General features: G+C 51.5%; 1 protein-coding gene across 2 annotated transcripts; it reads right to left on the bottom strand.

Moving 5' to 3' along the window:
- Positions 1-11,057: 11,057 nt before the first annotated feature.
- Acsf3 (acyl-CoA synthetase family member 3) lies at positions 11,058-57,488 on the bottom strand. Of its 2 annotated transcripts, none has more exons than XM_038313093.1 (10): positions 57,367-57,488; positions 51,358-52,047; positions 50,072-50,227; positions 48,771-48,925; positions 46,571-46,716; positions 42,782-42,891; positions 29,778-29,904; positions 19,885-20,019; positions 19,453-19,564; positions 11,058-13,825 (listed from the first exon to the last, which is right to left on the bottom strand). In XM_038313093.1, exons 2-10 carry the CDS (start codon positions 52,021-52,023, stop codon positions 13,693-13,695), a joined length of 1,740 nt encoding a protein of 579 aa, XP_038169021.1. In that variant the 5' UTR covers positions 52,024-52,047; positions 57,367-57,488; the 3' UTR covers positions 11,058-13,692. The 2 variants fall into 2 exon arrangements, with proteins under 2 accessions (XP_038169021.1, XP_038169022.1); XM_038313094.1 differs by lacking the exon at positions 11,058-13,825 and adding an exon at positions 14,958-15,461.
- Between the last annotated feature and the right edge of the window lie 8,406 nt (positions 57,489-65,894).

Here is a 65,894-nt window from a genome sequence, read left to right as displayed (position 1 = left end):
TCTTTCTCCTTCCAACCCAGCTCTACGGTTCTCCCTCTCTGAGAGGCTCCCGGGGGAGATGGACTGGTTAAGGTACATGTCCCTTTCTCATTAAGTGAACTCTCTCAGATAAAAAACAAAACAAAACAAATCTGGGTTCCTATGCTTCTAATTCAACCTCTTCCATTAAAGAATTCCAATATATGGCCCAATCATATAGCCTCATGGTCCATCACACCCACACACACACACACACACACACACACACACACACACACACATGTATATGTATGATCCTAGCTAACACCTTACTTCCTGAGGACTGCAGGCAAGTTTGGGAACAGGCCAGAGTACAAGCTGATGAAATTCATGGCAGCACATCTGACTTGGTGGGGGGGGGGGGAGGGTGTAGGGGCAATGAGACTATAATACCCTAGGGGTGCTCTAGCTAGAGATCAGTTTACGACCTGCCTCTGTAAGGCTGCCCTTAAACCAATTAACTGTGAAAACCTCCAATAAATCATCCAGGACAGACAGGAAAATCATCTCAGTTCCTAGAACGCCTTACAAAGGCCCAATTACAGTATACAAATCTAGATCCTGAGAACCTGGAGGGCAGACAACTCCTTAAGACCTATTTCTTCCCCCAGAGCTTCCCTGACATTAGGGCCAAGCTGAAGCATCTGCAGAGAGGGCTCCTAGTACCACAGGCAGAAGAAGTCTTAGTGCTGGCCTTTAAGGTGGACCATAGGAGAGATGAAAAAGACCATAATCAAAAATACCAAATGCTGGCCAAGGCTATCCAACCAGCCTTGGCAACTGCCCAGGCTCCCTTGCCACATGGGGCTCAAGGACCCCCAGGTCCTTGCTTCAAATGTGGTCAGGAGGGTCACTGGGCCCGAGCTTACCCTAGGCCACCTGGCCCATGTCCAAGTACTACCAAGAGGGGCACTGGCCACTTGACTGCTCCTGAGCACCTTGTGGCATGGGGACATCAAACACAGACTGCCCTCCAGCTGACCTAGACCTGGCCATGGATGACTGAGGAGACCCAGGCTTTCTTGACTTGACCACCGTCATTTCTAACACAGCCCCGGGTAGACATCACAGTACCAGTGTGATTCAGCTCCTTCCTCTTGGACGCCAGGACCACAAAGTCGGTCCTGAGAGAATTTTGGGGACCCACTTCTCCTTCTCGTTTCCCTGTTGTTGAGGAAGGGAAACAGCCTGACCTACCTCGCCACCCAACAGCGTTTTCAGGGGCATCCCTTACTCATTCAGTTTCAGTTGTATGACCCTGGCCTGTGCCCTCACTGGGGAGGGATCTTTAGTCAACGTGGGAGCTTCTATTTCTTTGGTTCCCCGTTTGCCTGACCCCAGACTCGCCAGCAGCCCCTCTCCTCCTCCTAGCCCCCCACACTACTGTTTCCAACATGTCATTTCCTCTGCCAGCCTCCCAGGTAGCCCCCAAGTCTGGGACACCCAAAGCCCCTCTGTTGCTAGACACCATTGCCCATTGTTCAATTACAGGACCCTACCTGGTACATTACCCAAGCCCAGTAACCGCTCTCACTCCGGAGCCTTAGGGGACTTAAACCTACCATCTCTGACCTTCTAAGAAAAAAAACCACTTCATCCTACATTGTCTCCTTTTAACACCTCTATACTTGCGTTTAACAAACCTAACGGGACCTACCGCCTGGTTCAAGACCTCTGGCTCACTAATTCTGCAGTGGTCTACCTCTGTCCTGTAGTATCTAATCCCTTCATCCTTCAGGGACTCTCAATTCTCAGACCTGGACCTCAGGGATGCTTTCTTCTCTATCCTGCTGAGCACTCAGTCTCAAACAGCTTTGCTTTCACCTGGACTGACCCCAATACTCACCTCTCTCCACACAGCTCACCCGGACTGTCCTACCCCAAGGGTTCTGGGCCAGCCTCCACCTATTTGGCCAGGCCCTAGCTTCTGACCTACTCTCTTTGTCCCTCCCCAAATCTAAACTCATACAGTATGCAGATGGCATTCTCCTTGGCAGTCTGTCCTTACAAATTAGCCAAACTAACACCCCTGCTCTTCAAAATTTCTTATCTAGCTGGGGCTATAGATCCTCACCTTCCAAGGTCCAACTGTCAACTTCTCAGGTCTCCTACTTGGGACTAACCACTACCCCAACTCACAACGCCATTACTTTAGATAGAAAACACCTAATCCTAATAACAGTCTCCTCTACTAAAGAGGAGATTTTATCATTCCTAGTAATAGCTGGCTTCTTATGTCCCTCCTCGCTTGCCCCTGACATGAGGCAGCCCTCGGTTCCCCACATGAACCCCTCCTCGGTCCCATTACTAAGCCCTTTCAGCAGCTCCAACAGACTCTCCTCCAGGCTCCAGTCCTTCACCCCCAGACCTAACTCGTCCTTCTCTCTGTGTAACGGAAAAGGAGGGACACGCCCTTGGGGTCCTAGGCAACCAGCTGGGACCTTCCTTTGCACCTGTTGCATACCTGTCAAAACCACCTAGACCTTACCACCAGGGATGGGCACCCTGCAAACGGGCTTGAGCAGCTGCTGAATTCCTCATTTGTGAATCAAAAGACCTAACCATTGGGCCATCAATCACTACCTGTCCCATCTCTTAACTTATAAAGGCTCATGAACTCTACCTTTGTCCCAGGTCTTTCTCTCCAGGAGGCACTAGTAGAAGATGCCACGCTTACTTTCCAATCTCGCCCACCCCTCAACATCTCAAATCCCCTTCCTCGACCAAACACTAACCACTCCCCATCTCACTCCTGCACTGGAATCCTAGAGGGACTCTGCCCTTTCCCTCCGCGTTTAGGGGGGCACACTGCCTCAGGCCATTGCCTGGTACACAGATGGCAGCTCCTTTTTACATGAGGGGACCCAAAAAGCAGGCTATGTCATTATAGTGTCAGATACCGGGGTGGTGGAGGCACAGGCATTCCCCACCCATACTACTAACCAACAGGCTGAATTAATAGCTCTCACAGGTGCCTCCCTAAACATTTACAGAGACTCTACATACGCTCTTCATATCCTCTTGTCTCACGCTGCTATATGGAAAGAGCGCAAGCTACTTACATCAAAAGGAAGATTCATAACTAACTCATGTCAAATTATGGCCATGCTAAAAGCCTCCCATCTCCCCGAGGCGATGGGGATTATTCACTGCCGGTTTCATCAAGCCAACAACTCCATCATCTCTAGGGGAGACAACGGCGCTGATGGGGCAGCTAGAGCAGCAGCCCTCCAAGGCCCAGACTCACCTGGCTCACCTCAGGAAGTCTGTACATTACCACCCACATCCCCAGTCACCTGACACCTGGCAGATTCTATCTACACCAGCTCTTTCGTCTTGATAGCCAGGCTCTGTCTCATTTTGTCATCCCTGAGGACTGGCATTTCTTAGGAACTATTACTGCCTCTTGTAAAATCTGTCAAATGTCAGACCCTAACTCCAAACATCACAGCCCCCCTTTCCTACCCACTGGGCTAGGGGCTCCCTCCTGGGGATGGACTGGCAGCTTGACTTTACCCACATGCCCACAGTCAGATGTGTTAAGTGTTTCCTGGCCCTAGAGTGCACATTCTCAGGACGGATAGGAGCATTCCCACCACTGACAAAGGGCTCGGACAGTCTCTGCCCTCCTTCTCTGGGAGGTTAGTCCCCGATTTGGAGTCCCCACCTCTCTTCAGTCAGACAGTGGTCCTGAACTCACCTCTCTGACCTCCCAAACCCTATCTAAAGCTCTCTCAGCATCCCTTGGCATTTTCATATCCCATATCACCCTCAGTCCTCAGAAAAGATAGGACGAACTAACCACTCCTTAAAAAACATTCTTGTTAAAATGTCACAAAACTTCACCTTAACTGGGTAAAGCTGTTGCCTCTGGCTCATTTCAGGCTATGGGCTCTCCCCAAGCAATCCCGTTCAATTGCGCCATTTGAACCCATGAATGAGAGGCCAGTTCCAATCCCTGGTCTCCCATCTCAACCCTCACCTCTCCCTAATCCCCTTACTCCATCGTCTCTGTTCTCGCCTGTGGATCTTTACTGACCACTTCCTACCCCAACCAGGCTCTAACCCCTGTCCATCCCTAATCAACACTGGAGATCAGGTCCTTCCCTCTTCTCAGGACCAGCTCTCCTTCCCCCTTTCCCCTAAATGGCAGGGCCCCTTCAAGGTAGTTTTTGTAACCCCGCAGCTGCTAAGCCTGAAGCTTTCCCTTATTGGATTCTCTTATCCCACCTCAAACCCTTTACCCCTCCACCTCAAGCTAGTCCTCCTTCATACACAGCGACCCCAACAGGACCCTGCTCCCTTAAGTTTCAGGGGACACCGGGATCCACTGCCTTGTCTCCAATCCCAGAAGAACGAGGCTCCACCCTACCACTGTAGCCAACTTTACCGGACTGGGAGCCCCGTATGCTTTCCTTCCTGACCCCTCTTCACGCTCTTCTGTTGCTACCAACCACACCCTGCTTCATCAATTTCCTCCCTACACATCCCCAACATTCAGAAATCTCTGATCAAACAACTAATCAGCCATTGTTACAGGACTACCAACTGCGAGCCACAGAGCTGGAGGTGCAAGACCACCAAACACGTCCAGGCGGTGAGGACCAGCAGCACCCCAGCGGCATCCACGTGCCCCTGATTCAGAAAAGAGACTCACGAGCAGATTTTAACGTAACTCCTTAGGATTCCTTTATTCTAAAGGTACTAACTCTGCAGTGAGCGCCCTCAGCAATCAGCCACCTGTGTCTCCTGAGTGCCACGGTGGCGTCACGATGATGGGGAAGGAACAGGTGCTGTAGGGCTCGTTTATGTGAAGACGGGGAAGCTTAACTGGCGATAAGGAGAGAACACATTCCAGATCCCTTTCTCACTATGTTACTGTCCATAACCTGTACACTGACAGATAGAATTCTGATAGATTGTTAATCTAGCTCCGGCAGACTATACCCACTAGAATGTAACACTATATTATCACAGCCACAATCTCAGGATTTTAAATTCCCTTTAGTTGTTTTTTTTTTTTTTTTAATGTGTCTAAAACTTATCTTTCCACAAACTCAAAGAATTCTTGTGAGCTCCAGGGAGTCGACTTGAGTCCACCTCAAACACCATTTTGCCAGGTCAAAATGGCACTGAACAGTCACACAGTATCTGGACAGCGGTGAGGCAACCAGCTACTCCAGGACGTGACCAGCACCCCAGTTTTCTCAGGTCCCCCAAGATTCCAACACCTCCCCCAGTCAGCAGGAAGCAGTCTCAAGAACTCGGTGCCCTCATCCCACCTCACCTGGAACCTCTTTCTAACTCTTCAGTCTTTTATAATAAACAAAAACGGAGGAATGTTAGCATTCAGGAATTATGCTGGCCGGCCCTGTCAACTGGTGGGATGAACTTGTCAGGACTCAGACAAATACCTAGCCAGCCCCAGGGTCTTACAGCCACATAGGGGTTGTCAGTATCCAGGTACTTACCAGCCCCGGGGCCTACTGCTGCACTTCACTACGTAATCTATGTGCGTGTGCTGCGCTGGGGTTGCATAAGCCTCTGTACTGTGCGCTAAAGCCCCATTAACAGTAAGCTCCGCCCATTCCCACTCTCTCCCCCCCCCACTTCCCTTTCCGAAACCAGGCTCCATGACTCCCTTTGCACACCCTATCAATAAACTTCCAAGTGGGTTTGTTACACATTGTGGCTTATTCTCAGCACCGCTAAACTACAACACCAAGTTCCTGTGCCATGGCCCTGTCCCTTCCCTGATCTCTACCTCAGTCCCTTGTGACCTCACATCAGACTGAACTTTGTGGCAGCCTGTCTGATGAGGGTCAGTATCTAGTGGACTTGTGTTCCGGGGGAGTGGGTGGATGAGCTCCGGAATTGGGGGGGGGGTGTCCCAAGAGGGGAATCTCACACAGAAAGGGGGTCTGTGAGGGGTGTTTTGGGGGAGGTTTCAGGGAGTGGTTTTGTATAGGAGCCCCTCACGGGGGTGTTAAACATAGGGCCGCCCCAGGAGCACATCCATTAGGGCTTCAGTTAGGCTTCCGCCATCTTCCACAATCTTCCAGGCCTCCAGGGCAGGCGGGCCTTTTGTCGGAATGGTCCTGCTGACATTTGCAGCTTGGTGGCAGGGACTGGTGGGTGTCTGTGTTCCCATAGTATGTCGACTAAAGGGACAGAGGGTGGCCGGGGCTCTGCAGGTCAAGGTGCTCTCTAAAGCTCCTCACCTGTCCTAATGATGCAATCTGAATGTGCCAAAGGTCTTCATGAAAACGGTGTGTGTGTGTGTGTGTGTGTGTGTGTGTGTGTGTGTGTGTGTCAGGGGAGGCTTGTTATACACACTCCGCAAAGTCACCACAGACGGAAAGATGGCCTCCCAGACTTTGGTCACAGAAGGCCTGAGCTTCAGCCGCCAGCTCCACTAGAGTACACTCATGAGGGGCGACAGGGACAGTCACAGGATGGTTCAGCCATGTGGGGAGGGCAAACACTGGGGCATGATCTCCACCTGTGTCTGGGTCACTGCTGTAGCAAGGACAAGGGGTGCCTTAAATGCTCCACTGGAAAAAGGCCAACTGACTTGGATATTGAAAGGGCCAAAGGCAGGGACAGTCACACAGTCACGGGTGACAGGAGCTGGCATCTCGCTCCTCACGCTGCCACGCAGAGGGGAACAAAGGTGTAGATGCGGGTGTGTGTCACGTACCACATGCTGTCTAATGGGAGAACTGGTGTCTGCAGATATGTGACCCTTGAACCAGGAGGTGGTCAAACACTGCTCCTAACTGTGGACGTGAAAACAATACCTTTACTTCTTGTGTCAAAGGGACACCGGGGAGGTGGTAGCGCACGCCTTTAATCCCAGAACTCGGGAGGCAGAGGCAGGCGGATCTCTGTGAGTTCGAGGCCAGCCTGGTCTACAAGAGCTAGTTCCAGGACAGGCTCCAAAGCTACAGAGAAACCCTGTCTCAAAAAACCAAAAAACAAAAACAAAAACAAAAACAAAGGGACACTTGGGAAGTGGAGGCAAGAGGACTAAGTTCCTGTCCAGACTGGGCCACATAGTGAGACCCTGTCTCAAAAATAAAATAAAATAAAATAAACCACAAATAAAAAATAAAAAATCAAATACAAAACTGACACTTTAAGACGTGCACCGAGATGGCAGAGGGGCAGAGGGGCAAGGGGCAGCCCACAGAAAGTCAAGCCTGCCTGGCCTCATCAGGGCTATGAGGATCCATTCGGTGAACAACCGCAAACTCCAATAAGAGAAAACATGGCTGGCGTCATGCTGAATATGTATTTAGAAAATTTAAAGTCTCTTGCTAAAAGAACACAAGCTTAATTAGTAGAGGTTAAAATGCAGAGGTTAATATGACAGAAGGATCAAGAAAGCCATAATGTGGGGCTGGAGAGATGGCTCAGAGGTTAAGAGCATTTCCTGTTCTTCCAAAGGTCCTGTGTTCAATTCCCAGCAACCACATGGTGGCTCACAACCATCTGTAATGGGGTCTGGTGCCCTCTTCTGGCCTTCAGGTGTACACACAGACAGAATATTGTATACATAATAAATAAATATTTTTTTTAAAAAAAGAAAGCCATAATATGACTACTGCCAGGGCAGGAAGACAGGTGGTCTCAATTCATTAGTAATCACAGCAAATGGGCTAATCTTACTAAAACAGGGTTTATCAGATCGGATTAAAACCACAAATACTGTTACCCACTGAACATCACCTTTCAGGAGGTGGGGGAGAGAACTACAAAGACGGACTATCTAAGTGCCAACCCGGATGGTGGCCCAGCAGTTTGGTGGATGGAGGAGGAATCAGTAACATCCACTCAGACGCACAGCCGGTGACAAGAGGGCCAGGAACTCGGGGCTGCCGAACGGCTGAGAAAAAGTCTTGCAGACTCTCTGGTGGCCACTCAGTGGATCAGGTCAGTAAAGGAGACATTGGCACTGGTGGTTCTGCAAGCCCACTGCCAACCTAACAAAACATGTCCTCTTAGGTCAGAGGAGCTTCTCTCAAAGGCCTGTAACCCAGAGGTAAGTTTGTAATGCTGAGAGGGGAAGGTGTGTTCTCAAATAACTCACAACTGTGTGTCTGGTGACCGGGTGTGTGACACTCAGTGACAACGGGACGGTGCCCCAGGTGGGGCATACCCTTGAGAACTGAGACTTGCCCAAGTTCAGTGTGGGCTCCCATGGGGAGTGCTGAGCATTCAGGAGGATGGCCCACAGATCGGAAACCAGGACACTTCCTGCAAGACTAAGGAAGATACACAGGACACAGACAGACCCAGAGGCGCTCAGGCCTCATGCCCACAAATCTGAAACCTGCAGGAGAGCCACACATGCTCAAGTGGAATTCTAAGTGAGTCATTAGCCTTTAGGAAATGGATCTGGGGCCAGACATCCCACCCTTCCTCCTTCCTAGCTCAGACGGAGGCCAGGAAGTTTCAGAGGCCAGTTTACTACCCTGCAAAACCTCAGATTAAAAGTGGTCCTGCATCCTGCATCCAAACCCCACGGCAAGAAGTATGTGTCAGATTCTGAACTTTCAGCTGTCTCAGAGGCACAGTCGCCACCTGGTATGTGACACCCAGCAGGGTCTGGGTGGCTTCCAGAGCCAGCGTACTGTAGCTCACAGCATGACTTGCAAAGATTCTCACCAAGTGGGGTCCAGGACCAGATGGAGCCTCAGGCGTTCAGCTCAGCTTTCTTTGGAAATGAGTTTGCAGGAAACAAAAACACTAAAACAAAACCCAAACAATGTTGCTTTTCAGGGCCTTCTGGGCTTTAGAATGGGGAAATAGGATCTTGCAGAACCACGGTCGGATCCAACAGGGTGGCTGTGCCCTCACAGGCCCTCAAACCTGCAACCCCGGATGGTGGTTCCAGGAGAAGGGTCTGCAACAGGAAGTCCCCAAGAGAGACTGGACCTCTAGGTCCAGTCACCTTCATGGTCACAACCTGGAGAGAATTTAGTGCTTGTCAGTGAGCATGGCAGTCCTCAGAGCAGCCATGGATTAGCGGCCGGTGCCAGGGTCCTGTGTGGGCCCCGGGGAGGAAGGTGAGCAGCAGGAAGGAGCCTCAGCTTTTATTTCAGCAAAGCAGTAAGAGGAGGGAATGAAGTGATAAGGGAGGGGACAGAATCCTGGACAGTTCAGAGAAGAAACCAGGAAGGACCCGGGCTTGGAGGCCCAAGGATCAGCACAAGCCATTCCAGAGCATCCCAGTAACCAATTTAAAAAGGAAAGACAAAACCATCTCACTCTGGGTTCCCCCAAAGAACCCCACCCCCCCAAGACAGGAACTATCCAGAGGGCAGTGCAAAAGGCGGGCTTCAGAGTGTGGTCTTGCAGGATCAGATTTAGTCAAATTAATCTATAAAATCTGCAACTCCAATCAAAATCTTGGAGAAGTTTTTTTTTTGTTTAGAGAAGCTTTGTTAGAAATAAGTTTAGGGTCACAAAGAAAAGAGACCCCTATTCCAATGAAATTGTCTGGACAAAGCAAACTCCGCTCTTGATCAAGAGGACGTTAGGAAGAGTGGACTGGAAGGCAGGGACTGACCACGTCTTTCCCACGTGGCTGAGGTCCGACCTCACAGGCTTATTTAATTGGCTAGTCTTAAAAGAATCATTTTATGATTTTATGTGTGCAGGTGTTTTGCCTGCATGTACACATGTGTACCACACACATGTCTGGTGACCACTGAGGTCAGAAGAGGGCACCCAATACCCTGGAATTGGAGTTCCGGATGGCTGCGACCATCATGTGGGTGCTGGGAACTAAAGCTGGGTCTTCTGCAAGAACAAGTGCTTCACTGTGGAGTCGTCTCTCCAGCTCCAAATTATAGTTAAATGAGCTTACAAAGGAGTGGGTTTCTGATGTGGGATTCCCCTCCATATGCTGTAAATACCATTGGTTAATAAAGAAGCTGCTTTGTCCTATTGCAGCACAGAATAGGGCAAGGTGGGAATTCCAAGCAGATAGAGAGAGTAGGCAGAGCTGAGAAGCCATGGAGCTGGCGCAGGAGACAGACACTGGATGCCAGATGGAACCTTACCAGAAGGCCACAACCATGTGGCAATACACAGATTAATAGAAATGGGTTAATTTAAGATATAAGAGCTATCCAATAAGAAGTGTGAGCTAATAGACCAAGCAGTGTTGTAATAATATAGTTTCTGTGTAATTATTTCAGGTCTGGGCAGCTGGGAATGAATGAGCAGCCTCCACCAACAGGTTCCCATAAGGAATTTAATTTTTTTTAATTACTGTATTCAGGGTTATAAAAGGCCATTTTTCACTGGCATATTTATTTAAACAATAAATCAGTTTCTAAATGGAACAAACGCAACCATATCCATACTATAAAAATCCACAATTATAAATAGAAATAAGCAGAATAAATATCTAGGTTACAATGATAATTTAAAGGATATATATGTATGTATGTATGTATAAATATATATATGAATACACACATATGTATTTTGAGACAGGGTCTCTTTATGTCGTTCTACCTGTCCTGGAACACACTCTGTAGAACAGGCTGGCCTCAAACACCCAGAGATCCTCTGCCTCTGCCTTCTAAGTGCTGGATTTAAAGGCATGGATCACTATGCCCAGCCTGTCATCATATATTTTTTTAAAAACTAAAAATATGTATTTATTGTGTAGGTGTGCATGTATGTGCATGTCCACAGGGCACGTGTGACAAGAGGATGACCATACAGAGCCATTTCTCTCTTTCCAGCATGAAGACTCTGGGGTTGAACTCAGGTCCTCTCTGGCTTGATGGAAGCGCCTTTACCCGTTGAGCCATTTCCATGGTCTCTCCAATGTACTCTTCGTGTATTAAATAGGTATTTTTTAAGTATATTTTTTCTTTTTTTTTCTTTCTGGGTGGGGGACAGGGTTTGTGTAGTCCTGGCTTCCCTAGAGAGAATTATAAAATGGGAGGAAACAGCTCTCAGACACAGTCTCATTCCAAAATTACTGGAGGCAGGATCGCCATTTCAGATTGAGGTCGAGGTAAGAGCTAGTGGCTGGCTGCTTTGCTTTTTCGGACCTTCAGGTTGAACGCCAATTTCTCTAAGTTTTTATTAATCATGTATCAATCATGTATAAATGAACTCCTTCCCTGGTGTACTGGGCTCATCGAGAACAGTCAAGCGCTGGTGGGATCCAGTTCTGTGAGCACTCAAAGCAGGAGTCATCATTTCCCAGGCAGAGGGACAGCTGACTTCAAGACTGCTCTACCCACAGACCCACCTGGGCCTCCAAGTCACCAGTGCTCTGGGTTTCACGTTTATTTGATGTTTTTAATGAGCCTTTGTCCTGCACATATGCCTGCGCACAACATGTGTGCATGCCTGGTGCCCAAAGGAGCCAGAAGAGGGCACTGTATCCCCTAGACTGTCAGGAATTACAAACAGCTGTGAGCTGTGATATTGGTGCTGGGAATTAAACCTGAGTCCTCTGGAAAACAGTCAGTGCTCTCAACCACGGAGTCATCTTTCCAGTCTTATGGGTTTCACTTCTTGGAGACGACCATAGCATGAACCCCTCACTCAATAAACTGGTGTGTGTGTGTGTGTGTGTGTGTGTAGGCATGCAGGGCCAGCCACTCTTTCCTGTCCTTCTATAGTGTTTAAAATGCCCTTTAAACAGTGACTTTCGTCTGCTTTGGTTGGGCTTGCCCTTCTGGGACGGGAGCAGGTAACTACATGCAGGGTCAGTGCAGAACTGGTGACGTCCTGTGGACACCACGGCCTGTCAGGAATGCAGAGCCCCACACCCCTTCCTCCAGACCTGCTCTCGCTGACTGACACTGGCTGCTGGAGCTTCTGAAGCAGCTGACATTCAGGGAGACATTTCTGAAACCATGGACATGTGCTTTATGTATGTTCAATGTACATGTGTGTCTGTTGGCATGTGTACACAAACCAGCCAGCCTGGTGGAGCTCTGTCCATTTCTAACAAGTAGCTCTTTCCTATCAAAGCAGGTGCTGTGGAAACACGGTTGAGGCATGGGCATGGGGCTGCTGGCTGTTGCTGCTTTTTACTGGTGGTGGGGGTGGGGACGAGTCCTGACAGATGGGGATGAGGGACACTGATGGCTTAATAGTTTATCATCCTTACACCGTGATCAGCCTGTCACTAGGGGGCTACACCCTCCAAGTCAGTGACTTCCTTGTGCTTCGGAAAGGATCCAGCGAGTGGGGGAAGGGCCACCAAAGACAGGACATGCAGATGTGCCTGACCCAGCTGAGCCTGTTCTGACACCCACAGTCCTCTGGAAGACTCCTGTTAGAAGCCTGAACACACACATGGTCACGTGACAGGGTACATGCTCACTTTTACAAGGACAAGCGCCCATATGTAACAAAAACGCACACGCCAGACCCACAGGGGTTCACTTGTGACCTCTGCTCACACACAAACATAGACAGGCAGGGAAGGTGGGGGGGGGGGCGCTCCAGGGAGGTGGCAGGATACACGAAGGCGAAGACCAAGGGCTGTGCAGTCGGCACCTTAGTCTTCTCTCTGGCTGTGACAGTCACTACAGCTTTCAGATGTTTCGTTCGCAGCGGAGGTTGGGGTGCTCCTCCCAGTGTGTAGAAGCACCCACAGATGGCATCCAGCGTGTCTGCCTGGGCGGCACTCACTGCCCATCTGAGAAGGGCTCTGGTCACAAACGGTGCGTCTTGTACCCTGCCAGTATGAGGCCGGTCCCGGGCTGACCTGTGGCTATCCTTCACTGGAGCTGACAGTGCTTTCCTGGGCTTTATTAACGACCGTGTCAGCAGCTGGCGCGGAATGCTGCTGCTGTCTTCGGGTGATAGATCACAAAGGGCCTCCATGGCTATTTATTTCTAGTGACCCCGTCTCCCCTCCACTCTGGCTCGCTTAAGAGTTATGAAGGTGAAGTGGGATAATTTGATATCGATCTATTTGCTGAGCTAAATTGACCACATGGTGGACGTCAGCAAGGGCACTCAGCTCTACTAGGGCAGGTGGAGGTGGCTTGGAATCCCCACTCATGGCCACAGCAGGGAAACGACAGGGGCCAGCATCAAGGGCCTGGGTCCTAGATACTGGGGAAGTGAGTCTTCTCTGGTGCGGGAAGGTTCTCCCAGGGCCATGAGCCACCAGAACTGTACCCGTAGGATTGTGCCGAGCATGACAACAGGTGCTTCCAGCTCTGGCCAGAGATGGAATGTCTAGAAAACAGCCAATCTGAAGGCACCGTACAGAGAATGGCAAGAGACTGGTGTATGTGTGCACATGCGCGCATACATACATGTGTGAGATACATGCACGAAGGCACAGATCTTCTATGGCTCTGCTGTTCCTCTTCATTCTGCAGATCTAAGATGGTGCAGCCTCCAGCTTTAGGTCTAAATGATGGTTCCATGGCATCTTTCCCTATGCTGTGAGTAAGAGGCTGAAACTAATAGGTCAGGCAGTGTATCAAAGAATACAGTTTCCGTGTAATTATTTCGGGGCATAAGCTAGCCGGTGGCCGGGAGCCGGGCGGCGGGAAGCCTGCCCACAGCTCATCACTACAAGCTCATCATCCGGGCTCCAGACATCTGCACTACCAGCAAGGAAGTGGGGAAGGGATGACAGGGTCCAGTGCCCTTGGGCTTCCTGCTGTCTGCTCAGGCTCCGCTCAGCAGGGGGTGCTTCCTCCTGTGACCTTGTGAAAGTGCTTTCTGGAAACTCAGGGACTGAGGTCTGCGCTGGCCTGTAACACTCCTGCTCTGGAAAGTAGGTTCCAGGTGAAGTTGGCTTCTGCAGGGTGATAGCAAAGGCAGTTAGGGAAGCCAGGGACTGGGAGGCAAACTTAAGGGCAGCTGGGAGGATGACAACCTAAGCTCCAGCAGCTACCTGTGGCAGTGCCTAAGCATGGCGACATGAGGAGCCTTTCACAGCGGCCCTCTTCACTTCCTCCCTGGTGCCTAACACACAGGTCAGCCTTGCTTAGGCCATGATCAGCCTCACCTCCCACCATTCCTGAGGCTTTTGCCTTGGCCTTTGACCCCAAAGTCTTGGGCCCAGTAGGAGCTGTGGTGTTTCCTGAGCAAGATGGCCTAATACAGAGTGAGCTGCAGACGAGGCAGCCCAGGGTGGCTCCCGCAGGCTGCACCGGGATTCTCTGGGAATCCTGCTACCAACCCCAGGAGCACAGCCACCAACATGGACTGCCCTCTGGGAGGCCCAGACTTCCAACAGGTCCTTATGCATCCTGGTTTCTGGGGACAGAGCACCTTCCATTCAGTGAAGTATACTCCAGTCTAAAGAGGAGTGCTACTGGGCTTGAGTGTTGCCGGTGGCAATGTCAGAGGCTCTGTTACCCCTGCTTGCCACTGGCCCTCATTTGATGTCTGCAGATTGCGGAGAACTATGTATGGGCACATGGCTATCACTGACACAGCCATCAGAAGTGGCCCCAGAAGGAGAGAGATAGGAGGATAGGGGAGAGGAGAATAGGAGAGGGGAGGGAAGAAGAGAGAGCGAGAGAACACTGTTTCTCCACATGCACATGGCCAAGCTGGCAGGACACCCGCGGTGCCTGGGGGCCTGGGGGATGGAGGTCAGGGAAGCTTTCAGATGTGGACACAGCAGAGCAGGAAGGTCTGAGAAGCAGGCAACAAAGGGGACAGAGCATAGAGAACCAGAAAGACCCTAAATTGGGCTGAGGCAGGGTCAAGGCAGGGAAGCTTCAGGGCCATCTGGGGACAGCCTTGGGGGGGCTGTTCGACCACACAGACCACAGTTCCAGGGTGAGAGTCCCAGCAGCAGATTCCAGGTCTGGGGGCTGCAGGCTCTGCCCAGTGCCAATGTCTGGCATCCTATGGCGACTGGAAGCTGACGGCTGGAGGTGGTGCGTGCAGACATGTAACTTGTTCGTCACAGCCAGGAAGCACAGGACAATGTTGTCTGTCTTTATTTCATCTCTTTTCCCAGCGTCACCTCTGCCTCTCTGGGACCTGCCCTTAGGAGTCAGCAGTCTTGGGCACTGCGAAGACGGCCACACACTGGACAGTCATGACCTTACTGTGCTTGCGAGGCTGACATACATGAGTGATCTCGGGGACATCTGAGGACACAACCAGTGATCAGGGCCACATGAGCTTAGACAATCAGCCTGGGTGATTTCACCCCAGTGTTTTTGATTCTGGTCAACTTGATTGCAGGGGAGGGGGGGCTGTTTCCGTCTAAGGGTCTCTGGGCCCACTGCGAGGCCCACAGCACATGATTGTCGGGGGATGTCTGCTGTCCTCTGGCCTTGGCCCCTGGCTCTTCTGGTCATGAGGGGTAGAACTGCCTGAGTAGCTCCTTCTTATTCACCTTGCCCATCTGGTTCCGTGGGAGCTCCTCCACCAGCAGGAGCTCGGAGGGCACAGCATAAGGTGCCAGGACACCTCTGTAGAGACAAGTACAGCCTGAGATGACTGCCCAACCCCGGGGGAATTGTGGGCACTGGATACACCCAGCAGCCATTGTGGGCTCACCCAGACTCTGTTGGGTGGTACAGTATGACCACCTTGCCCTTTGGAGGGAAGACCCTACTCTGCCTTCTGGCTCCAAGGCCTGTGAAGTCAGGTCAAAGGCAGCAGACTGATTGTAGACACAGTGAGAGGAGAGAGCCAGGGAAGGAGGCGGCAGCGGGCTCCCTGCTCTGCTCATTCAGCCTGGAGGGAACTGACCACAGGCTTGCCTGACGCTGTTCCCTCCCAAAGTGACTCTGGCACAGCAGAGTGGCCCCTGTAGGTGACAAGCACAGTCAAGTACAGAGAAGTAGCCTTCTGGCCACCACCAGAATTTAATCAGATGGGGGACAATCCTTTTGGTAGGAGAAAGCTGCAGTCCTGACCAGAGTCTCAGCTGGCACGGAGTTAGGGATGTACTCCAACCACAGGTGACCCCGGCAGGTGTTCTCCTGTTCTGGTACAGGGACAACCCACGCAGAGATCGTGTGTAAGGCCTGGAGTAGGACCCTAGCCTGCCCCAAGTTCCAGACCAGAGGCAGCTGGTCTAGACTTTACCCAGGGCCGGGACACATTCAGGATTTCTAACTTCAAATGCAATCTTCGCACTTTGGACACGCGTGGGCTTCTAGGTCACTGCGCTCCTACCTGAAACCCCACTAGCACTTATGCTACAAACCTGCAGATGCTGATGACGCTTTCCTGGTCATCTGAAGTAACCGCTCAGACACGCCAGCAGAGCTAGGCGCCCTGTGGCACTTGGGTCTTGCTTCTCCTCCCACCGTAGGACTGTGTACCCCAATTCTAGTTGGGCTGGTTTTAGTCTCTGATTTTTACCCCAGAGGCTCCTTGTAGAGACCCCACAAGGGATTCCAGGCCTCCCAGGGCCATCTCCCTCTGTGCAGCTCTGGTCCTGTTCTGCTTCCTGGTGTCCCCATCTTTCTTCTTTAGTCTCGTTAAGTTTGCCTAGCCTGTGTATTTCTGTGTATTAAGTTTGCCTAGCCTGTGTATCTCTGTGTATTAAGTTTGCCTAGCCTGTGTATTTCTGTGTAGAAACTGGGCAGCTTTTACATGGAGGTTCACTGTGCAGTGTGATATGGGGACCGTGTACAAACCTCCATAGTGTGCTGATGTGGCCAGCGGGCACCCAGTACCAGACAGCGAGGCACGGCACTACTGTCTGGCCCCATCACAATTAACAGACACGTTAGCATCAGATGAACTCTGTGTCTGGTGGGAGTGGAAAGAGGCAGCAGGGGGTACTTGCTCTCCTGAGCACAGGAGAGATGCCCACTCTCAGAGCACACATCTTTCCCCGACTGAGGAAGGTCTCTTCTCTGGTCCTTCTAAGAATTCCCGCAAGTGGCACTGGGATCTAGACATGTGCTCTCTGTGTCTACGGGAACAACTGCACGGCTTTTACTCTGTAAACAGGGCACGCCACTCGGATGGATTTCTGAATGTTTAACCTCATTTCTGGTATAAATGCCACACGATCATGATGCGTTGGCTCTTTTGTGAATGGGACCTAATTTCCAGCATTTGGTTAAGCATTATGTGTCTGTCTGACAGGAAACTGGTCTGGGTTTCTTGTCTGGTTTTGGTACAGGGTCGTGGGTCCCATGAAGTCAGCTGGGAGTGTCCCTCCCCATTGGAAAGGACTGTGTGCACTTCTTGGAGTATCCCTCGAGGTGCGTGGTATCTTCTGCTGCCACAGCCTTCTGGGCCTGGCATTTGCCTTATGGTGAAGTTTTTGGCTGGGAATTGAGCTTCACAGACACAGAGCTCCTCAGCCTCTGGCTTCTGGGTCAGCTCTGGTACCCACATCAGCGGCACTAACAGTTACAAGGACACTCTCAAGGCTGTGTGGCACCTCCTGGAGGGCAATGGGCTGCTGTGAGGTTGCACCTCTGTGGATAACAAGTGACACCTGGGTTCTCTCTGCTTCCTCCTGAATCTCTCTCTCATCTCTTAGCTCAGGCCGGCTTTGAACTTGCTATGTAGCCAAGACTGGGTTGAACTCTTCTCCTGATACTTCCGTGTCTGCCACCTGAGTATTTAAATCACAGGTGTGTGCCACTGTGCCCAGCTTTCCCTTTCAATCGATGTGGAGAAAATGTGGTGCTTTCTTTGTTAGTTTTCTCTCCAGACACTGTCTCTTTCTGGAGCCTCAGGGTGAGCACTCTCGTCTCTCCTCCTACCTGCCTCTCTTTAGTGGCAACTGGACAGCCCAGCATTGTGGCCTGAGACAGCATGGCGAACAAGGCTCCAGGTCACCAGCAGCAAGCAGCACTCCTCCACCAGGCATGGATATGACATCATGTGAGGCTGGGCCTCGAGGCCTCTGTCAGTGGCAGGCCAGCCTTCCCTTGCAGGAGGCACCTGGAAGCGTGGACACTGTTCTTTGGGGAGTGGGTAGGTCTGGGGGTTACAAGTGGGGATCTCTCTTCAGGATCCCCCAAGAAACAACTTGTGGTGTGGCTACCCACTATGGGGACAAAATCTGAGGGGCAAGCATTTTCCTGGCTCTGCTCACGTCTGGCAGTCTTCCTTGCAGTGTCCTGTTCTATGCCAACTCCTAGAATGCTCCAAACCCCAGCCCCCTTTAGAGTCTTCTCATGCTCACCATGCGCCTGAGTACCCAAGCCAGGAGCCTGACTTGAGCCTTACTGAAGGTCTTGAGGAGAAGCACTCAGAGCACAGGAGCCACAGACTGGTGCCATGGGCCAATGTAGGACCCCGCAACTACTGTGGCTCCCAGTAGAGGATGCTGGGTGTTTTTCTTCTCAAGAAAGTAATTGTTTAATCAAAGCAGCAACCGGCCAAGCAGACTGTTGCCTCCGCTAAGCTACAGAGCTCCAACTGTGATTTTGCAAATCCAGGGGAATCGGTAATTGCCCAGCTGTGCGGCCCCTGATGAAACAAGGACTCCTGCTGTTTGTGAAGTCTTGTTGGACAGCCAAAAATAGTCTTACGCTGAGAAGAAGGCAGGGGGGTGGGGCAGGAGACACAGCAGAGAGGAGAGAACTTCTCAGATTTAAGAGAAGGAACCCAGAGGTTTCCTCATGGGCCATAGTGGAAGCTTAAAGAGGCCCGCTCTGCTGTGAAGGCCCAGTGAGTCCCCTCCTGTCCTATGGATCCTGGGATGACATCAGAAACCACCAGGGGCTGAGATGAGGAAAACTGGAGTATAACACAAAGAATGGGAGGTGGCGGGGAAAAGCCAGTATGTTGGCAGCGGCACAAGCCTTTAATCCCAGCTCTCCTGCGAGGCAGAGACAAGTGGAGCTCTGAGTTCGAGGCCAGCCTGGTCTACAGAGCAAGTTCTAGGACAGCCAGGGCTGTTACATCTGAAACGCTGCTTCAAAATAAAAAACAAGACAAGCAAGTACAGGTGACAGGGATGGACAGAGCCCCTGCCCTGGGTCTGCGGAGGGAGCTGCAGGCACCGTCCACAGGCACTGAGAGTTAGAGGCACACCAGGCTTTGAAGGCCCCACAGAAAGGATGAGGCACCAAGCCACCCTCAGGGCAGGATCAGAAAAGGCTGCTGGGCCCAGGCCATTCTGCGACAGGCTGGGCAAGTTTGGCTGCTGCTCAGTTCAGCACCGGATTAGCCAGGCACTTTTCTGGGGTCCTCAGCCTCACTATGCTTTGGGGTTCACAAGCTGAGAAACACATCTGTCTCAGACTACTACTGACTCCCAACCCTGTTTGCATGCGGAAGCCTTTCCTGGTCCCAGGTCTGCAGGAAAGACACAGAGCTATTCAATGGCCACTTTGCTGACCTTTTGAGCTTCTTCTTCCCCATTTTGAAATTCCAGAATGGTCCACCCCTGCTTTCCAGTTCCTAGACAGGCCCCTCCCATCCTCATGATTCCAAGATTCTTAGATACCCTAGAACCCAGGACAGTCCCTTTAGCCCTACCTGGCCCACTCCTTGAGATCCTTGTGGGACAGCGAGTGTCCTTCTTGAAGGGCCACCACAGCTGTGACCCGCTGGCCCCACGTCATATCCGGAACTCCAATCACAGCCACATCTGAAGACAGTAGAACAGGTTGAGGACACCTGGGAAGGCCCTGATGACCACTCAACAGCACTCAGGAATGTGTGTGGGATGCGCCTGGAGCAAGACCCTCACGGGAGTGGGGCAGCATCTCTAGGGGCTCAGTCTGCAGAGCACTCTGCTGCAGCAGGCAGCAGTCTGGGATTGCCATTAGGAATCCATGTGCTGAAGGCCAGGGAGGGAGCGCGATCACATTTCACAGAGTCCCCACTAGCAGCTGGGGGAGAGGAGAAAAGGGGGCACTGGGTCTTGAGGGCAGTACTCTACGAAACCCGAGGCCACCATTCCCTCACCGGTGATGCTGGGGTGGGCCAGCAGGTGCCGCTCAATCTCCAGGGCGCTGACTTTGTAGCCTCCAGTCTTGATGATGTCCACTGATGTACGCCCTCGGATCCAGTACCTATCGTTTTTGAACACGGCGGTGTCCCCTAGGAAAGAGGGTTCTGTTAGTTCTGGACAGTCTGGGAGTACCTGGTCCAGGAGACCTTGGTGCTCCTGACCATCACCCACAAGAGTCCTAGGGGACCACACGCACATGTGTGAGTCCCACTATTTCCAGTGTCCAGCCCCACTTCCTGTGGGGACTGGTTCTAATGGCATGTGTCCCTCTCCATTCTCAATCCCTATGACACTGGCACCCCGCCTCACAAGCCAGCAGTGAGGAGCGGATCCCACCAGAATCCATGGGGTCTGTAAATACCCCGAACTCATAAGCCAGTGTGCAGCGTTTTCAAAAGAAAGCAGCAAGCGGTTTGCTGCCTCTGACTCTGGATAATCTACAGCAGGGAAGCGGAAGCCTTGACCCTGACACAATCCAAGCACAGCTTCACACAGACGTGTGCAGGGCACCCTCCTGTCCACTCTCTGTCATCCTAGCATGGGTGGGTCCTGGGTGAAAGGATGGCCATTTTCAGTTTCTCCTCCAACATGGAGGATAAAGACCCTCCTGCTCTTCTGCCCTTGATCCCCGCCATTCCTAAACAGCTACAGTGATTTTTCTCCCTAAGCAAAATAACTGCCCCACCTACTCTTTTCACAGGGGAGCCTGGGGCCCAGGGAGCTTGGTACGCCCCGCGGGAACACTGGCAGAGCCAGGAGCAGGCACCAGAGCACGGCTGTATTCCCAGCTGAGGTTCCCTCCTGCACAATGGCGTGGGGGAGGTGTGTGTGTCTGCACATTAGTGCGTGTGCATGTCCATGCACGCACATTTGCATGATTATGACTGTGTGCAGGCATGCAGATGTCAGCAGCAGCGCTGACAGCAGTGTCTGTTCACACGCTCCCTGCACTCCCTGTGGGTTATTAGCTGGAATAAATCATAAATATTTCATTATACATCACGCAGTCCGTCATGAGAAGGCACCATCCATCACCCCCTCACTCCCTGGGACTTGCAGTGCAGGGCGCACTCCAGTCTATTAAACAAGATGGATGGGTGGCCTGCACGAGCCCAGGGCTTATTTATGGTGGAGAGGGAAGGCTGGCCTCTGGAGCAAGGACTGGCACTGGGCAGTTCTCTCTCCAGTGTGGCAGTTCTCTATGTAGCAGGTGGCAGAAGAGCTGGGGGGACAGCCACAGCCTAGACTAGGCTAGCCCCTTGGACAAGGACCCAGGTGGGGCTATGGGGCATACATGGCTGTCCTGAGTCCTAAGGGACCCTCTGTGATTCCATTCCTGCTGTCACTCTGGATCCAGCTGTGCCCCCTCAGACTGGAAAGCTCAGTCTTCCACTGGCTCCCCTCCCCTGCAGGCGTCAGGTTGCTCAATCTCCACAGCGAGGAGGCAACCTGGCATTGAGGGTCCCTCTGAGGAAGCTTCTGAGGCTGCTCCCCACAGGCCTCCACTCAGTCAAAGATGCAGCACAGCAGAGCCACCTCCCTGCCTTGACCATGGCCTCTTTTTGTGGTCCTACAAGGGGTGCCATGTGCCGGGCAGTGGTGGCGCACGCCTTTAATCCCAGTACTCGGGACGCAGAGGCAGGTGGATTTCTGTGAGTTGGAGGCCAGCCTGGTCTAGGAGAGCTAGTTCCATGACAGGCTCCAAAGCTACAGAGAAACCCTGTCTTGAAAACCCAAAGTGTCATGCTGCGCACTTGCAAAGCTCTGGGCAGTCCCGAAGTATGACTCTCCTAGTGCACCATGTTGCTGCAGGTTGATCTGGTGAGAAACCTTGGGATAAAGAATTCTGTATATGTCAGGCAGTGGTGGCTCCTTTAATCCCGCACCTCAGGAGGCAGACAGGCAGATCTCTGTGAGTTCAAGGCCACCTGGTCTACAGAGTAAGTTCCAGGACAGCAAGGGCTCCACAGAGAAACCCTGCCTTGAAAAAAAAATCTGCACACACGAGTTCCTGCTTTGAGCTGTGCTCCCAAGCTGCAGAGGAAAGGCTCTTGAGAAGAGATCTGGGCACCGCTGGGCACAGTCTGATCTCTAGGGGGACCCAGTACCAGTGCTTGACTGGTTCTTGCTTGTGATATACAGGACCACATATTTGGGGAAGTCAGGGCGATTGCTCCTCATGGAGATGGTGTGGACCAGAGAAGGGAGAACGTTTGACTAGCGTTCTATGCAAATGACTGGAGTGAGGAGGAACTACGAGACCAGCAGCAACGGGAAGAAGCTCCCTGCCTATGGGAGGCTGTACAGAGCGCCTGGCTGCTTCACAGCAAACACCTGTCATGGGAATGCTGGGTGCCTCCGAGGACACCAGATCTGCAAAGCCACCTCCTAAGCATGGTAACCGTAGCTACCACGGGCATAAAGGACTGGTATAGTCCATGGCTTAGGGACAATTCAGGACGACGGGTGCAGGTGTCTGTCTACCTCCGTGTCCCCTCTGGCTGAAAGGTACCCCATGTTAGCAGCATTACTGGGAAGATGGAGTTAAGAATTGAGCCTCTGGTTATGACTTCAAACTTCCTTGACTTGGCTATCCTTTCTAAACTTACGTCACCTCACGCTCTGTGTACAGAACCACTCTGTAGTGTAACTATGGAGGCCACGCCCGGGGTTCCCTCTGCCCGACGCCATGCTGCTTACAGCCCGTCACTCCCTACAGTTCAGAGGACGTCCACTCCAGTGTGCTCTCACAGCTCTGACAGTGCTGACTAAGGAGTCTGAGTCACCGGGGTGTGCTTGGCCTTGATCAGCCTTGGCCGTGGGGACAGCCCCAATCTCTAGCTGCTGCCTACACCCAGGTAACAGATGAAAAAGACCAGGCTTCTGCGGAACTCTGGTCAGGAACCAACACACAGGATGCCACCAGCCCAGGCCTCCACTTCTGCTTGGATGACTGGATTCCATTCTCCGAACAGTCATGTTCACTGCAGAGTCTGATGCAGGGCAAGGAGCCACGGTCTCTCACCAGCCAGAGCGGGGACCATGCCTTACAGTGTGGTACAGTGGCAGACATGGTTTTGCTCTTGCCATTGCCTGAGTCTTGTGTACACCAATCTCTTCAGGCCACGTGCTGTCCTTGGACCAGCAGAGCCTATAGGCTGTACATCGAGGTCTTGTAGGCTGTAGGAAATGATGAGCAGCGTGGCGTCGGGCAGAGGGAAACCCCGGGTGTGGCCTCCAACCTCACAGAGTGGCTTCTGTGGGCAGATCACAAGCTTAGAAAGGACAGCCGAGCCAAGGTTTGAAGGTAAGCTGTAACCAGAGGCTGGATTCTTAACTCCATCCTCCCAGTAATGCCGGCACAGGCACCTTCCAGCCACAGAGGGGACACTAGGTATTCCTGTCCTCACAAAAACTACGTTTTGGAGCTCTTGGAGTGCACAGGAGTGTCTGGGAGGCGATGCTGATGATGGTGCTCCCCGTGGAGACAGTGTAGTACCTGGTGATTCCCACTGCCAGCCTGCACACAGGCTGAGCTGCTTTCGCTCCAGGGCACGGTGCTGGCTCTTTACTCCACATATGGCTGAGCATCAGTGACTCCATACAAGACCTACTCTAGAAGCACACTGGGGTCTCACTGTGTGGGGTCCTAGGCTATCTCCAGGGTCCAAAGGAAGGTTCCTACTACCTTGGATTCCTTTCACGGGTGGGAGCAGGGGAAAGAGCACGGTGCTGCTTACAATACCCACAAGGCAGAGTTTTAGGTGGCCATGCCCTTTTCAGGCCACCAGATTTCTGGGAGGGAGGGGATGCGACCATCAGAAGAAGGCTGGACTTAGGGTTAGCATGGCAGAGGGAGGCTAAGCAGACTGGCATGGGGGCTAAGAACCATCTTCCACAACTGCAACCTAACTCTGTCAGGCTTCCTCAGTGCCCAGCTGTCTATACCAGGACATCAGGAGACGGTGAGCCTGGCTCACCCTGGTCATTCCAGTTCTATAGCAGAGTCCTTACCCTGCCCTTCTTACCCTTTGGCACAAGGCTTCCTGTTGTCTCAGAAGAAAGTTCAGGTACTCAGGGTCCTGAGGTCCTATCAGGAGACTGCCAGCTGGCATCTCCAGCATAGTCATCCTCAAACTGCTATGTTCAGGAGTGCTATGTTCCTTCCTCCTGGCACGAGTGTGTCTCTGCCCTCCAACCCCCCCCTCCCCTTGCCCTCTCTCTGCTTAGTCCATTCATAGGAAATCCCCTGGATGTCACAGGCTCAAACAGCCTCCTGCTATTTGACTATCTTGAGCTAATCCTTTAGAAATTCACCTAATGTCTGACTTTGGATTCTCAGTGAGGGGCCATTTTGGCCCCTCCAGCTTATCCTGGCCTGTTCAGCACAACCCATTACCAAGGGCCAAATCAAATAATATTAATTAGAGACATGGAGGCCGGGGCAAGCAGGCAAGGAAGAGGTTCCAAGCACCCGAGACGCCAGGCTGCTGGGCTGGGAGCTAAAGACAGTCTTCATTTTGAAATGCACATCAAACAAGTTAAGTAACTTTTACTTTCTATAACAACATGTTTGTCAGAGTGCATGATCTGGATTTAGCCTCCTGCCAACGGCCTCCTCAGTCTGACCTGACGTGTGCGTTGAGGGATTTTGTTCCGACAGAAACAGCATGCAATCAATAAAATCTTATTACATGGATTTATGCACTGCTTTCATACCCAGTGCTAGTTCATGTCTCTGCTTTAAACTGTAATTGAAAATAAATCTGGGATACTCAGATTTTGGTTTCGGGATACAAGGATGGAGTAGGAGGCAGGGCCTTCCCTGTGGGGCCTGGCTAGGAGAGCATGCCCTGTGGTCAGCTCACTGTCCTGGCTAGGAGAGCGTGCCCTGTGGTCAGCTCACTGTCTTGGCTAGGAGAGCAGTCCTGTGGTCGGCTCACTGTCTTGGCTAGGAGAGCAGTCCTGTGGTCAGCTCACTGTGCTGCTCAGGGGAGCAGCCCTGTGGCAGGCTCACTCTCCTGGCTAGGGAAGCAGCCCTGTGGTCAGCTCACTCTCCTGCTCAGGGGAGCAGCCCTGTGGTCGGCTCACTGTCCTGGCCAGGGGAGCAGCCCTGTGGTTGGCTCACTCTCCTGGCCAGGGACTCTACAAACAACAGAACGGCATCTACTCTGCCGAGGACTGAGGGCTGCTAGTCTGGCATGATGCCAGGCAGCCACAGGCAGCTGCAGAGTGGCATCCTCCACTCGGGCTCCTGGTTTGCAAAGCTTTGGGGACCCAGGTCTACCTGTCCTGTGGCTGCTCTGTCACATCTGCTACAGTTCTGGCTCCCAGCAGCCGCAATCCCACCTGGGCCTCTCTTGTCTGACAGAAGAGGTAGCTAGGGCAGGGAAGGGGAGGCATCATGACCTTGGCGGAGGGGAGCCAGCTGTCACTGGCACCAAAGCAGAAAGCCTCTGAGACCTGAGCCTGGGGGCAGAACCTAGGGAGCTACTAGAATGAGCAGGAAATAAAAACAAAATGGAGAGAATAACTTCCCAGGATCCTAAACCTCAGCAAAAGCTGTCTGGGACAGTAGCAGACCAGACACAGTGAGGAAACCCTCAGACAATAAACAATAGTTTATTTGTTTGATTTTTAAAGGTATAAATCCTAAAATAGGGAGAAAGCAGAAGAAATTATATTTAAGAAGTTGAATGCCAGGAAGCGGACAGGCAGAAGATCAAGAACTGGAGAGGCTGGCAGGAGATCCACGTGGCAAAGAAAGAACAAGTGTATACTTATCACTGGCCTCTGGATGCCCTGGGCAAAAGAGCAGGGTTTCAAAAAGAAACTGTAGGTACCTGAGACCTACGGATCCTGAGCTTTCCAGCACAATCAGGCAGCATCCACCAGCCCGAGCTCACCAGGGCAAAGACGGCCTGTGGACTAAACAGACTGTGGGCACCATCTTTGGGAGCAGGGTCCAGCAGGGGATGGCAGAGTATCAGTTACCAAATGGCAATACCAGTTCATCTCCTGGAAATGGGTCAGCATCCCAGAATCCACCAGCGAGACTTGGGGGAGGGACGGGAAGGTTTCCACACTAACACTGTCCTGGAGTGAGTCTCTGGGGCTGTGGCTGGGCTGCCCGGGCGGGGACAGTGTCAGCCACAGATAGGCACATGACTCAGATTTTAAAAAGCTTGCAGACTCCTGTCTAGATTCACAGCTCACTGAGTAGGAACAAACCAGGGATAGATTCCGTCAGCACTCATACCATTCTGGTACCTGGTTGATGAGGCCACCTTCGTGTGGCCCCTGGCCTGTCTGGCGCATACACAGCACGCGAGGCCAGGGACTTGCCACTGGGAGCAAAGCACCCGGTGCCGGGTGGCCTCCTTTTTCCTGTTTCCTCCAGTCAGGAGTACTGGTATTTCCTAATCCTTCCAGGTGACAGTCACACGAGGCGAGGCAAGAGCAGGAAGCTCAACAGTCAGAAATGAAGCCCCACAAAGCTCCATTGATTGCAATGGCACTGAGCAGTTTCAGAGTCTATGGGAAGACTACTAGGGCTTGATCAATCAACAATTGATCTAAAAACTTGAAGCTCTCTACATTGATAGGAGCCACTCAGCAGAGCTACGGAGACTTCACAGCAGCACCTGGTACTAACCTTAACCAAACACACACAGAACCTCATAGAGAACTGGACACACGCTGCGAGCAGAGGAGGAACTGGGGCCTTCTGCCCAGATGGCAGTGCAGATGGGGGTGGTCACTTCCTTGCCTGGCTATCCTGGCCAACATAGGGTATGCGGCAGGTAACAGACAGTGTCATCATCAGGGGGTGGCCTTTTCCAGGCTAAACTCTGGCTTCTGCATGTCCCAAGTCCCCATGGAAATCCATGTTGGGGCAGCACAGACTGTCTGGAGGACTCTAACCCCAAGACACCCAGCGCCTCTGGGGCTTTGTTAGCTCTCCAGATGGGCACACCAGCACAGACTGCCCACCATGTACAATTACTATGGTGCATGAAGGAAAGGTTGGCTCCGAGCCCAGGTCTCGACTGATTCCATTCCTGCAGATAAACAGCCAGCCTCTGCCCACCGCACGGGGGACTCACAGACCCTGGCTCACAGCACCACCACTCCTGTGGCGGCCCAGGTAAAGGTCAACAGGTCACAACTGAAGAGGAAACCATCTAAAGCCATGCGTTCGAGACACTATGCAGCCCGGAGCTCCGAAAGCACATGATGGTCTAGCGTAGATCAACATGGAAGGGCAAGAGCCCCCCCAAGGCCAGCCACACACACAGACACACCAGGGCCCCGACATCTGTACACTGAAGGCCCTTTCGGAAGAGCAAATACATTTATCTCTCTTTCTCCCCATGGCCTAGAAGTTCTGGGTGACTTTCCTCAAATCAGGGACTGTTCTCTAAGGCCATCCACAGCTGGGGCCCTCCTTTGTTGGTTTGCTAGTAACCATACATGTTACCTGTGCATACTAATGGCATTGATTCATAGCTTGTAAGATTCTAACCACTCTGCTGTAGGAATCTGACCTTGCTCTTTAGCCTTGGTGGCCCTCAACCAACCCCAGAAGAGCTTCCTCCTGTCCCCACCACAAACAGTCTAACTCCAGACTCCAGGCTCTCTGGACCCCCAGCTCCAGAATCACAGGGCAGTAGGTAAGCCATGCATTCCAAAGAGTTTTGTTGGAAGTCACGGACTTTCTAATTCTGTCCTTCCTGAATAGCCACCAACCTTGTGAGTTCCTCTGCGCATTCTCTGGGGGCAAGAACAACTGTAGAAAGTAGGTGGGGAAGGCGGGAGCATTAGGGATGACCTGGGAGAGGCTGTGGATGAGGCCCTCCCCAAGAGCCCAGCACGGTTTTCTTCAGCTTACACCACCATCTGAGTGGCAGGAGGGACAGCTAGGGAAAGGGTTAAGTTTAATTTATCCTGATTTCTACTTAATATCATGCTCTCCCCGTAGGAGCGGCAGCTGCGAGCTGATTGCGCGCTCTCATTATGCAGTCTGTATCGCTAATGGCCTGTGACAAAGGCTTGCCAGCTCCCGGCCTTACCCCCGAGAGCCAATTAAACACACACACTCCCTTCCTGTTTGCAGCACGTTACAATGAAATTAAACTGAATTTCAAAATCGTTTTCTCCTGAAGACATCTCTTTACAATAATTAATGCATGCTATTCCTTTTCAGCAGAAAGGCCCACCCGGAGTGCTCACTGCCCACGTGGCTCCTGCTGCACCCCAGGGCTCCCTGAGTCCCGACATCAGGAAAACCTATAGGGCTTGCACCCTGAGTTTTTAAAGGGAAGAACACAGCTTTTTATCCAAACTTAAACAGAGGAAGGTGATCACAAAAGAAGTCGGGATTCCCACAGGGATTGTTCAGAAGGCTGCTGGAGGGGCCTGTAAAAGCAGGGTTCACTCAAAAGCAGGGTTTCCTAGGCACTGCAGTGGAGGGACAATTGCGGGAGGTTTGTTTCCTCCAGATAGCTGGCATTAACCAGGATGTTTACAGAGGGAACACTGGGGAGCTGTACGTTACATGTGTACCACTGTCCATCACTGTTCTACTGATATAATCACGCCAGGTCCCCAAACCCTGAGCTGGTGACCCCCTGGAATAGTGGTGGACGGCTTGTGGGTCTCACATGTGGACCTTGGGCCCTCCCTGACGGTGCTGGATTGATGCCACCACCTACCTAGGGTATACTGGCCCAAGGTAGCTGGGATAACACATGCTTCCAGGGACACTAGACTGAGGGTCACAGACCTCCCTCTCAGATAAGCTAGTACCCACTCAGGGCGCAAGGCCTGTCACAAGGCTTTGCTTCCCAAAAGAGCATGGGTGAAAACACCTCTGTTACAAAGGCCAGGAAGCAGGCCTTTCCTTCTGGGAAACATTACCTTGAGAGCTAGAGAAGTTAGCACACGCAGAAACATGTTAGAAATACAGAAGGGCCAAAAAGAAAACCTGGCTGGGCGGTGGTGGTGCACGCCTTTAATCCCAGCCCTCGGGAGGCAGAGGCAGGTGGATCTCTGTGAGTCTGAGGCCAGTCTGGTCTACAGAGCAAATTTCCAGGGTAGCCAAGGCTACACAGAGAAACCCTGTGTAGAAAAAAGAAAAAAAGAAAAACTACCAGAACCCTGATATCCTGAGGTCAGTAACCCACGTGACTTCCAGGTTACAAGCATCTTGCCAGCAGACGGACACAGCTGTACAGCCGCCATCCCCAGCACAGGTGTGCCGCCTTCAGGACATGGGATTCCCACAAGATGAAGCAGGGTCTCAGGAGAACTGACACACTGGTGGGGAAGCTACAGTATATGCTGTGTGTCTCCCAGGCTGCTGGGGTCCACTGTACCATGAGCCCCACAGGCCACACAGAATAGACCAAACTGGAATATGCAAATTAATAACCGAACCAAACCAAAAATCAAGGTAAGCGAAACTGCTTCTGACCTCAAGGTTGGGAGGAGAGATTCTCAGCGCAAGACTGTGGCTGTGTGGGTGCACAGGAGTGGTGGTGCTCCCAAGACAGGGTAGAGGTCCTGACCTTAGGGGCAATAGGACCAGAGTCATGTGTCATCAACAGGGCTGTAGCAATGGGGCGAGCTGGCAGAGGGATAGTGTAGGAGCTATGTCTTGAGGACAGGGGCTCCAGACTCTTTATAAGGGCACAGTGGGTCCCCAGACCCTCTTTCTAGTAGCCAGTGAGAGGCTGGGGCACCAAGAAGGTATCAAAACAGCCTTCAGTGGAGAACCAAGAATACACAGGCTAAAGACACCGGCATGGACCAGACCTTCCTCAAGCATTTCAGAGCTCGGTCCTACCTGTTCTGAACCAGCCATCCGGAGTGAAAGCCTTTTCCGTTTCATCCGGCTTATCCCAGTATTCTCGGAACACAGAGGGTCCCCTAACTAGCAGTTCTCCTTCCTTTTCCTCAAACCCTGGTGTCACCTGCAGAAAGTAGGAGAGACAAGCAGGTCAGAGCAGAACAGCACTGGGGTCTCTGCTGCTCCTCTACCCCACTACTGATCCAGGCAAGTGGCTTCCACCTACACCACAGACCAAATGTTTTTTGAAATTAGACAGTTGGAAATCTTTGAAAACCACAGCCGTCAGTGGGTGAACCTCAATCACACAAAAGCCTAGGGCTCCTCCTCTGTCCTTGGCCGGGGCCTGAGGTGGAGGTAAGTGTTTGCCCACTCTTAAAAACTGTTCCTGAACCCCATTTCTGTGTGCTTCTCAGAAGCTGTGAAACATCTGTCAGCTCCACCCAAACAGCACCTCAGCACAGCCTGTGGGCAGCAACAGCTTCACTCCAGAGTAACCAACCAAGGGATTCCTAGATGGCAAGCAGAACATGTGGCCACTCTGGCACTGCCACGGGGCCTGTTGTGGTCATGCTGTGTAAACTGGCCAGGTGAGATCAGCACATACAGTCACACCTGTATGTAATGCACCAGGTGAGATCAGCACATACAGTCACACCTGTATGTAATGCTTGAGGCCGGGGGTAAACGATGTTGCTGCCTAATATGTCCAGTAATCTATACTTCTCATTGGTATCAGAGGACAATCTGTCCACTCTTCTATATCCTGAGACAGGTCTTGTTCTGTAGCACAGGCTGGCCTACAACTCATGACGTGTCCAGACTGGCTGCAAACTGGTGGGTGAAAGAGCCTGCTGCCTAACCTGACGGCTTGAGGTTGATCCCTAGAACCACGTTATAGGAGAGAACCAACTCTCACAAGGCATCCTACGACCTCTACATGTGTGCTGTGTTATATACGTGTGCACTCGGACACACACACATACCAACAAACACACACACACACACACACACACACACACACAAACACACATGGATGCCTACTTTTCTCGTTTCTGTGAGACACAATAATGGAAATCCTAATTATAGAAGTAGGCCAAAAAAATAAATTTAAAAAATTTGAAAAGAAATAAAAGGGTTATTTGCAAAAGACACGTTAGTGTATATGAAAATCCCAACACGCTACAAAATCAAATCAAACAATCTCCGTGAACTAGTAGGTGGATTCAGCCAGATTATTAAAGGGTGTGAGCATGCCCATCTACACTAGCTTTGTCTCTACAGACTCGTGATGAACAACCAGAGACCAGCACTTGCAGCCCTGTGTTATTTGAAAAAGAAGATAAAGAAAAAGAAGAGGAAAGCTAAGAACCATTTCACTATGTCTAACAGATCATGTACAGCGCCTGCCTGCTGAACACGGCACACACAGAGGTAGGTCAGCTCTATGGAAGTGGAAAGATTGCCATGTTCAAGGACTGGGACTTAGAATTGCGAATGCCCACCGCATTCATTCACAGGTGTAATATGATGCCAATTAAGAACCCAGAATGACTTTCTATAGTTATAGACAAGCTAGTTCTAAGACTGAGGGGCTGGGAAGATGGCTCAGCGGGGAAGCCTTTGCCATGGGAATGTGAGAATTGGAGTCTGGATCTCCAGAACCTATGCAAAAGTCACATGTGGTCAATTGTGTCTGTAATCCAAACATGCAGCAAGATAAGAGGTGCAGACAGGAAGATCCCTGCAGGCTCCAGGGCCAGCTGTTTTGGTGTAAACAGTAGAGAACAAGACAGAAGATAAGGACCAATACTTGAGATTTTCTTCTGAGCTCCACAAGCATGCCGTGGCATGTGTGCACCTCCTACACACAAAGAAAACATTGCTATGTGCAGGACTGTAGGGAGGGAGCTCAGTGGTGGAGCACTTGCTGAGTAGATGCAGGCCCTGGACTGAATCCCCAGCACTGCAAAATTTACATTTAAAGATTGACATCTGTAGCTAAAGTAACTTCAAAAACAACGAGTTAAGCTGCTAGACTTACTGCCATCCCAGAGGAATGAAGACAGCCTGGCTGGCACAGGGCACACAGGGTACACAGGGCACACATTCGCAAAGGCAAGCTTATGAGGTAAATGGTCTTTTCCAAAGATTACAGTTGACCGGCTGGATAGTCATCTCCATTCATATACTGGGCAAGAAGTCACCTCAGATACAACACAGACTTAACACTGAGTCAGGCTTTCAGCAGAAAACCTAAGGAAGACCCTTAGTTCACAGGCATGACACCTGCAAGCTCAAGCCATGAAAGAAAGAAGTACAGTAGCCTTGATCAAAATTTAAATCTTGGATCCACACAACACAGGAGAATTCAAAGACAAACCACAGAGTGGGAGAATTGGCAAATCACGTGTCCCAGACAGAACTCCTTATTTTTCTTATTTTTTATTTGTATTTCCTTTCCTTTTTCTTTTTATTGATTTTTATTGAGCTCTCTATTTTTTTTCTGCTCCTCCTCTTCCTGCCTCTTCCCTCCCCTTCAACCCTCTCCCATGGTCCCCATGCTCCCAATTTACTCAGGAGATCTCCAGACAGAACTCTTAAAGGAATACTGCAAATATCCTGTTCTGAGATAGGCAGTGGTGGCGCACGCCTTTAATTCCAGCGCTAGGGAGGCAGAGTCGGGTGGATCTCTGAGTCCAAGGCCAGCCTGGTCTACAGAGTGAGTTCTAAGAGAGTCAAGACTACACAGAGAAACACTGTCTCAAAAAATATCCTGTTTATTAATTGTTGTTCTCAGTGTTTGTGTTACTGGGTTATAATTAGCAAGTGGTCTCCTGTGCCAATGTGTTCAAGTGTACTTCCCACTTTCTCTTCGTAAATGGAACCTCCTGAAACTGAGAAGCTTCTGTAAAGCAAAGGACACCATCAACAACACTAAACGGCAGCCTATAAAATAGAAAAAGATCTTCACCAACCCCGCACTGGACAGGGGAATGATACCCAAAATATACAAAGAACTCAACAAACGACATCAAAAGAACAAATAATTCCCCCCAAAATGGGTACAGACCTAAACAGAGAACTCTCAACAGATGAATCTTAAATGGCTGAAAGACACTTAAGGAAATATTCAATATTCTTAGCTATCAGAGAAATGTAAGTCAAAACAACTCTGAGATCCAAATCTTACACCTGTCAGAATGGCCATGATCAAAAACACTGGTGACAGTTTATGCTGGAGAGGATGTGGAGAAAAGGGAACACTCCTTGATTGCTGGTGGGAGTGCAAACTTCAACAGCCACTTTGGAAATCAGCTAAGCAAGTGCCGAAACCACACACCACTACACAAGCACTAGCAGCTGCCAGCATCGAGGATAACGGTCAGGGGCAAATTCCAGACAATATCAAGGGCTGGGAGGACCTGCAGGACAGATGACATCTCATGTGCGGGCGGGAATGTGAAGGAGCACGGGCCTCTGCAGGAGCGGTGTGGGTAGCTCCCCGGCGTGCTAAAACAAGTGAACACCCCACTCCCAGGCACTTACCCTGGAGAAAGAGATTCTTAGCTGCAGAAGAAAACCTTGAAATTAACATCCATCAAAACTATTCGGGCAAGACTGGGCTAAGGGAAGATGGGGAGAGAAAAGTGTGAAGGGGAGAACAGGGGGGAGCTCGGAGGAATGGGGTGCTTGGGATATAGGAAGGGTGGATATGGGAGCAGGGAAGCATATATCTTAATTTAAGGAGCTACCTGAGGGTTGTCAAGAGACTTGACCCTAGAGGGGTTCCCAGGTTTCCAGGGAGACGCCCCCAGTTAGTTCCTTGGGCAGCTGAGGAGAGGGAGCCTGAAAAGGCCAGTTCCTATAGCCATACTGATGAATTTCTTGCATATCACCATAGAACCTCCACCTGACGATAGATGAAGAAAATGACAGAGCCCCACATTGGAGCACCGGACTGAGCTCCCAAGGTCCTGATGAGGAGCAGAAGGAGAGAGAATATGAGAAAGAAAGTCAGGACCGTGAGGGAACCTCCAGCTGGCGACAGATGGGGAAGGTGACTGACCCCCACATTGGAGCACTGGACTGAGCTCCCAAGGTCCTGATGAGGAGCAGAAGGAGCGAGAACATGAGGGAGAAAGTCAGGAACGAGAGGGGTGCGTTCACTCATGGAGACGGTGGGACAGAACTAATGGGAGATCACCAACTCCAGTTGGAATGGGACTGATGGATCATGCGACCAAACCCGTCTCTCTGAATGTGGCCAACAGCGGGGGCTGACTGAGAAGCAAAGGACAATGGCTCTGGGTTCTGATTGTTCTTCATGGACGGGCTCTGTGGGAGCCTTCTCAGCTTGGTCGATCACCTTCCTGGACCTGGGGGGAGTTGGGAGGACCTTGGTCTTAGCATAGAGTGGGGAACCCTGATGGCTCCTTGGCCTTGAGAGGGAGGGAGGGGAGGTATGGGTGGAGGGGAGGGGAGGGAAGGGGGAGAAGGAGGGGAGGGAAGGGGGAGGAGGAGGGAAGGGAGGGGGGAGGAGGAGGGAAGGAGATGGAAATTTTTAAATAAAAAAATAAACCATGAGGAAAAAAAAATGACACCATTTGTAAAAATCTTAAAAAAAAAAAGTATGGTGGCTGATAAAACACATGAATAGACCTCATTTTTATTTTGGCAAATAAAAAAGGAAAGACTGAAAAAAAAAAAAAAACAAAACTATTCATCACAACCCAAGCCTGGAAACAACCTGTGCTGGTCAGTTTTTTGACACCCGATGTCTGGGAGGAAACACAACTTGAGTGGAGAGCTGGGCTGGGCTGCCTGGACCGGTGCTGGAAGGAACCTCACACCACAGTAGGGCTCTGGTGCAGCTGCTGCACTCTATTAATGTATTAACCCATAGCACGGTCATTTCAGGCCTCTGTCCACACAGGTGTCCTCCCTCTATCTACAAATCCATACATCCCAATAAGGACATCGATTACAGCCACCTGCTGTGTCTGTGGTACCAGGAGCCATCCTGGATACTTCCCTAGGGACCCTGCCAAGTTCTAATGTCTTAGCGGGGCTCTCCCAGGCACCATGGTTTAGCCAATCTTGATAGTAAATATCACCTGTTTAATACCACTATGTGCTTTCTGTTCGACTGTTTGGACACGTTCCTTCCAAAGCCAGGTATACAATGCCATCCAAGACCTCCTGCCCCACACAGCAGATCAGTGCCTGGCTCATGTGGTGGGAAGGCAGCAGGGACGGGAACCTTCAATCAGGACATCACCTGGAATCTTAATTTCAGCTTCCATACAATATGAAACGAGAGACACGTACCCAAGCAAGAGGAACGTACTAGAAGCATACCAGCTTAACCCTGAGAAACTGTCTGTGCCCCCACCACGGCTGTGGCTCATCTGCCACGGTACCTTCGATTCTGAGACATGGATGCTCTGGGCTCCTGAAGATGTGTGTGTGGTGTCATGCCAGCTTTCACCACTGCATCAGCACCCGAAATCACAGAGCAGAGTCAGGGTCCTTAGGACACTAGGTCCCCAAGACGCTTGTCTCAATCCTGCTTGACACCCAGCCCAATCCTCTCCTCAGACACCTCACGCAGGCTCCCCATGTCCATGGCCATAGTCAGATGCACACCAATCCTAACTGTGCTCGTGGGGACATGGGCTACTGTCTAGTTTCAGTGTACACCCCCGCTATGCTGTCACAGTGGGACATGCCTAGCAGCCACCACGAGAAACAAATACTTCATTCACGGGAAAGTCATTAGATTCCCAGACTGTGCCCTGCCACCTGCAAATGCTGCACAGCCTGACCCGACACCTACACACTTGTACACCCCGGACTGTGGTGGCCCATCCATGGCAGAGTCACACTGGAAGATGCTGGAATCCCAGGGGCCGGGCACATGACAAGGAGGCAGGGACCCATACGGGATACCCTCTTCCTGCTCTAGCCTCATGGATGACGACAGCCTCAGGTGAGTATCCAGCTCTGGAATTCCCCCTCCTGTATCTTCCACCCGTGCTCTTCTCCCCACCTAGATCTGCTTCTGTTATCCCACAGGCGAGGCCACGGGTGTTGCCCTCCAGTACCGCCCTTGTTTCCCCAAATGGCTGCACTTCCCCTTTCTTGAGATCCGGTTTCATCATGCAGCCCAGTCTGACTTGGAATTCACGATGCTACATACAGATATGCGCGGTGTGCCCCCTTTAAAAGGCTGGGGGGGTCCTCAGTACCCCACTGGGCATACATGGCACATTCTTTATTGAGCTATGCACCAAGGCTGCTGCTCTGCATTGGCTGCCGTGACCAGCGCTGCAGGAACCACGGGCACGCATGTCACATCGCCTCCCTGGCATACATACATAGATTGTGAGATCTAGACCTTTGCTCGTTTGATTTTGAGAACCGTCCACACTGCTTTCCGTGACTAAGAACGTACTTACATGCCCACAGTGAGCACGGGTCCCCTCATGGCCTTGCCAGCTGTGTTTGGTTTTCTTGACAGCTGCTATTCTACCACAGGAGAGCGGTATTTGCTCTGGCTTTCGCCTGTATCTCCTCGACAGTGATGCTAGTACTCTCACACACTTGGGGCCTCGCATGCCGCTTTGTGATCAGTGTCTACTCGGGGCTTTCGCCCTCCAATAGAGCTACTGATTTCCTTGCCCGTGAGCAGAGTTCCTTCTCGACTTCAGATGCACGGTTCCCAGGTGTTCCGACCCATGCTGCCCAACAGCTCCCCACCGCCACTTCACCGGCAGAAGCTAAGTTAACCTGATGCCAGCGACTGACTTTGGCTTTCGCCTGCTGCTTCTGAAGTTTTATCCAATCACCTGTGCCTAAACCACTGCTATTAAGCATTCTATCTTCTAGCATTCCCAAAGCTGCTGGTGCTACATTTAAGAATCTGACTTGGAGCCGGGCGGTGGTGGCGCACGCCTTTAATCCTAGCACTCGGGAGGCAGAGGCAGGCGGATCTCTGAGTTCGAGGCCAGCCTGGTCTACAAGAGCTAGTTCCAGGACAGGCTCTAGAAACTACAGGGAAACCCTGTCTCGAAAAAACCAAAAAAAAAAAAAAAAAAAAAAAAAAAAAGAATCTGACTTGGACCTGGCTCTTTTACACAGCCAGGTTTTGCAGGAGCTTTGCTTGCTTTTGAGCTAGTACCGCAGTAAGTGACCCAGCCTTGCCTTGCACTCACTGTGTGGGCCAGCTGGCCTCAAACTCAACCCTCTCACTTCAGCCTCACGAGTGCTATGATGACAGGCGTGTGGTCCCGTCAAGTGCTGTGACAGCAGCTGTGTCCCCCACCCCAGCTCTGATTTTGTTTTTTTACATGTGGGCACCTAGTTTTTCCCAACATTTATTGATGACACTGTCTTCGCCCTAAAATGTCTTCTTGGAACTTTAAAAAAAAATGAGAAACAGACAGCTACAAATTGGTTCCTATCTCTGTTCTGTCGGCCTGGCCCACGAGCGTCTCTTCCTCCTTGTGGCAGTCCCATGTTCCTGTGGTTAGAGGAGTCCTGTGGCACATTTTGAAGGCAGGTAGTTCGAGACCCACAGCTTTGTTTCTGCTAAAGATTGCTTTGGCTATTTGGGCTCAGTTGTAATTCTATGCAAATATTAGAATAATTTCTATTTCTGTGATGACGTCATTGGTATCTGGACAAGAGCTGCATTATTTTTTGCCTGATGCTTGAGTCAAGTCTTCTAGGACTGTGCTCAACACTAACAAGAAATAGTTAACCTTGCCTTGCTGTAAGGAGAGCCTTTAACTTCTGCCTACTCAGAGGGATGCCAGCTACATGTGGAATTTATGTTGGCATGTTCTTTTACCATCTACTTTGTTCAGAATTTGTTATCAAGGGATGTTGAACGTCATCAAATGTTCTTTCTGTATCCACTGAAATATTTAAACACAGGAAATGTATAGAGAAAAGAGTAGCTAAACGGTTGCTTGGGGACCAGGTGAGAGGACAGTGGGGCAGAGGCAGGGCGGAGAGTGACTGCCAACTATGGTTAGAAAAAGGCACACAACTCTGTGAGAACACCGAGAACCACTGGGCGGAACAGTCACGGGTGACCTGTACATGAATCACTTCTCAGCAAAGCACCTTAAAGCCAAGGCTCGGGCAGTAAGAAACTGCACGATTTGTTTTTCTGGGGGTGATGGTAGGGAGACCCTGAGATCCTGGGAGAAGAATCGGTTCCCAGCAATGAGCAGGGCTGGGGGCTGCTCAGGAATGCGGCAATAAAGGAGAGGGCTGAGGTACAGGAGAAAAGCTGGGGCAGGGTGCTCCCTCAGCGCCTCACATTTCTAAGCACCCCTTCTAAGGGCATGTGGGGAGGCAGGCCCCACATGCAGGAAAAAGGTACTGACTGGGACTAGAGAGATGGCTCAACAGTTACGAATACTGGCAACTCTTCCAGGGGACCTGGACTGGATTCTCAGCAAACACGTGAGCCCCCAGTTGTTTGTAACTCCAGTTTCAAGAGATCCAAAGTCCTCTTCTGGCATCCACAGGTACCAGGCATGCAATTGTGCAGACATGTGTGCAGGTGCAACACTCAGAAACATGGAATGGGGTGGGGGGTGGGTGCTGAGAAGCTAAGCTGCCTGCAAGCCAGGCCGGTTGCCAGTGATCTGGTTTTTGGTTTGAAGATTCCTCAGTTGGGATCAGCTGTCTCCTAAGGAGCCCTGTACAGAGAGGGTAAGCACACACATCTCACAGGACACATGGCTTCGCAATGGCCATCCACATCTGAAGTAAAGGATCACTGTCCGACCCCTCCACGTGGGGCAGGTACAGCAGCTGACACATCGGGACAGATGGTGGAGATAAGGAAGGGGGGGGGAGGAGGTGGAGAGGACCACAGGGAGAGAAGGCAATGACAGAACAGTTTGCTGACCAGAGTGACAGCTTGTATGTGGAGAACTGATGAGGCAATTAATTTTTTTTTTAGAGAAGCAAGTTCGCTTCAGCGTAGTTGCCCCGGCCCACCCTTACCGCGGCTGCACCCTCAGCAAGAGAAGTGGTTCTGTGTAAAGGCCCTGTTTATAGGGTGGCATTATCCACAGCTGTGCAGCCATTTATCTGTTGATAGACCCCTATTGTCACTGGTTGGTGTTTGGCTCTCATGTAAGCGAGCAATCTGAGAAAATAAAAAATAAATAAATAAAGAGACAATGCCTGATGCACTCCCAGGGCTTGCAGCGGGTGCCAGCTGGAGCGCCGAGGCACGTGAAATATGCATCATGACCAAAAAAGCAGGCGGGGTGCATGGACAAGCGTTCACCTCTTCAAGGGTGAGGGGTCAGGCTGGGGGAGCCCTCCACTTGGAGGGACCCGTGAAGGTGGGGTGACTTTAGAGAGAGCCCTGTCCACAGGAGGGAAGGGACAGGCGGTGCTCCTCCAGAGCCTCATTGCCACCCAGGCTGCAAGACTCGGAAGCCGGCCTACAGGGAGGCAGACACACGGGACACTGGCTGAGATGCGTGGTGCTGAGGGCTGTGGGCTATGGGGTTAACTAGGCTCCATGAGAAGTGAGGAGCAGAGGGTCTCACACACAAGAACCAGGCGTGGGAGCCCCTGCCATGTAGTAAGCGCTCTTCCTCCTATACTGGTTCCCTTCTGAAGGACCCAGAAGCATGCTCCTCTCACTTCAGATGGGACTGTGCACATGGCCACTATCCACAGGAACTGAGGGCCTATGAATATCGGGCAAGCCCTCTACCACTGAGTTCCACCCAGACCCAAAATCATAAACTTGGAAGTCAGAGAATCTGACTGTCAAAAAGGCATATGTTGGCACACACTTAAAGGAACAGCACCCCAGCTTTAGACTGCTCAGGGTGCGGCACAGAGTAGCATGCTCATGAAGGGTCACGCCAACAGGGGTCATCCATTGTCAGAGCAGCCACAGCTGGCTCAGGAGATGGAATGCAGGGACGGAGCAGAAGCCACCCGGGGCCAGAGGGGCCGGGACATCAGGACTCTGTGATGGCAGCACCTGGCAAGGCTGTGCATGCTGGAGGGTGAGTACAGACGTCCACACGGACAGATGCTTGCTGCAGCCCTTATAAAGGTAGAGAGAACCTTCTAGAAGGCAGTAGTACCACCTGTGGGGCTGGCATTATCAGGCTACCAGCAGCAGCCCCAAATGCATGTCCTCCCTGCCCCACACATATGGACAGTGGGCACAGCAGGCATAGTGAGCACTACCAGCCACTAACTACATGTAGGGCTTTTATTAGGAGTGAGAAACCCCAACATTTAAAGTCATATTCTGGAAGCCTCACAGATAAATGTTTTAGGACTAACAGGTATGTAACAGGTATGAGAAAACAAATGTCTATGAACTCAGCTCAAAATGCTGAGAGTGTCTGTGTACTGTACATACACATGCACACAGTTGTGCACGGACAGAGACTCTCTCTCTCTCTCTCTCTGTGTGTGTGTGTGTGTGTGTTCTGGGAAACCAGTTTCCCTGACAATGGACTAGGATGTCAAAGGCAGTTAGCCATCAGCAAGGTGATAACAGCCTCAGAAGCGACATCATTGGCACCAAGCAGGACCATGAGAGGTGGGTGTGGCCCTGGAAGAACCCATACTATCTAGGCCTAGGTGTGGAGGTGAGATCCCAACACAGGCATCCTCCTGTCTCCACTTGCACATTTCTTTCTGTGGGTGCTTTTGATTCGCTAACCATAGGCATGTGGCTTTGCTTCTTGCTCTAGGCACAAGAGCCTGGTGGTCAAAATGCCGGACTTACTCAAGTCTCGAGAACTATTTTTTCATGACAGCCAAAAGCAAACCTGACCCAGACTGGACCTGAAATGAGGGAGAGGCCACACATGACATCACAACCAGGTTAGAGTAGGCAGTGTTGCCCCGAGTCAATTCTGAGACACTGGAGTGCAGCTGGGTGATGAAGGCCCCTCTGTCCACCTGGGGTAGGATGCCGAGCTCCAGAGTGAGCCCACAGCCTTTGCTATGATGCTGTTGGAGGGAGGAGTAGGCTATCCTGGCCCAGGCAGCACCCACTTTGCCTGCCATCTGGTAGAATCTCAGGGCATCTCAGACTCTCAATCAGGGAACAGGCCTCTGGCTGGTGATCTCTAGGGAGTGAGGGTTCAAGCCGGCTCTGGGGCTGAGTAGGACAGACTACTGAGCAGCTGCTAGAGTCTTAGCCCCATACTAGCCTTACCCCAGCATGCACCCCTCTAACTGCTGAGTCTGTCTGAGCCACCCACATCTCTGCAGCCCAAGCTGGCTGCCAAGCCTCTCACTTTCAAGTGTGTCTCAGGAAAGCTCTCTACAGAAGGGATCAGCTGAAGAAATGTGGGCCAGAGTGGTCAGAAAATAGCAGTTTGCAGTGCAGGTGCTGAGCAGCTACATCTCAACCTCAGACAGCCGTCCTGCCTCCACCCGCCCTGTCCTAGACAATGACTCTGCCATCTTCTGAAGGGCAGGTGTCCCCCAGGCCAGCTGTTTAAGGACACCTGAGCGAGAAGAGCCCCTGTCAAGCCGTCAGCCTTCTGTCTACCCTCCCTGCCAGAATCCATCCATGCACAGAGGCCTGGGACTGCTTGAGCCTGGGCAGGCAGGTGGCCTGAGTGTGCATTATCTGAATGGAGGGTGGGGTGTGCAAGGCACAGGCCCAAGGTCCGGAAAAGTTAGGTAATTACAGACATTTCAACATGTAGAGTGGCAGAGGCAGGGCTGGATAAGGGGAATCTTGGGCCAGCTTGGGGAGGCCTGTGGGCAGGGGAGACAAAAGAGCCAATCAGGTAGAGGACGAGGGAGATCTTCAGAGAAGGCTGACCACAGAAGGACGAGTCCAGAGAGAGGCACCAAGGAGCTCCAGGGCAGGCAAGAGACCACGGACCCCAACCCACCAGGGAAGGGGTGAGAAGCATTCCCAGGACAACAGAACAATTCATGACATCACTGGCTTTTCGCAGACTTAAGCTCAGAGCCACATGTCTCTCTTGCTGGCTCTCAGGAGCACCAGCAACCATTTTCCCCTCAGTGAAGGCTAAGGGCAGTAAGGGCAGGTCCACAAAGACCTTGATAGCGCCCTCTGTAGTGGGGAACTCCAGGGAGTGCTGGGAGGCCACCAGGCAAGACTTCAGCATGGGGAAGGAACTGACTCAAGGGGACACAAGCCTCCCGGCCCTTTCACCCTTCCCAGGGTGACAGCATCAGCACATCACACCAGCCAGGCTCCGGGAGGATCACTTCCTTTCAGTCAAAATTCTATTTTCTATGCATCCTGAACTTCTCTACGACTGAGGTTCTTTGCACTCACCAATACTTAGGTCTTCTTTTTTAGAAAAGATTTATTCTTATTTTATGTGCACTGGCATTTTGTTGGCATATATGCCTGTGTGAGGGTGTTGTATCCCCTGGAACTGGAGTTACAGACAGATGTGAGGTGCCATGTGGATACTGGGAATTGAACCCAGGTCCTCTGGAAGAAAAGCCAGTGCTCTTGACCACTGAGCTATCTCTGAAGCCTGTCTCCCCGCCGCCCCCCCCCCCCCATTCCCCTGGTTCTTAGCTCTCAAAATCCTCAATGAGAGAAGACAGCATTCTCCTCCTGTGCATACTTCAGAGTCATTTATGAAGTTGAGAGCCACCTTCCTGCGGCTGAAGCACTACCTGAGCACTCAGGGCTCCTGATGGCATCAGCACCCGATAGCTCAACATTTCCACAGGCCCAGTCTGCGAGGGTTACTGCTGTGCTGGCCCAAGCTTCTCCTTAGTAAACTATATGACCCCTCCAATGTCCGCCAGGGGAGGAGCTGGAATCAGCAATTAGGAGCAAGGCACAGCCAGGCTGTGCTCTCTCATGCTGTACTGGAGGGTACTAGAAGACCCTCACTGGTGAGGCCCAGAGACATCAGCATGTAACCCCAGGCGGTATTTCTACTGCCCAGGCTGCCCCCCCACTCCCAGCACGGTGGAGATGACCTCACCTTTGTCTCCCTCTCATTCCCCTCTGCATGGATGATGTAGGGAGAATCCTTCTGTGGGTTTTCCGAGACAATGCGTACTTCCACCCCTGGCATTGGGGTCCCTACCGAACCTGTAAAAAATGGGAAGGTGGGGATTAGATAGCTGCACTCTTGGGTCTGGGACACTGGGATCACTGTCAGGAGTGGATCCCGTGCTCTGTGCCTGCAAGGAGAGACGTGGGTAGCGTGCACACTGTGCATGTGAGCAGCCAGCCAAAGGCCTGCTCACACCTCACTGGCGTACAACTGGACACTCACTGCTGGTCACATGGTCTTGCAACACTAGTCCTGCCTGGCCAAAGAGAGCGGGCCAGCCAGCTGGTGTGTGCAAGAACTGACTGTGTGCTCCAGAAAGGGCTGAGGTGGAAGCAGGTAGGGTTCATAGTTAGGCAACTATGGTTTGTTTGCTCTGTATACTGGGCTGCCCCACTGTTTGGAATTACACTTCCTCAGCTGGCAGACATGTCCAGAAGTCCCCACACTTCTGGACAATGCCCTGTGCCGAAGCCATCACTCTGCTGTTGGCGTGGGGCCCCGGGCTCACACGCCTCAGTGCCAACACATGAAGAGCAGGAAGAGTGGAGGAGAGACAGGTCATCACACCCGGGCATGAGGCTATGTCCAAACACACCTTTCTCCTGAGTATTCACTTTATAGTTTCGGAGTCTGTATTTTAACCATGCAGTTAAGGGAGTCTGAGACAAGACAAGTCTCCAAGTGGCACACGTGTGGACCCCACACACACGCACACACTTTGTGCCTTCCATTCAGCTTCCTCATGAGGTCTGTCTGCACTGTCCTGTTTTACATGAGGCACATGTTCCTGCATTGTTGGGGCTGCAGACCCCTGGCCCCATGACTTTCTTTGCCTGCCTCAGACCCTTTGCCTGCTGGAGTGAACTGAGCAAAACAACTTGTTTACCTGTGCCTGCAGCCACTCTGAGCACGAGGCCCCGATGGCAGGGGGGTGGGTTCTGGTGAGGTCTGCAGCTGAAAGATCCCGAGAGCTGGGGCGTGGCTATCAGTTAAGGATCCCTGTATAAGCTTCCCTGGAGCACAATAAACTTGGCATTCTTTATTGTGAATGTATCAAGGATGACCCGTGTCCCTGTCTGTCTGTGTGTGCGTGTGTTTTTAAGTCTCCAGCTTAGTTCCCGGCTCTCGAACCATCCCACAGTGCAGGCACTACACAGCAAGGCTGAGGTTCCACTGCAGGGGGTCAGGAGGCAAGCAAGAGCACCTGCCCTAGGGAGTTTCTGGCTCCACATGTGTAGGGGCCTCCCCTTTAGTCAGAAGTGAGTCACCACCACAGGGAGACAGCCAAGCAGCACCTTCCTGTTCTGATGTTTCCGTTTTGAGACTTTAAAAATCAGGGTGACCGTGTGCGGGATAGTTAATCATTCCAAAGTGCAGTGGGGCTCAAACTGTGTGGCCCCTGCTTTGCCAGCTTCAAAGCCTCATCTCCTAGGAAACAGCCAGCAGCGATGAAATCGTCCTTCCTGCTGCTGCCCAGGGATCTGCTTGGTCTCTGAGTTTCCAGCTCTAGACACCGCACGTAGATGAGACCACAGAGACTGTAGACCTCAGACTCCTCTGAGAGGTTCATCTCCTGGCAACCAGGACTACAGACACAGAAGACTTCTGTCTTACGCTTTAATATCTCTAGGGTGAGACGGTATCTACAAACCTCACGCGGATGGTCCCCACCCCATGACCTTATGTAAATCATCCTAGCGGAATGAGAATGGTCCCAAATAGCTCATACAAATGGTCCTCCATGACCTCATAAGAATGGACTTCAGCCGGGCGGTGGTGGCGCACGCCTTTAATTCCAGCACTTGGGAGTCAGAGGCAGGCAGATCTTTGTGAGTTCAAGGCCAGCCTGGGCTATAAGAGCTAGTTCCAGAACAAACTCCAAAGCAACACAGAGAAACCCTGTTGGGGGCGGGGGGGAGGAGAATGGACTCCATAGCTCTACATGAATGATTCCCCATAGCCTCATGCCAACAGAGGCTCTGTAGAAACAGTCCATATGGCCTAGTACAAATGGTCTTCATGGCCTTCTGCAACACGTGAAGCATCCCCATGGCTCCGAGGACCATCTTGCAGTCCTTCCTGTCCTGGCCTCACTCCTCACTTTTGCATACGCCATCATCACAGCTGTCTGTCACCCCAACCCCCTCCAAACCCGGGCTCTGTCAGACCACTCTGCTTGCCACAGCTTGCTAGTCTAGGTGAGTCTGCTCCCAAGCCAAGTGACCTTGGGCAGCTTTGTCCCTGGTCTGTGAGAGTGTAAAGCGAGAAGACACACAAATTTCACACACGTTCTGCTCAGTCACAGATCAACACTACACAGTGCTCCCAGGGACAGAGGTGACCAAGCCTTGTGCTGCCCGTCCTTTCGACTCTGGGCACTCTGTCTTTCTGCAGCTCTAGTTTGTAGCTAGACTTGGAATTCTTGGGCTGACAAACCACAGCACTCCAGTTCTGGCCAGTTCCTCATTTTAGAGACTTGAGCTCAGTAGAACAGTGTCCTGGACAGGGCCATCACAGTCACCACTAAGGGTGACAAGAGGGAAGGGAGGAGACCCAAGATGCTCCTCTCATCCGGGACCCACCGTTCACTTTCTTTCTGTCAGGCTGCTATGGCCATGGTGGACAGGGTTGGTGCAGACATGGGGCTGGTATGTGATGGTCACTGCAGGCACGAGGCAGGCTGGCTGAATGGCTGGGGTACTAACAGCTTAACAGTGGCATCGGGGGTTTGATCCTCACTAATTCCGACTATCCATGAAGCCCAACCCCGCACTCTGCTGAGCCAGCTCCCATGGGAGGGCCGGCCGTCTGGGCACCCTCGGGAGGGCCCGCCGTCTGGGTACCCCGCTGACTGTTCTCCCGGCAGCAGTCATGCCATTTACTTCAGAGGCCACCTGTGATTCTGACTCTTGCCTAGCATAGCCATGCCTACTTCAGCCCTGGGCCCCTGACATTTCCTGCCTGGTCAGAGACCTCTGCCCACTTCCCAGTGCTCCCTCAAACACGGGTTCGGCATCTCCCTGATCCCCATAAGGCACAGGAACAGGATGCCTTTGAGGTCGGTGCTGGAGTCACCTGGCTTCAGGACTCACGAGGGTGGAGATAAGAAACACGAAAAACACTCTGATAGCACCAGTCACATGGCAGCAATTAAAAAACCATGCCCAAGTGTGTACTGAATGACACAGGCTCATGCAGAAAACCTGAACTAATTCCAACACCATCACAGCTCAGGCCAGAAGGAAGCCAGATGTTTTAGGATGATTGCTAGGTTCCCAGGAAGGGCAGCTCTATGTTTGGGGCACTGAGAGGGGAATGAGCTGCACTGAAAAGCAAAGCCCCAGGACGGGAATTCAGGACTGTAGCTACTGCTTGAGGGTGGAGAAGGTATGGGCAGGCCAGGGACTGTGCCCTGAGGTTGGGCTCTTTCCATGGGCACTTGCCATCCACTCAAGCTTCGGGTCTTGGTCTTCCCCAAATGGTCTAGCAGGGCTAGAACGAAGCACCCTGCTGTTCTCCCGCCACCAGCAGCATGTGGAAGAAAAGGGACAAGGGGAGAGGGAGGCTGTCACCTTGAGAAGGTACTTCTGGCCCTGTCCTATAATCTGATGCAGAGAGCAGTGTCCCGTGTCCCTCTTATCTAAGTGCAAGTGGACCAGGACCCGCATGTAGGGCACGGGAAATGGAAGGGGAATAGCTGTGGGGCAGCGGTACCTGGCAGGCGAGCCTCTGTCAGGGGGTTGGATAAAGCCATGCCAATCTCCGTCATGCCATAGCGCTCCAGTAGTGTGTGGCCCGTGGCGCTCTTCCACTTCTCCAGCAGAGGGACAGGCAGGGCAGCCGAGCCTGACACCATGAGCCTAGGCAGCACAACCACAGGGGCTTACTTAGCTCTGATGGGAGCTGCTCGCTGGCACCTTTATCTTTAAATCTAACATTCATGATCAAAGTAAGCTGGGGCTAAAACTGGCTTTCTAAAAAGTTTTTTTTTCAGTATGTCTATGTAAATGTAAGCTGTTCTTTCGAAGGGATGTTAGCTAAAGCAGCATCTGTGGTGGCACCATAAATATAATGCTGATCACCAACAGTCCTAAACAACAGTGGCCACGACGGGACGGTAGTGATGGGGGAAAGGTCGCACACCTTCAGGAGGAGGCAGGCGGTGCCAAAGCTGGAAGACAGACAGGGGGACGGGCAACTGGAGGCAGCAATGGCAGTGATAGAGGGAGAGTGTTCAAGTGTCCCTACGGTGCTTTCTGCCACAATCCCACGGCATGCCACTTGCAGAAAGGAAGGTCCTTTGGGTGTCATCTAAACTAAAGTGGGAACCAGCCCTGTTCTCCTCTAGAGATGTATGGCCAACAAGAGACCGGCAGTCTCATTGTGTCTGTTGAGGGTTCTGTATTTCAGAGACGGCAACTGTGCCCATGGTTCTGTGGGTTTGGTGGGATCTACTGATCCTTCCCTAGCTCTGGCTCCTGAGCACTGGTTACCCCAGAGTGCTTCAGATGATAGGCCTGAGTAGGGGCCTAGAGAGGCCGCCAGCAGCAGCTCCATCTGAAACAGGGCCCTCATTTCCTCAAAGTGTCTTTTTGAAAGGGAACATAAGAATGGCAGACAGCAAAAATGTAATGATATCGCATTTGTCTCGGATAATCCGGAAGTCTCTCAGGGACACAAGGCACTGCTTCCTGAGCCCAGATGTGTAGCATGCAGAGCTGGCTGCTGGGCACCCACACAGGTCATGCCTGGAGTTCTAAATCAAAGCTGTCCCTGCAACTCTGTCATCCAGCTTCAGCCCCTTCCCATGTGCCACGCCCCTGTTCTTCTGGCAAAAGAGGTGACGCACCCTATCCATCCCCGCTGGGAACATGGATCAGGTCCGTTTGTGAGATCAAGTAAGCCACACCATGTAGTAGGCTTTCTTTTGGGCCACCAACCAGCTACCAAATCATGCCATGGAGGCCTATGACATGCTCAGCCTTATCTTAGGCTTGTCCCACCAGCTCTTATAATTTAAACCAACCTGTGTCTCTTCATCTACATTTTATCTCAGGGCTTTTTACCTTTCTTTCCTTCTGTGTGTCCTACTTTCACTGCCTGCTCTGTCTCTGGCTGGCCCTGAGTGTCCTGTCCCATCCCCTCCCTCTCTCCCCCCATCCCTTGTTCTCTCCCTACATTCCTCCTACTTATTCTCTCTGCCTGCCAGCCCTGCCTATCCCTCTACTACCTAGCTATTGGCCATTCAGCTTTTTATTAGACCAATCAGGTGCCTTAGGCAGGAAAGGTGAAACAACAATATATCTTTACATAATTGAACAAATGCAGAATAACAAAAGCAACATACCTTTACATAATTAAACAAATACAGCATAAGCAAATGTAACATACCTTTATATAAAGTAATATCCCATAACAACATTATGATCACTTCTAGTTAGCAAATCACTTTTCAACATAAAGTTGGGAAAGAAAATAATATCCATAGGCTCACAGGAGAGAGAAGGCTAACTTCATGCCACTGAACAGGTAACAGGCTTCACCCAGCTCATGGTTGTGAGAAGTTCCTGTCCAGAAGCCAGGGGAGGAGACTGGAGGAGAACTCTCAGAGAGCCAAGCCAGAGTGGGCCAGGGAAGAGGCTGCTCCAGTCCTCGGCCTTCTTCCGGCAGAGCAGCAGAGAGACGTGAGAGGCAGAGGTGCCAGGGGTTAGACAGACACGTGGACATAGATGGTGGGGGGTTAGACAGACATGTCAGCGTAGATGGGGGGGTTAGACAGACACGTGGGCGTAGATGAGTGGGGGGGGGGATCCAGCAGAGGACAGAACATAGACGCGCACTACCAGACGCACAGAGCCATCAGACACTAAGCATGAGGCTGCCTGCTGACCGCCAACGGGCTCCGTCCACTCACCTAATCTTTTCTTTACAAACCGCACGCACAAAGTCCTGGACGTGGGGCTGTGTGAAGTGCTTGTCGTAGTAGTCCAGCAGTTTGCTGTAGATCGTGGGCACTGCCATAAATACATTAATCCGTGGAGCTTCTGTGCTCAAGAACTTTTCCCAGACCTAGAGGGAGACAGGGCACAGCACTCAGCAGAGGACAGCACAGCTGCCAGCCACACGCTGCCTCCTGCCTCCACCACAGGTCTCTCCTACTGACGGACGCTGTGGCCTCATGGGGCAGCCTTCGGAGTCCGGACAGTGCTCAACACAGGCAGGAGGTGGGCTGTTGTCCTATCCAGAAAGCTTCGTGTGAACTTCGCATTTTACCCCATAATAAATTTCTAGTAATATTTTGTATAAAAGCACTTAACTTTCTCACCAGGTACATTTTTATTTCAATATGATCAGTATGAGGCATGCATACAGGACTGAACAGTACCATGTTGACATCACAGGCAAGGGCAGAGTCTGGCTCATAAATTAAAAATTCCAGATTTTTAAAATTAAAAATTCCTTACAGAACCCTCCAATTCCAACAATCTTCACCTTGCAGTGACTGACCAGAGGTTCTGGTGTCTCACCTTGACAGGCAAAGGTCCCAAGGGTCAAGCAAAGATGGAAAGAACAAAGGTGCGAGACCTGCTCCTTCCAGTTCCCAGAGTGGGAGTGATGGTGTGAGCTCAGCCTGCTCTAACACAGCGGTGTCCTTGAGCTACTGCTCTGGAGACACTGCCCTGCACAGTGATGCCACACAGCTCAGTGACGCTGGCCCCACTGTCATCTCCCCTGCACAGGACTGACATCGACTGCTGCAGAAGGAGGGACGCCAGTGACTCCTGTGGGTCCCCCAGCAGGAGGTCCTCTGTGGGAACCGGAGAAGATGTGAAGAGGGGCAGGCTGCTCCTCATGTCCTGCTCCCCGAGATTGGAGAAGGGATCAAGTTGTAGGTCTAGCCACAGGGAAATGACTCTGTTTTATACGCACGTTAATTAGAGGATGCCAAAGAGAGATGACGGCTCAAGGTGGCTGCATTGAATGGGGAGATGCAGCCACAAGCCGAGCAGGTGCTTCTAGAAGCCATAAAAAAGCAAGATGCAGAGACCTCCATGGAACCTTGCTTTTGGCTCTACCAGACTCACTCCAGACACTGCCCTCCAGTACACTAGGTACCTGGGAGAATAAATACACGCTGCTTTAACCCTCCAGCCTGCTGATCACAGCACACACAGAATTCACTGGGTCTGCCGAGAACCCAGGGTCCTGCCTTACCTGCTGAGCATTGAACTCGGGCAGCATCACACAGGTGGCTCCTACCCAGAGTGGACAGAGCAGCTTGTTGACCACACCGTGGACATGGTGCAGCGGGAGGACATGAAGGATCACGTCATTCTTTGTCCACGCCCACGCGCTGACCAGCCCAGTCACCTGTGGGAAACAGCACTGCCTAAGAACAGGGATTGAGCCGGGCGGTGGTGGCGCACGCCTTTAATCCCAGCACTCGGGAGGCAGAGGCAGGCGGATCTCTGAGTTCGAGACCAGCCTGGTCTACAAGAGCTAGTTCCAGGACAGGCTCTAGAAACTACAGGGAAACCCTGTCTCGAAAAACCAAAAAAAAAAAAAAAAAAGAACAGGGATTGAGGGAGTGTGGGCATGACTGGCAGACAAGTGGTTCAGGGGATCCTGAGAAAGCGAAGGGAGAATAAAGATGTTCTTTGCTCCTGAAGAAGGGAAGTAACTGGATGCCCCCACTTATTGGGGAAAGGGGAGCAGAAACACGTTAACTGGGGACTGCATAGACCTTAGAAAGCCTAGGAACAGGCCCTGCAAACACTGTGGGAGGCAGAGGTGGGATTTTGGCACTGCTGCCCACAGCTTTGGTCCCCGCAAAGGACAGACTGCCGCAGAGTTCAAGTCTGAACCCGCAGGCTAGCATAGCTGCCTACCTGTGCTGAGCCGTCTGTGGTCACCCACTCAGCTGTGACAGTAGACACAGGCAGATTCCCAGGCATATTCTCAGCTCTCACTGAGATGTCATGTGGGCAAGGCTCCTTCGTGCACCCTGGACCATCAGTGTGAGGATACTGGCTCCGTCACAGCCTGAGTCTCTACTAGGGAAGGAGATGGCCTCTATGATGAGGGTCCCCTCCAGGAAGGATGCTGCACACGCCCTATCACACCTATGCCTGGTGGCTGGGACCACATGCCATGCGTCAAGGAACCTGGGGGCTCACTTGCTGCCTTCCTCTCTGTGTCGGCTTTCATGTTACTTTACTGTTCCTATTGGACAGGAGACTTCACTGCACATACACATAGTTTTCAGAACATGAGCTGAGTAAGTCAGACACAGAGTGAGGGACTGGTGAGTTTTGCCAAGGTGGTTCTGGGAGTGGCTGAATACAAAGGTAACGCACACGGCAGGAGTCGACACAGAAGCTGCTCTTACAAATCCCAACCTAATCACAGCCCGACTACGCGACCCTACTCAGTGATGACCGTGAGGCTGGGAGAGGGAGAGGGGAGGAAACAGAGGCCTCTGGAGCACACCCAACACTCACCACAGCTGCTAAGTTACGGTGGGTGCTCAGTGCACCCTTGGGCCTCCCCGTGGTCCCACTGGTGTAGAAGATCATAGCACCCCGGTCACGCCATTCCCTCTCTTGAACCAGCTGTTCTAGGGGCTGCTCCACTGCTCCACGGTAGATGGCAGGCGTGAGAGGCATAAGAGGGACTCCCAGCCTCTGGGCCACTGGACTTAGGCGCTCCAAGTACTCCTGGCCCACCAAGACCACAGAGCTCCGGGAGTCCTGGATGAAATACTCCAGCTGGGCCGCAGGGTGCTTCCAGTAGAGCGGGACAGCAATGCCGCCACTCATCCAGGAGGCCCACTGAGCTACAACATAGGAGACGTCATTGGAGCACAGGAAGGAAACCCTCTCCTCCTGGAGGTCCCCAACCTTACAACCCCGAAGCCTGCAGATCTCCTGGGCCAGGCAAAGGCTGCGGTCATAAAGCTCCCTGTAGGTGTGACGGCCATGTTTGTCAATAAGGGCAATCCTGTCCCCAAAGGCCAAGGCGCGGATGAACACGGGGGCAATCCCATCTGCGCGGGCTTCTGGAGCTGTATGCAGGAGGCTATGTCCTCTGTGTCTTCTGGGAACCAGCCGACTGGAGGCCAAGGACCAGATGAGACGCCTGAAGGGTAGTGTCGAGTGGGGTGGCATCGCACCAACACACCACTGGCCGGGCTGGGGGGATGAGAGTGCAATGTGTGAGTGTGTCCTGGTTCACCACGTCTTGCTCCCAGCAAGTTTAAAATACACTCTCCAAGCACCCCAAAAGACTGCAGACACTCTGTTTTGTTTTGTTTGTTTTTCGAGACAGGGTTTCTCTGTGTAACAGTCCTGAACTCATTTGTAGAGCAGCTGGCCTTGAACTTACTGAGATCCACCTGCCTCTGCCTCCCGAGCGCTGGGATTAAACATGTGCACCACGCCTTGTGCTGCAGACACTCTTAACATAGCATCCCTAAACAGAGAGGCTAACACTTTCAATCGTACATCTTTAGAAAGTGTCTAGTATCAAAGCTTTTTAATCATCGTCTTTAAAGATTTCAAAAACATGCAAAATTCCAAACAATTTTAAGTTAGGAAACCCAAATACACATACACTTAAGGTAAATCCTAAATAATAGATTTTGGAATTCTGAGCCTGGAAAATCACTAGTCAGTAGAAGCAGGCATCACGGGGACTCAAAAGTCATCCTTGTGGAATACTTAACCATGCAAAGGTGTGTTACATTTGCTTATGCTGAGAAATATCACTTTAATTGTGTAAAGGTGTGTTACGTTTGTTTCTGCTGCACTTGTAATTATGTGTTGCTGTTTCACCTTGTCTGCCTAAGGCAGGACCTGATTGGTCTAATAAAAAGCTGAACAAGCTGGGCTGTGGTGGCGCACACCTTTAATCCCAGTACTCGGGAGGTAGAGGCAGGAAGATCTCTGTGAGTTCGAGGTCAACCAGGTCTACAAGAGCTAGTTCCAGGACAGGCTCCAAAACAACACAGAGAAACCGTCTCGAAAACCCAAACCAAACACCCCCCCCCCCCCCCCGCAAAAAAAGGTGAACAGCGAATAACTAGGCAGGAGAGGGATAGGTGTGGCTGGCAGGCAGAGAGAATAAGTAGTAGGAGAAAGCTAGGCTGGAGAGAGAAGAAAATAATGGAGAAAGAGAGGGTCACATACACGGCCAGAAACCAGGCAGCTGCCAGGCAGCTGGACACAAGAAGCAGGAAAGAAAAGAAAAGAGGGAGGGAGAAGGAAGGGAGGAAGGAAGGAGGGAGGGAGGAAGGAAAGGTAAAAACCCCGAGGCAAAATGAAGAGAAACATAAAGAAGGGCTAAGATAAGGCCAAGCATTCATCTAATAAGTCTCCATGTCCCGATTTGAGAGCTGGTTGGCGGCCCAAAAGAAAAAGCCTGGCACACACCCTTGCTGCTCCCAGGACACAGGACACATCTGAGACACAGCCTGCTCAGGGACACAGAGCTGTTTCTCTCCGGCAGTCCCAAAGGATAGCCATTCAGGAACTGCGACCCAGAAGGGCATCAGGCAGGCAAGGTCACCAGGCTAGGGAGCACAGTTTGTTTCTTTCTCTCCTCCTAATGGCTGAAAGATAACTCTTCAATCTGTCTTCTCAAACACAACTCCTAAATTATAGCTGGAACAAGAGGAGGAAGAGTACTCAGGGAGAGGGAGGAGATGTCACTGCTTAGTCCTAATGGGATGCTCCACTGGGTATCACCTCTGTAGACCCTTAAGTCGACTCTAGAACAGAGGGGGCATCACCTTCCACACTGGCTCTGCATATCGTACCTAGCAGGTTCAGAGGCCACTCAATATTCTGGATCTGCTTCCCAGTGCTAGCTAGCAACATAAATTCCTCTGGTTTCTAACCCTCACGTCACACGTCGACCCTGCCCAGGCTTCTCGCAGGGGGAAGGCAGCTCCCACCCCTAGGCCACCTGGCCTCCAGCAGTAAGAACACACCACTCTCCACTGAGCCCCCGACCCCCAGCTTCTGCCACACCTACCCCGCAATCACTTGTGGCTTTCACTAGAGCAGTCAGTCTCCCCCAACCACTGTAGTGAGACAAGAGGCCACACCTGCTTTGGAGGACTCTGAGCTAGAGGAAGTGGCTCTGTGCAGAGGTTCTGCTGAGCTGAAGGCCACACCTGCTTTGGAGGGGACTCTGAGCTAGAGGGAGTGGCTCCGTGCAGAGGTTCTGCTGAGCTAGCTGAAGGTACTGCTAACCTGTTGTTACAGAGGCACTAAATATTGGGGTGTTAGACATCACTCAGTGCTAGAGGTCAATAAAGACACCGGCTGAGGGGACCTCTGCCCCATCCCAGGCCACATGTCTAACCTTCACAGACACAACAGCTGGCATTCTTTGGGGTGAAAGCTGGGAGCCCTGAACTATCCTAGGACAAATTCTACGTCAATAAATCTAGAACTAAATTTCATTCTGTGCTCAAAATCTTTGGGTATGACTAAGTTTCCCTGCTTCCTTGCTGGGATTGGCTGGCTTCTCCTCAAGCCAGGCACTCTGGTCAAGACAGCAGAAAAGCTCCACCTCACTCCTCTGTGCAGAAGTTTAGCTCATGGCTGTTTGCAGGTTCTATGCACAATGTCCGTTCCCTAACACACTGACTCCTGGAGACCACACAAGGTCTAGATGCAGCAGTGAAGTACCACAGCTGCGCTCAGTGCTGCTCCACAGAGGCTCAGAGGTCCTGGTCTGTCAAACCCTGGGTTTCTACTTCTGCAAAGAAACTGACAAATTTAAGGAAACAGCAGGACTAGGCAAGAGAAGTCAAGAACGTGTCAGCCATGTGGGCTTCCAGAAGCCAGGGAGCGTAAAGTAAATGAGGGTGCTTTCATTCTTACTCCAACACATTCTCTTCCGTTTGCTTTACAGTCAGAGATAACAAAAACCAAGAGGAACTCAAAGAGAAGACCTGCTGTGTGAGATTTCAGAACTACAGACTTGTGGCTAGGTTCCTGGGGGTTAGAGTATGAGAAGACTTAGGATGTTCGGGATGAATGGGAAGGGCACGACAGTTGGGATTCATCTACTGCCTCTGCCCAAAGGAACAGGAAACAGAGGAACTCAAACAGAAGACCTGCTGTGTGAGGGCCATCCAACACAGTGCTTCACCACAGCCTCCAAAATGGCACAACTCTCCTGAAGCGCCAGGAGAGCTGAGCCCTCAGGAAGTAGTTCCTACCCATCCACCCAGATGTGGGAACTCATCAGGGATGGGTTCCTGATGAAGAATTGCCCCGAGAGACTATGGCACACAGGAACAATATACAAGGCCCTGGGAGAGCAGTCCCGACATACTCCTCTAGTCCTGGGGAGGCCACGAGCTTGAGTCATGAGAGAGAAGCCTTCTCAACAGTAGCACAAATAGCTGAAACCCTTTTTCCCCCACACTGCATTAACACCATGACCTTAGGGATGCAAAAAGATGTGCATATAGGATGCTCGCACAAGTGGTGATTGGTTAAACTGAAACCAACCCATGGTCCTCAGAAAAAGTCTAAGGACATCACGCACGGACACTCAAATATGCATGCAGTAGGGTGCTGGTCTCCACTAATCTCTATGCATCCTACTTTTGACACCACCATACCCTGCGAGGTGGTAGGACTGGATCAACACGGCTAACCAGGCATAAGCAACACAGTGGCATGGCCACAAGATTCCGAGCAGGAAGAGTTGGTGATGTAGCTGCAGGACCTCTGCCTGGACGCTACTTACAGCACAGCTAAAGAAAACACCACTGCTCTCCGGGACAGAGTCCTTAGCCCTGAAGGTTGGTGGCATTCCTACCATGTACAGACACTGAGCATCAGGAGGGGTCAAGTCGGACTCCTTGTGGAACAGACTTGGTTACAGTTCCCATGGAGACACCCACACCAGGAAGAATGGTGACTACCATGCGGGTACACTGACCCCAGTGTGGTTAAGTCAGGGAGGAGGGTAGAGGGTAAGGGCAACCCGAATCCTGTATGGACAGCTGTGCACATGCTGGAATGGCACTGTTGAGCCACCTTCAACTCTTGTACGTTCTACCATGTCCCATCTGAGGCAGTGCCTTGCTCTCCCATACATGGAAATGGGACCAGTTCTGGCCTCCAAAGCTGCTCTGGTCTTCAGGCATGAGCCTGGCCAAAGCACTTATACATCTGTCAGTGCTGAACTAACTACTAGCTCATCCGATTACAGCCAGTTCTTTTTTTTTTTTTTTTTTTTGCTTTTTCGAGACAGGGTTTCCCTGTAGTTTCTAGAGCCTGTTGTCCTGGAACTAGCTCTTGTAGACCAGGCTGGCCTCGAACTCAGAGATCCGCCTGCCTCTGCCTCCCGAGTGCTGGGATTAAAGGCGTGCGCCACCATCGCCCGGCTCAGCCAGTTCTTTAGAATAAAACAAAGTCTGTCTATTGAGAGCATTTGACTGGGCATAGGCCTCTGACCCCTTCAGGTCCAGGGATACCAGAGAATGCACGTGATACCTGTGGGTTAGGAACTGTCAAAACTATATTTTATTTATTTATTTATTTATTTGGTTTTTTCGAGACAGGGTTTCTCTGCAGCTTTTTTAGAGCCTGCCCTGGAACTAGCTCTTGTAGACCAGGCCGGCCTCGAACTCACAGAGATCCGCCTGCCTCTGCCTCCCGAGTGCTGGGATTAAAGGCGTGCGCCACCACCGCCCGGCTAAAACTATATTTTAAAGTAGCATTCACAAATAATTAAAAAAAATGTTAAAACCCATATCCACTCTACATAATAAACTACCATTTTAAAAAAAGACATCTAGGAGCTGGGAGTGTATTAGGAACTGCTTGCCTCGAATGCAGGAAACCCTTGTTCCCCAGCACCACCTAAAATGGGCATAGTGGAGGCAGGAGGTTCAGAAGTTCAAGGTTACTCGGCTAAATAGTAAGTTCAAGGCCAGCTTGGATACATGAGACCGTGTCCCTACATTTTACAAATGAATCCATCTATCTCAAGTCCAAGAACAACAGGGAGCTCTGTTTCACAACAATCACGTAGGCTTTGGGGGGAAAGGGAAAACACTCAGGACATCCCGTTTGCACAGTTCCTCCCTCGAGGGACAGCACAGGTTCGCCCGCGCTCCCGCAGCTATCTGGAGCCTCCCACAAGTCTTAGTGGTAGCCACAAACAAGTTCCCTGCCAGCACTAAAGTCAAAACAACTTTCAGTGAAATTCCCGGTCCCGCTTCCAAGTCCAGCAGCCCTTCCTCGCAGGCACACTTGCCCAGCCCGCGCCGCCACAGTCTACTTTCGGAAACCATCGGCCTTTCGGAGCCAGGCCTGAACTTGCATCCCACGCGGTGCTCCACGCAAACAAATCAGACAGACGCTCCGCTAGGACTTCAGCTCCTGGGAGATGGGCATGAGTTTAACATTCAGCAGAAGTTTCTCGCGCGCGACGAGAGCTGCCCAAAATCTCCCACTAACCCCTGATCAGCTCCAGCTCACCTCGACACCCTCTTTCTAGTTCTCTGCAACGCGCTCACCGGCGGTCAGATAGGGGTCACTAGGGGTGGGGCACCGGCCCGAGAAGTCGGAGGGGGTGGATGAAGCCGGAAAGAGTCCTACACCTAAAAATGTCCGCAGGCGCAATGTGTCCGTCTAACTAATCTGTCCCTGTGTGCCTAGCCTGGGTAATGGGTTCCGGTCTCGAGTGTTCCGGCTTACTCACAGACCAAGACCGGTCTTAAGTCCTGGGCAGGATTGCCAAAGAGTGGCTTTTAGGTGCTTGATGGCTGTCTCCAGACCTCTGGATCCTTTGTCCTGATAGAAAAAGTTCTATGTTGCTTGCATTGGGTTAGCTTTAACTTTTTTTTAAAATTTTTTTGAGAGGGTCTCATGTAGCCCAAACTGGCTTTGAACTTACTATGTGTCCAGGATGACCTACCTCTACCCTTTGAGTGCTGATTAATGATAGGCTTGCCTCACCACACCTGGTTTATGCAGTGGTGAGGATAAAGCCTGGGGCTCCACACACGCACCCCAACAACTCTGAGCTGTATCTTCAGCCCCCAATTTTCATTTTAATAGGCACCATGGTCGCCATGGCAGGAGGCTCTGTAGAGCTGTGGGCAGAATGTTAATGGGTTCCCTTGGTCCCTGAAGAGGGGCCCCTTGGCTTGCAGCTGAGAGTCTGTGTATTAAAGGTGATTTTTAAATCTGTGACACATTGTGAGAATCCCTCCTCACAGGAATTCAGGAACTGTGGCAGGGTCTTTTCTTCTCTATAGCATAGGCTGCCATCAAACTCCTGGTAATTCCCCTGCCTCAGCCTCCTGAGTTTTGGGATTACAGGTCTGTGCCACCACAGCCAGCTTTAGGGTACAGTAAAGGAAACATTGAAAGCTAAACGCGAAGTCCATTCGTCAGTGGCAGCAAGGCTAGAGACACAGTTCCACCACCGGCAGTAGCCCAAGCAGCTTCCCAGACCTCCACGTCAGTAAAATGGGGATTCTTGACTCTGGGCTTCAGGATGTCAGTGTGAAGTGAAGTTGGAGTTATTAAGACCTGGTTTTAGCATAGTTTTAAGCATAGACCCTGAGACAGACTACCTGGTGGGGGAACTGGTTTAGGACAAGGATGGTGTAGACCTCAGTATGGATGTGGGCTTCAGAGGGGAGCACTCAGTGTAGCCATATACACAATTCAGGTGGCTTCTGAAGTTACATTGTTTCTAATGAACACTGTTTCCTTTTCTTTCCCTCTTTGGTAAATGAGATCACACAGAGGACTGGACAGAACATCAGCATCAATCACAGTGTCTAACATTGGAATTTACACCCTAGGCCCCAGGACTTCTGTGTTTAAATGTCTATTTCCAAAGCATAGACATAGACATGACCTGGAGATGCGACTCAGCTGCTGCAAGCCTTGGGCCTTGGCGACTGTCAAGAATCTGGATTTGGGGTAGGAGTGGTCCAATTGTTAGCATAACACCCTGGATCTGATCCCCAGCACTGCATAAACCAGACATGGTGGTGCATGCCTATAATCCCAGCATTTGGGATGTGGAAGCAAAAGGATTAAAAATTCAAGGTTATAAAGAGAGTTTGAAGCCAGCTTGGGCTACATAAGATTGTCTCAAAAGTGGAAAAAAAAAAGAAATAGAAGGGATGGAGAGATGGCTCAACAGTTAAGGGCATGTATTCCTCTCCCAAAAGATCTAGGATTGATTCAAAGCACTTATACCAGGCAGTTCACAACTGCCTGTAATTTTAGCTCCAGAGAGATCCTGTTTTTGTGGATGCACATATATGCAATGTGTGCATGCACACACACACACACACACACACACACACACACACACTTATACTTAAACAAAAATAATAAGAGGCCCGTTGTTTGTTTGAACGGGACAGTGGCACTGGCAAGGATGGTGGTGGTTTGGGAGTCTTAGTAGTCATTCTCCATGCCACCCTGAGCTTCTGATTAGCATTTCAGTGACCATAGCACAAGCTGCCAGGAATGACCAGACATTTGAGGTTAGCCAGAAAGCCACTAACATGAGCGATGTAAGCTAACACGGTCAGAAAAAAACAGATGCAGAGAGCAGGGCCACATGAGGACAACTCCAAAGCAGCCCCTATTACTGTCATCAGAGCTGAGGCACAAAGGTCCCACAAGACCAAGATTCTCCAACAGAGAGCTTCCCGAAGGCCTGAGGGCTAGGAAGAGCAGTGGCCAAGCATGATTATCTGCTGAGGGTTGGAAACAAGGGACTCTCTGGACCAAAGGCTGCGGTGGAAAGCAGAGGGGGAAGAGATTAGATGGGGCTGCTGCAGAGTCCAGCAGACAGGATTTGAGGTTTCAGGAAGGGAAAAGTGGAAGGAACAGAACAGGGGTCTCATGAGAGAAATTCAAAAGAACCAGCAGAGACAAGGCCTGGCACAGGGGAGCGAGTAGCCACTTCAACCTAGCAAATGAAAGAGTTGGGAATGTCACAGCCGCCTGCGGTGAGCACAAGAGACCCGAGCTCTGGACTGCCTCCGGAAGTGTGAAGTCCCGTCGCTCCTGGCATCTCCACCCCTGGCTCTCCGCGGTGGTTGGGGCAGGAAGCTATCAACAGATTCGGGGTAAATGGAAAGAGCCAGACAGCAGCACCTGCAGCCTTGGGCAGGAAGCCAATTCCCACCTGCCCTGAAGAGGTGGCTGAGCCATCCCACATGACAGTTTCAGCTCAACTCAAGATGCAGCCTCTTTTTTCACCTTGGGTTCAGGTGGCCAAGATGACTCTGTACTTTCTTCAGTACAGATCAGATACCAGCCCTCAGTCATGTCCCCATAGCACGTGCCTCCAGACTCCAGACACCTGCTGTCCCCCACATACATTTACCTGCCCTTCCCAGGAAAGAACGTGTCATAGCTGGAGCATCTTGGAAGGGGACTCAGCCCCTCCCCCTTAGTCCTTTGCACCTCCAGCTTAATGAGCATAAGCTGCTGGGGGCGCCTGGGTCACACCTTCTCACTTGACTGAAGCACAACACAGATCTGACTGGCAGGAGTTTGCTCATGAGGGGAACTTCCGCAAGCTGTGAACACATTACCTTCCATAGGCAGCTCTGGGAGCTGCAGTTGCCTGTTCTGGGGAAGACTGCACTGATGTCCTGGTAAGTCCCAGCCCTGGGAACACTGAGGACACTGGCACCTGGTGATTAAGAGAAGAGGCCATGACAATCTCTGACCTGTCGCTGGCTTTCTGTGCCCAGGCTGGTCCAGCCTACCTGGAACAGGGCTGAGCTGACTCTATAGCTAGACACTAACGGTGGTTGTGTACACTTCCAGGGAGGCAATGGAAGGCACCACAGCCTTCTTCTTGTTCCCTTAATTGATCATGTGCCTTGGGAATCCAGCTTCCATGAAGTGAAGACTCAGGGACAGCTGGTAGAGGGTCTGCCTGGCATAAAAACAGAGGCTTCTGCACACTACCCCATAAAGAGCCTGCTGGTCAGCAAATCCCACCCTACCTGTGGCGCCTGAAAGCCACCTACAACCTTGTGGGAAGCCTGGCCACTGTTATCCTGGATTCCTGGTATGCATAAATGTTTATTGTTTTCACCCATGAAGGTTTTTGAGACACGGTCTCATATATTCCAGGCTGCCCTCCAACTCATTATGTAGCTGAAGAGAAGGACAACCTTGAAGTCCTGCTCCTTCTGCCTCTGTTGTTCAAGATCTGGCATTACTTTCATGTGCTACCCTACCCAGCTTATGGGCTGCTGGGGATTGAAGCCTGGGCCTCATGCATTCTGGGTAGGAGCTTTACCAACTGAGCCATATCCCTAACACTGTAAGCCGTGAAGCTCTGAGGCAATGTGAACGCAGCAAGAGAGGAGTAATGCAAAACTTCCATCAATGAGTGTTGTGTGTGTTGGCAGATGAACTTCTTGGACCCTTGTATCCTCATCTATGGGTGAGACCGTTTCCAGTAGGTGTTACAACAGTCAAATAAGGAATCCCATGTAGGACATAGTCCCAGAAGAGCAAACCCTGAACACAGGCGCCATTCTGTTACAAATCATCTCTAAGATTCTATCACAGAGCAGTAAGGGCTCAGACGATCTGGTTCAAGAAAGGCTGTATGTGAAAAGTGATAGTTGGATTGGTTTCCCAAAGACCATCAGTCTAGGGACACTGGGAGCCAGGAGGAAGATCATGCCTGGCAAAGGGATGCCAGGACAAGGTCAGAAGCCAGGTGGCGGGGAAGCCAAGGTGCTCAGTGGAGGGTGTCTGGAAGGTACATAGGAGGGGAGGCTGTGGGTTTGTGGGGGTCAGGGAAGAGTTCTAGAATTTAGTAACTGATTTGAGGGAATCATGTCTGTTGGAGAGCTCAGAGTCACTATGGCGCTATAGACAGGACTTTGACGCTATGACTCATTACAGTGAGGTGAACCCGAGCCCACGTGGCAGATCTGTGGGGTTTGCTGAGGAAGTGGAGGGGTGAGTAGACAGGGGCTATGGGTTGTAGATCAGAACTTTGGGTGACGTAATTCATGATGCTTTCAGACCGAGGACACTGGTGCTCCAAGGGTGATCCCGAAGCCAATGGTAGCTTCAACTGAGAAGCAGGTTCATGGAGGTCATGACAAGAAGAAATCATAGAACTCAAAGGGCAGCTGCCACCCATTACCCGGTTCCCAATGGACACCTTAATCCAAGTTCCCAGTCCCTGCTTAGAGCTACTGATAGATTCCTTGGTTAAGGGTGGGATTCTCTCTCTCTCTCTCTCTCTCTCTCTCTCTCTCTCTCTCTCTCTCTCTCTCTCTCTCAGTTTTTCAAGACAGACTTTCTCTATGCAACATTCCTAGCTGTCCTGGAACTAGCTCTTGTAGATTGTAGACCAGGCTGGACTTGAACTCACAGAGATCTGCCTGCCTCTGCCTCCCAAGTGTTGGGATTAAAGGTGTGCGCCACTACCACCTGGCAGGATTACATTTTAATGAACCTCTTGGAAGTCCAAAACGTATTTTAGATGGGCACGATGGGGTGTGGACTGGGAAGATAGTTCAGAAGACATAAGTGTTTGCTGCATATGCATGGGGTTCTGAGCTTGGATACCCAGCACCCTTGTCAAAAATTGGGCATGGTTGTGTGAGCCTCTAACCCCAGTAAACTGGCTGTCATCTAAGCCAAAAACTCTGTGAACTTCAGTGGGAGACCATGTCTCAAGGGAATGAGATGGAGAGCAATAGAGTATACCCAATTCCCTCCTCTGGTGTAGATAACGACACCACCCATGCAACACACACATATACACCACACACACACACACACACACACACACACACCACACACACGCACACCACACACACATGCACACACCACACATTACACACACACCACACACATGCAAACACACACCACACACACCACACATGCATACACACACACCACACACACACCACACATGCACACCACACACATACACACCACACACGCACACCACACACACTCACACCACACACACACACACACGCGCGCACACACATATACACACATATACACCACACACATACACACACACACCACACACACACACACACACACCACATATTGAGCATGGTGGTGGGCATTTGTATTCCTAATACTTGAGAGGCTGAAGCAGGAGGATCACGAGTTTGGGGCCAGATCATGGGCTACATAAATCCTGTCTCCAAAAAAAAAAAAAAAAAAAAAAAATCTTAACAAGGAAGTCTTAATGCACATAACCTAAAAATACGGTGGCTTAGTTATATGACACGCAGTGTTACCCATTCTCTCTCGGGGGTATGGCTCATCGCCACCCTTCAGCATCTTGAGGGAGCATCTTGCTTCGAGTGACTGGTCTAGGAAGAGATCGGTACTTCTAGGAATATCTCTGGGTATATCTAGGAGGAGATAGGTATCTCCAGTCTCTGCCAAATTGTTCACACCATCAGGAAGCTGAGGATTTTGGTGTCGGGTTTTGGTGTGCGGCTCCTAAAACCCTTGTCAGTGCGCTGAGCAATGGGAACTTGGAGAAGATGTCTATATTTTGGGTGTGTCTGTGGTCCCTGACTCAGAGCCACCTCTTCACCAAATCACAGAAATCAGAGATTAGAATTCCTCTTCCTCAAGCAGGTCACGGAAGCTCAAGTCACCAAGAAGCATCCAGCTAGACAAACCTTGCTTACTATCTCGTCTGGCCACATGGACTAGCCCCTCCTCTGTCCAGGTGCACCTCTATGCATGTCCAAGCTTCTGTCATGCTCAGACTATGATGTCTGTATAAAAGCCCAAGAGAGGAGGGGGCGCCTGTGGGCAACTGAACACCCTGAAGGTCGGCATACCCAAACTGTAGGGTCCGGAGCTCCTGCACTGGGGACACTGCCAGCCTCCCTCCTATCCCTCTTGAATAGCTGGCCTTCTTATCCTGACTCCCCTTGAAATAAACCAGTAGACGTTCCCTGCAGTTCTGTGAGCTGCTTCAGCAGGCTGAACTAACGAATCAGAACCTGGGCTTTAAAGCCAGTCAGTCGGAAGTACACAGCACAACATGCTGCTTGCTCTGAACATTCCCACTTTTTAGCTCCTTTGTCTGTATCCAGGCCTAGCCCACAAGGCCCTCTGTCCGTGGGCATAACTCATCCTCGTGGGCCTTCCGTCCAAGTCCATATTTTATCTAAATGGCCCACTGTCCATGTAAAGACCTCACTCACCCAGCCTCTGTCCATGTCTACAATTCCTCCACACATCCACTCTGTTCACATTATCTGTTTCCTCTACACAGCCCAGTTGCCTGCGCTTGGAGAAGGTTCCGGGCATATTCCAGGAACCCACCGAGGGCCTGACTCTGCATTTACTCCGGTACAAACAGCACATCGGCCTCTTCTGAGGTTTGAGCAACAAAGCAGACCCACAGGGCCATGCGGTAGGCAGGGCGCTGTGTGGGACTGACTTGAGTTGGAGACCTGGCATGGGCATGCTGAGACCCCAGTCCTGCCAGAATGCCTTCCCTATGAAGCCACGAATGCCAGGCCTTTCAGGGCAAAAATATCCAAGTGCCACATATGTGGGTTCCTGCAGCTGACACCAGCTTGGCGTGGGTGCTCCTGGGGACCGGCTCCTTACACATGGCTCAGCAGCGCAGCTGCCAGCTTCGCGAGGCAGCTGTGAGAGGCGCCCCGCCTGCCCCTTGAGGTGCCAGTTGGGAGGCAGCCGACTCTCTTCCGCAGACTACCTGTGGCTGGGGATGTATTTCCTGGCGACTGCAAATTTGCTTTGTTTCCAAGTCCTCCATCCGCTTCCCACCTGTCATCTCTCCCGCCACGCTCCTCCTCTCCCTCCCCCGCCTTCAATCAGCAGCCCAGCCCCCAGCAATCTCATCATCACCAGTGCCAGGCAGCAGGAACCACCTACACCATCTGAGGAGTAGCATCTTCCTGCCACGTGTGCCAGGCTGGGGCAGATGTAGAGCTGCCAGTGCCATGGGCCAAGGTCCAGGGCTCCCAGAGCTCCAGTATTGACCTCCAGAGAGAGAGAGAAGTACCTGTTTGAGGGCCCCTACAGAATCCAGAACGAGGGCCAGGCTTTGTGCTGCCCTTGAGGCATGGAAGGGAGCCTTATGATACAGCAAGACTCCTCATGAGCACAGGGAAACAGGTGTGAATGGGGAGATCTGCTGAGGCTAAGGCCTGAACAGGGGCTCCAAGCAGACTGCATGTGGGAACTATGTGAACCCCTCAACCTGCGGAAGAAGCTGGAACACGGCTAGGAACTTTACACTTTCCCAGATGTGCTCCTAGCTGAAATTGTTCTTTGAGGCATCCGGGTCACTCCTGACTCTGCAGAGGGCCCCGGGTATGTGGCCTAACCATAAAGAGCACCTGGCCCGACCTGGGCTTCGAGTACTGGGGTAAGGTGATGGGCATTCCTCCGTTTTCCGTGGCACAGTTGTGTGGGAGGGGAGGAAGGACTGAGGTTAAAATGAACGGGAAAGGATTGAGGAGAGATACAGGACCCGGTGAAGGGGGTGAGGCCTTTGAAACCTTCTCTTCTGGGAGGACTTTCTGTGGAGTCAAAGAGTCAGGAGTCTGGAGGGACTGGTACCCCTGGAGGAGACCAGCTCCTGAGAGTCACCTGACAGACCCAGGTCCCTGAGGCTGATGCCCAGGTAAGGCCACTAGACTGCTGCACTAGGAAGAGGTGCAGAGCTGTGGGGGTGAAGAGAGCAAAACCTTGAAAAGAAGAAGAACGAGTGTTCAAAAAATAAAGTGAGCCGGGCGGTGGTGACACACACCTTTAACCCTAGCACTCGGGAGACAGAGGAGTTCAGCCTGGTCTACAGAGTGAGTTCCAGGACAGCCAGGGCTACACAGAGAAACCCTGTCTCAAAAAATAAAATAAAACAAAAACAAAAATAAATAATAAATTAAATTATGCTAGTTGTATTAGTCAGGGTTCTCTAGAGTCACAGAACTTGTACAATGAATCTCTCTCTCATATATATGTGTGTGTGTGTG

The sequence above is a fragment of the Arvicola amphibius genome, chromosome 15, assembly GCF_903992535.2.
Source record: "Arvicola amphibius chromosome 15, mArvAmp1.2, whole genome shotgun sequence".
Taxonomy (NCBI): Eukaryota; Metazoa; Chordata; class Mammalia; order Rodentia; family Cricetidae; genus Arvicola; species Arvicola amphibius.
The sequence above is the reverse complement of the archived record's forward strand: the minus strand, read 5'-3'. Positions and strand labels throughout refer to the sequence as shown.

Bases quoted from the DNA above. Each gene is read 5' to 3' on its own strand.
- Acsf3 (XM_038313093.1), bottom strand. From the start codon at position 52,023: ATGCCACCCCACTCGACACTACCCTTCAGGCGTCTCATCTGGTCCTTG. The intron at 50,228-51,357 runs GTGAGTGTTGGG...TGTTTCCCACAG, and splicing joins ACCGTAACTTAGCAGCTGTG to GTGACTGGGCTGGTCAGCGC. The intron at 13,826-19,452 runs GTAGGGCTAAAG...ATCACCCTGCAG, and splicing joins GATCTCAAGGAGTGGGCCAG to AAGCCAACTTCACCTGGAAC.